At 45.9% G+C, this 72,089-nt stretch overlaps 1 protein-coding gene, 1 long non-coding RNA gene and 1 pseudogene across 2 annotated transcripts; 2 read left to right on the forward strand and 1 right to left on the reverse strand.

The window, feature by feature from the left end:
• The first annotated feature begins 18,781 nt into the window (after positions 1–18,781).
• LOC109755859 (alpha carbonic anhydrase 7-like) lies at positions 18,782–21,354 on the forward strand. The gene is made up of 4 exons (XM_020314741.4): positions 18,782–19,470; positions 19,810–19,977; positions 20,406–20,459; positions 20,788–21,354. The coding sequence occupies exons 1-4, from the start codon at positions 18,811–18,813 to the stop codon at positions 20,872–20,874; spliced, it is 969 nt and encodes a 322-aa protein (XP_020170330.2). The 5' UTR covers positions 18,782–18,810; the 3' UTR covers positions 20,875–21,354.
• Positions 21,355–23,082: 1,728 nt separating this feature from the next.
• LOC120969445 (uncharacterized) lies at positions 23,083–23,717 on the reverse strand. Its single transcript, XR_005763677.3, has 2 exons — positions 23,613–23,717; positions 23,083–23,377 (listed from the first exon to the last, which is right to left on the reverse strand). It is a non-coding gene; the product is annotated as an uncharacterized lncRNA (long non-coding RNA).
• Positions 23,718–35,607: 11,890 nt separating this feature from the next.
• LOC109755867 (peroxidase 1-like) lies at positions 35,608–40,800 on the forward strand (annotated as a pseudogene).
• Positions 40,801–72,089: the final 31,289 nt, after the last annotated feature.

Genomic DNA, 72,089 nt, shown 5'->3' on the forward strand with positions numbered 1-72,089 from the left:
GGCGTTCTGCTTCCTGCTTCCTCTGCTCCTCCTCCAGCTTCCTCTTCTTCTCCTCCTCCATCTTCCTTCTTGCACGGCTTCTGTAGTCGGCGTTCCAGTCCGAAACGCCCTCATACCACGGAACAACGCCCTTGCCTCATGTTCTTCCCGGGTGTTCAGGATTTCCTAGGGCGCGCGTAAGCTCGTCGTTCTCTCTGTTGGGCGTGAACACCCCCTATTGAGCATCTTCTATTGCTTGAAGTAACTTATCTTCGACTCCTTTTAGACTTGCCTTCTTCGAAACCAGGCCTGTCTTCGGGTCCAACGCCCCCCATGCGCATAGAACCAAGTTCTGCACCTGGGGGGCCAGCTCCTAGTAACTGGAGTGACCTCTGCATCCAGCATCTCTTGCTCAGACTTATCCCACTTAGGCATTGCCACCGCGTAGCCACCTCGCCCCAGCCTATGGAACTGCTCCTTTTTTGCGGCATTGGCCTTGTTTTTTCTCGACCGTTCCTTAGATAATTCTGATTCCTTGAATTTCACGAAAGCAGGCCAGTGTTCTCTTTGCTTCTCTAGTGTTCCCTTGAATTCTGGAGTCTTCTTTCCTCCTTCGACGTACTTGGCCCATATAGTTTTCTTGTGGGTGTTGAATGCAATTGCCATCTTCCTAAGAGCAGCGTCCTTGACTTTCTCCACATCTGCATGAGTGAAATGATCTGGTAGGGTGAAATGTTCCATGAGAGATTCCCAAAGTGTTTTTTGCTCTATCGTCGACCCAAGTAAGATCTGGACGTTTCTTTGTTGGCTCTTTCCATTATTGAATGGAGATCGGGAGTTGGTCCCTCACAAGAACTCCGCACTGACGAATGAACTTGTTCGCAATGTTCTTAGGCGTGCTTGGTTCGCCATTAGTTTTGATGGCATCGATGTTGTACTTTACGCCCTCCTTCAACTTTTTGCCCGGGCCTCGCACTGTCCTGATGCCTGTAGAAGTAGATTTGCTCGATCGGGAGGGCTGAAAGAAGAAAGATCGATTCGTTAATATATCTTCAAATAAAAAAACATGTGATGACCAGATGCCTGCTTATATAAATATACCTCGCCGGTCTCTGTTATTTCAAGATCAACATTGTCGGCGTCATAATCATAATCATAGTTCATGACTTCATCAATTCGGTCGTCGCGATCGAATATCATATCATCACCCTCCCCGGTATTGTTCAGATATTGGGAGCCGTCATCTTCTTCATTCTGATCATCTGGCCCGCGAGGGCTGCGTATGATCTCGAACAGGGTCTCTTCTCCCTCTCTGCCGGTATTGTCCGCCATAGCTTTTATTTAACTAATCCAGAAGAAATATGAAACAATTTAGTATTCAAATTACAATGCATGGATGCAATCAATAAGGAAAAAACGGAATCATAGTACATAATATGCATCGTCTCGAATAATATATAATCTCGAATACATCGTCTCGAATAATATATATAATCTCGAATACATCGTCTCGAATATTGTATATCGAATACATCAATAGCTAGCTAGCTAGTAAAGATCGAATACTACAGAAGAATCTAGGCCACTCGCGGTTCCTGAGGCGCGGCCGGTGGACACCCAAAGAGAAGGAGCCATCACAGGATCACAGCTCTGGTCATCTCCCCAAAGAACCTACCAGGTATTGGAGAACCTAACGTCCATAGCAGCCATGTAGCGACGGACGTGCTCGTCCTCCTCCCTGGCAGGGCGACGCACCACCTCCGGCGGGGCCGACTCCCTCTGCACTGAACGTGGCCCACGCGAACGCCACAAAAGGAGATCAGGGTCGACGACGGGACCCGGGGCCGGGTTCCTCACCAAGCGGCGCACCCCTGAAGGTAGCACCTCCCAGTGCCAGCCCGGCGGAGCCCAGTCGCGGACATGGGTACTCTGAAGCAGGACGTCGTCGCGAACGGGTCGACGGCGAGGATGCGGGCCGGGCATCGTCGAAAACAAATACTATATGCACATGTAACATTTTTTAAATTATTGGATTGTGATTTCTTATATACAAATTCTAAATTTAAGAAACTAAAATTATAAGAAACTAATTCTATAACATTTGTATAAAAAGCAGAAAAAACCTTTGACATTATATATATTATAAATAACATTTCTATATACTATTTGACATTAATATAATCTAATTAATTAATTCTTGTAAAACTTTGTATGAAAAACAGAAAAACAGAAAAAAAAACTAAAAACAGAAAAATTGTGTGTGTGTGTGCGCGCGCGCGTATGTGCACTAGCTACGGCCGGCGCCGGCGGCGCGGTGGCTTAGATTGGAGGGAGGAGAGGGGCTGGGGGAGGGGCTCACAGCGCGCGCGGGCGAGGTTCAGGCGACGGCGACGGCGAAGCGAGGGGACGGCGACGGACCGGTGCGGCGACGGGGACGGGCCGGCGACGGGGGCGGCGCGAAGTCGACGGGGACGACGCGACGTGGTTGGGGGCGGCGCGGAGTCGACGGGGACGGCGCGGGACGGGGCTGCGGCAGAGAGAAGTGGGAGATGAGAAACTGAATTTTTTTGAAGTGTTTCTTATATAGGAGGCACCTTTAGTACCGGTTGGAGCCACCAACCGGTACTAAAGGCCTGTTTTGGCCAGGCCAAGCGGCAGGAAGGGCAGGCCTTTAGTACCGGGTGGTGGCTCCAACCGGTATTAAAGACCCCCCCTTTAGTACCGGTTGGAGCCACGACCCGGTACTAAAGGGGGTGCGCTGCCAGGCGAGGGGCGCCGAAGTTTAGTCCCACCTCGCTAGCCGAGGGGCGCTTGCACCTGCAGATAAGCCCCGCAGCCGCTGCTGTCTCAAGCTCCTCTCTAAAGCAGGCCTTCTAGGCCTACTCTGTTCGATGCCCTGTTGGGCCTACTGGTCTAGCGGGCCTGCATCCTGGCCCAAGTAGAATTTTGGTTTCTAGTCGTACGTAGGCCGCTGTGGCCCAGTAGGTGGGCTTTTTTTCATTTTGTTTTATTTATTTTTAGTTGTTTTTTGCTGTATTTAGAGTTTCTTTGTGAATATTTTTTCTTTAGGTACAAAAAATTACAAACTTTCTTTTAGTGCCGGTAGTTTTCAAATTTGAATCGTTTAAATTTTGAATTATTTGAAATTTATGTGAATCACTAGTTTGTGAATAACTAACTTTAAAAATAGATTTTTCAGTGATTCTTTTTCCGTATGTTTAATATTAATGTGTTTTATCATTATATTCGATTTGGTAATACTTACGTTATTTAAAAACTGAAATGGCTTTGTAACAGATGAGTTTTCGTTCGAAACCCTGATACTTCGAAAGAGATTGTCCATTTTGTACATGAAGTGCATCCAGTTTTTGCTGTAACCCTCTCTACTTTTTTGCACATGCTATGTGGGTGACATTATGATACCATGCCAACTTTCAACCTTTTCGGAGTTCATTTGAAGTGTTTTTCAATTTCAGGGTCATTTAGCTGAGAAAATCAGTAAATGCATGAAAGAATTTGTTTACACATAAAATTTCTTCGCATTTCAAATGCCAACACACATAACTACCCTAACTATTACAGAGATTCCCTCTTGGGTGTGAAACACAGAAGAAAGTGATGATAGTGAAGCCGATCACATCCCAGATCTTTGGGTGTGAAACTTTTTTTTCGCGTGTGTCCCTTTGCGCCGTAACCATGGAAAATCTTCATCATTTAACTGGATGCTCGGGTCAATATTCACTGTGAATGGAGCAATTTTATCAAACTTTTCATAATCTTCTGACATGTCTGTCTTGTCATCCACTCCCACAATGTTTCTCTTCCCAGAAAGAACTATGTGGCGCTTTGGCTCATCGTATGATGCATTCGCTTCCTTATCTTTTCTTTTTCTCGGCTTGGTAGACATGTCCTTCACAAGAAAACATGTGCCACATCATTGGCTATGATGAATGGTTCGTCTGCATACGCAAGATTGTTGCGATCCACTGTTGTCATTCCGTACTGCGGGTCTTCCATTACCCCGCCTCATGTCATATTGACCCATTTGCACCGAAACAAAGGGACCTTCAAACCACGTCCATAGTCAAGTTCCCATATGTCCTCTATGTAACCATAATATGTTTCCTTTCCCGTCTTGGTTGCTACAACGAAGCGGACACCACTGTTTTGGTTGGTGCTCTTCTTATCTTGGGCGACTTTTTAAAATGTATTCGCAATTATCTCGTACCCTTTGAAAGTCATTATATTCGAAGATGGTAACTGGGACAGCAAGTACAGGTCATCTTCAATAGCTGCGTCATGCATGGCACATGTCTGCGACCAGCCAGCGAAAGTCCCCATTTGTTCACGTGTAATCCAGTCATTAGACCGCTCCGGGTGTTTGGAGCGTAGAAAATTCTTGTGTTCGTCCATATATGGAGCCACCAAGGCGGAATTCTGTAGAACTGTGTAGTGTGCTTGAGTTATAGAATGTCCGTCCATACATATTATTTGATCCCCTCCTAGCGTGCCTTTTCCATCGAGTCTGCCCTTATGCCGCGATTCAGGAACACCAATCGGCTTAAGGTCAGGAATAAAGTCAATACAAAACTCAATGACCTCCTCATTTTCATGGCCCTTGGAGAAGCTTCCTTCTGGCCTAGCACAGTTATGAACATATTTCTGTAAGACTCCCATGAACCTCTCAAAGGGGAACATATTGTGTAGAAATACAGAACCCAAAACGTTAATCTCTTCGCATAGGTGAACTAGGACGTGCGTCATGATGTCGAAGAAGGATGGTGGGAACACCAACTCGAAACTAACAAGACATTGCACCAAATCATTCTGTATCCTTGGTATGATTTCTGGATCGATTACCTTCTGAGAGATTGCATTGAGGAATGCACATAGCTTCACAATGGCTAATCGAACGTTTTCCGGTAGAAGCCCCCTCAATGCAACCGGAAGTTGTTGCGTCATAATCACGTGGCAGTCATGAGACTTTAGGTTCTGGAACTTTTTCTCTGCCATATTTATTATTCCCTTTATATTCGACGAGAAGCCATACGGTACCTTAATACTGAGCAGGCATTCAAAGAAGATTTCCTTCTCTTCTTTGGTAAGAGCGTAGCTGGCATGACCCTGATGTATGCCGTCTTTTTCGTGCATACGTTGCTCGTCGTCCCGTGCCTCCGGTATATCTTTTGTCTTCCCATACATGCCCAAAAAGCCAAGCAGGGTCACATAGAGATTCTTCATCACGTGCATCATGTCGATTGCGGAGCGGACCTCTAGGTCTTTCCAATAGGGCAGGTCCCAAAATATAGATTTCCACATGGGTGCGCGTCCGTCAGCGTCATTCGGAACAGGTTGTCCACCAGGACCCTTTCCAAAGACTACCTTCAAATCCTTGACCATATCATGTACATCAGCACCAGTACAGTGGCGAGGCTTCGTCCGGTGATCCGCCTCACCTTTGAAGTGCTTGCCTTTCTTTCTTACGGGATGCCAACTCGGAAGAAATCGACGATGTTCCAGGTACACATTCTTCCTACAATTATCCAAATATATGTTGTCGGTATCATCCAAATAGTGCGTGCATGCGCGGTATCCCTTGTTTGTCTGTCCCGAAAGGTTACTGAGAGCAGGCCAATCATTGATGCTCACGAACAGCAACGCCTTTAGGTCAAATTATTCCTGTCCGTGCTCATCCCACGCACGTACACCTGTTACATTCCACAGCTGTAAGAGTTCTTCAACTAATGGCCTTAGGTACACATCAATGTCGTTGCCGGGTTGCTTAGGTCCTTGGATGAGCACTGGCATTATAATGAACTTCCGCTTCTTGCACAACCAAGGAGAAAGGTTATACATACATAGAGTCACAGTCCATGTGCTATGGTTGCTGCTCTGCTCCCCAAAAAGGATTAATGCCATCTGCGCTTAGACCAAACCATACGTTCCTTGCGTCACCTGCAAACTCCTCCCTGTACTTTCTCTCGATTTTCTCCACTGTGACCCGTCAGCGGGTACTCTTAACTTTCCGTCTTTCTTACGGTCTTCTCTGTGCCATCGCATCGCCTTGGCATGCTCTTTGTTTTGGAAGAAACGTTTCAACCGTGGTATTATAGGAGCATACCACATCACCTTGGCAGGAATCTTTTTCCTGGGACGCTCGCCCTCAACATCACCAGGGTCATCGCGGCTGATCTTATAGCGCAATGCACCGCATACCGGGCACGCGTTCAAATCCTCGTACTCACCGCGGTAGAGGATGCAGTCATTAGGGCATGCATGTATCTTCTGCACCTCTAACCCTAGAGGGCAGACAGCCTTGTTTGCTTCGTACGTACTCTCGGGCAATTCATTGTCCTTTGGAAGCATATTCTTTATCATTACCAGCAACTTTCCAAATCCCTTGTAAAATACACCATTCTCTGCCTTCCATTGCAGCAATTCCAGTGTGGTGCCCAACTTTTTTTTGTCAGCTTCGCAATTCGGGTACAACAATTTCTTGTGATCCTCTAACATGCGCTGCAACTTCTTCTTCTCCAAATCACTTGCGCAGTTTCTCTTTGCATCGGCAATGGCTGGACCTAGATCATCAGCGGGCTCATCTGATGCCTCTTCTTCAGCTTCTACCCGCATTGCCAGCTCGGCTTCTTCCCCATTGTTGTATCATCGTATTCAGGGAACCCATGGCCAGGATAGTTGTCGTCGTCCTCTTCTTCTTCATTGTCTTCCATCATAAGCCCTCTTTCTCCGTGCTTGGTCCAAACATTATAGTGGGGCATGAAACTGGACTCAAACAGGTGGATGTGAATGGTTCTTGAGTTAGAGTAATTGTGATCATTCTTACAGCCAGCACATGGACAAGGCATAAAACCATCCGCCCGCTTGTTTGCCTGAACCGCAAGCAGAGAAGTATGCACGCCATTAATGAACTCGGGAGAGCATCGGTCATCGTACATCCATTGTCGGCTCATCTTCATTACACAACACCGAAAGACCAAATTAATACGAGTTCATACATAAAGTTCATACAACACTTAAATGCAAGAAACAAATAACTCTCTAGATAAAGCATTTAAATGCAACAACAAATGCGATCAAGATCGCAACTAAGGTAACAATTGATCCAACAGCATAATGATACCAAGCCTCACTATCAATGCCATATTTTCTAATCTTTCTAATATTCAAGCGCATTTTCTCCATCTTGATCTTGTGATCATCGATGACATCGGCAACATGCAACTCCAATTTCATCTTCTCCCCCTCAACTCTTTTCAAATTTTCTTTCAAATACTCGTTTTCTCTTTCAAGTAAATTTAACCTCTCGACAATAGGGTCGGTCGGAATTTCCGGTTCACATACCTCCTAGATAAAAATATCCATGTCAACTTGATGGCAATAATTTTTCATAAACACAAAATGCAACAAATAGTTTTAAAAGAGAATATACCACATCTGAATCGTAACACGGACGAGGGCCGACGGGGACGGATATCAAAACCATGGCACTATGTATTACAAACAACATACAGGTAAGATAATTATACGAGTAACTATATATCCAAATCACACAAGCATGATTTTTTTATATATAAAAAAGATAAGAACAAGAGGCTCACCACAAGGTGGTGCCGGCGACGGGACGGTGTGGGCGATCGACGGTGGTTACGACGGATATTTAGAAGGCACTAAGTAAACCACACCTACAAAAGCAAACTAAGTGTTATTTTGACCTCAAATTGCATATAAATCAAATACTACCACATATAATTCCTCCCAAATTACTAAAACCAACAAACTAATCACTATATAAACCATTGCAAGAGCTAATCTAGCAATGAGAGATGAAAGGACAAAGTTGCTAACCTTTGTGATCATTTGAATGGATGGGGGCCTTCAAACCTTGACAAATTTTGGGCAAAATGTGTGATGAGCTTGAGAGGAAGAAGGGAAGAACAAAGAGGAGAGGGGAAAGGGGGGGAGAACAGAGCCGCGGGTGGACGAAGGGTTTATATAGGAGGACCTTTAGTACCGGTTCGAGGCACGTGCCAGTACTAAAGGTGCTGGAGGGGCCCCAGACTGACAACATCCTGCCACCACTCTCTTTAGTACCGGCTCGTGGCACGAACCGGTGCTAAAAGTTTGGCACGAACCGGTACTAATGATAGTGGCTCGCCTAGCCGTTGGAACCGACACTAATGGTCCGGCTCAAATACAAACCGGTACTAATGGTCTGAACATTTGACCATTTTTCTACTAGTACAAAGAACCATCAGACTTCATCTTGTGACGGTAGATCCACTTACCAGTAACGATGTTAGCATTGCGAGGGGGATCAACGAGGTCCCAAGTGTTGTTGGAGAGAAGAGCACCATACTCCTCAACCATAGCGGAATGCCAGTTTGGATCCTTGAGAGCACCACGATAAGTCTTCGATATTGGAGATAAACCCTCAACATGAAGATCAAAAATCTTTTTCGGCTGCGCAATACCCTGTTTGGCACGAGTGGCCATGGCGTGAGATGGTGGCAATGAGGGGCCCCGCGGCCAGCGGGTCCGGGGTGGATCCAGAGCAGCAGGAGCTGGCGACGGCGTGGTCGGCGGTGATGCTGCTGCAGTAGGAGAGGGACTCCCAGCAGAGGCGCCATCAAGGCCCCCCGCAGGGCGCTCGGCAGAAGCCCGTGGCCCAGGCGATCGAGGCGAGGTCGGTGGCAGCGACCGAGGCGAGGTCGGTGGCGGCGACCATGGCGACGGCGACCGTGGGGTCGCGTCTGGGGTTTACGGGACCGACACGATGAACGGCATCAACGACAGCGGGTGCTCAGTTCCCTGCAAGAAATCATAAGTGTGCAAAGAAGGATTATGAGTTGACGAAGATGGAGTGGAGGCAAATGGAAAGCTTGACTCATCGAACACGACATGGCGAGAGATGATGATCTTTTGGGTGGAACGATCAAGGCAACGATAGCCATGATGCCATGATGGGTACCCTAGAAACACGCATGGCACGGAGCGAGGCGCAAGTTTGTGCGGAGCAACGACGGTGGTTTTGGGGTAACATAGGCATCCGAAAACCCGAAGACCAGCATAAGCAGGATGCACGCCAAGTAAGGCACGAAAGGGTATGCGATCCGAGATTGCCTTGGAAGACAGCCGATTATGCAACATAACAGTGGTGTGAAGAGCTTCGACCCAGAAACGAGGTGGCATGCTAGCTTGGATGAGGAGTGTACGAGTAATGTCATTAAGACTACGAATAATGTGTTCATCTTTACCATTCTGTTGCGAAGTGTATGGACATGAAAAGCGAAGTGCAATTCCATGGTGCTGGGCAAACGAGTGGTGGAGTGAATTATCGAACTCATGACCATCATCACACTGAATAGCCTGCAAACGTGCACTAAACTGGGTGAGAGCTAAAGCATGAAGGGACGACAAGTGCGAGAAAGCTTCTGACTTAGCCCGTAGAGGATAAACCAATGCATACTGAGTAAAATCATCGAGAAAAATGAGATAATACTTAAAGCCAGAAATACTCTCAACAGGACATGTCCACAAATCATAGTGAATTATCCGAAACGGAGTAGTGGTTACACGATTGGTGGAAGAAAAAGGAAGACGAATATGATGACCTAACTGACAAGCATGACACAAACTACTTTTATTCTTTTTTCTAGGGATGATTGAAGAACGAGGTAATGACTCCATAACGGGCCGCCCAGGATGCCCAAGCCGACGGTGCCAGAGTGCTGCATCGACGACGAGGAAGGCGTGTGGCTGGCTGGTAGAGGAAGGACGGATGGAGTAGAGAGCTCCAAATCTATTGCATCTGAGAATCTCTGTCCTGGATAGAAGATCCTTCACAGAAAAACCAAGAGGGTCAAATTCGACGGATACATGATTATCAATGGTGAACTGACGAACAGACAAAAGGTTTTTAACTATGTTAGGAACTACTAAGACATTATGAAGGTAAAGAGGACGAGAGTTGTTGGAAATAGGAAGACGTGCATGCCCGGTACCGGTGATGGGAAGGGTGGAACTGTTACCGACAACGACAGCACGATGAGAGGAAGAGGGTGGAGACACGGAGGTGAGCATACCGGGATCGGATGCGAAGTGGGAGGAGGCGCCGGTGTCGATGCTTGCAGCCCCATGGTCTGAACCTGATGCATGAGCGTGGCCTGGTACCACGAAGCAGTCGTTGATGCCGGTGATGATGGAGCCGGACCGGTGAGTCCGTAGGAAGGCTGCCAGGGGCGTAGCCGTAACCGTAGGGGGCGATGCCGTACGGGCTCTGGGCGTAGAACGCATGCGGTGACGGGGTGTGCCGGGGCGCGTAGCATAGAGCCGGGGCGTAGGCAGGCGGCGCACGGCCGAGCAGGCCCCCTGGCCATAGGGCCACATCTGGATGGCACCGTTCCAGGGATGCTGCGGTGAGGGCCAAGAAGGAGTGGCAGCCGGCGGGGTCGCGGGCACCGGGATGATCTCCTTGGTGACACCAGCGACGGCATTCTTCTTCTTCTTTCCATTTCCAGAGGCCTTGCCAGGGTTGCCGGTGTTGCCAGAGTTGCCGGCGGTGTTGGTGAAGAGGGCCGTGTCCGATTTGTGGGCGCGGCGATTTTTGCGCTTCATGTCCTGGAGCGCGAGCAACGAGCGGCACTGCGCGAAGGTCATGCCCGGTGTGAGGGAGATCAGATCAGCAATGGCCTCGTATTGCTCGGAGAGGCCGTTGAGGCAGTGGACCACCATCTCGGCATCATTAACGGGGGCGCCAAGATCCGCAAGCCCGTCGGAGAGGGATTTGACCTTCTGAAGATAGTCGGCCATGCTCAGCTCTCCCATCTTGACATCGCCGAGCTCGGCCGTGAGGTGGAGCTGACGATTGATCTTGTGGTCGTTGAAGAGACCATTGATGCTATTCCAGAGATCGACGGCGAGGGGGTTGTCACCAGGCGTCATGACGGTGTCGAGGATGCTGAGCGAGACAGACCCATAGAGCCAAGAGACGACGGTGGCGTCGAGGAGAGAACACTTCGAGTTCGGCGCGTCGGAGGCCTCGAAGTCAAGGTGATCCAGGAGGGCGTACTTGCGGCAGGCGGCGTGGAAGAAGGTGTGCCACTGACGGTGAACGCCGGTGTCAAGCGCGAGTTCGACGGGAACGTGTCCCTTGATGGAGTGCAAGACGACGGCCTGGGCATGCAGCGAGGTCAAGGAGAAAGACCCCGCGCTCCTCCCGGATCCATCGGCGGTGGTCGCGAGAGGCAGCTTGGCCTTGGCGGCCTCGGCGTCCTGGCGCTCCTTGGCCGCGGCTAGCGCCTTGTTCGTTGCGTCCGCGTCGGGCTGCGACATGGAGGCGGCGATCGGGGCGCGGTGGCGAGAGGGGTGGTGGCTTCGGTGGCAGTGGAAGGAGGAGGAGGGCGGCACAGGCTAGAGTTAGGGTTTTAGGCTCTGATACCATGTAAGATTAGGGAAACCACACATTGTGGTGCCTTATATTGATCAATATATAGAGGTTACAAGGTAGAGTTCATATCGTACAATATATGGACACCTATATAAGGACTACACATATACAACTGTATATCTATACAAACAATACGGTTATATAGTCTAACAGTTTGAGATCGCCGCCCGGATTGGGGTTTTTTATGGGGTCGGTGGTGGGTCGGGCCTGTCAGACGAATGCACCTGGCGTGCCTGGACCGCCTTATATCTGCCGTATATTTAGGCTAGATATGAAGGGTGCCGGTCAGCCCAGACATTTGTCCGCGATTTAAGAAGTCCGGTTGGTCGATTTTTTTTACCGGACGGCCTGCCCAAACGTTTAAGACGGGTATGAGAGGTCTGGCTGTAGATACTCTTGCTACGGAGGAAAACCTGCTAACACTGCATCTAACATACTACTCGATCGCGCCCTCTAACTATTGTCGTTCGAGCATGTACCTAGTGGTTCTTGTTAACTATGCCGTCCTAGTATTATATCTTGAGTGTGGTTGCCGACCTGATAGGACCAATGGTGTAAAGGGGGATGACTGCATTTCCGTCAAAAAAAAAGGAGGATGACCGCATTTAGAAAGAGTCACGCAGGCACTGCGAACCATGCATGCATGCATGCGACCCACGTGGTGCATGTTGGCATTCACAACATTTCCATATGCGTACATCAGCACACTCGCTGACCCAAACACGACATATCAAATCCTTTTTTGCCCCCCAGAAATCTTCTCTGCAGGCCGCAGCTACAGTGAGCAACTTGTTGCTCGTCGAAAATGAAATCTTCTATTTTCTGTGAAACTATTGGATCGGTTGGACGCATGGTAACAGGAAGGGGTTTGAGACGTTTCCACGAATTTTATTTGTGCTACCAAACAGAGCAGCGTTCCAATTTGGCAAATTGTCCGTCCAGTTTTGTATACAGACGAACGGAGAAAATGACCGGCCATGCCTTTTTTTTTACCTAGAAATTGGGACTTTATTGCTTAATAGAGATTCGGTTACAATCTGCCACAAGGCTACTCATGAGGAAACCTGGACTTTCCTCTATCCAACACTCCGAACTACTAAGACTAGTAGCAAATTTAGCACAAATATCTGCTGGAATATTAGCATCCCTCATAACATGTCGAACCGAAAAGGAGGCGAAAAATGTAGATCTTTCCCTAATTTCATCGAAGATAGGTGCCACAATTAACCTTGAATTGTGACCCGAGGTCCAGAGGTTGACTACCCCCAAACAGTCTGTTTCCATCACCACATGTGAAAAGCCTTTGAGTTGAGCAAAAATGGTACCCTCTCGCAACGCAAGAGCCTCGGCGATGAAAGGATGAGAAACACCCGGAAAGGGTTTACTCCATGCCCCCATGAAGGAAAGATGAGATCTAGCGACACCTCCTCCACCCCCATTCTGGGCATCCATGTCAATGGCCCCATCGGTGTTTATTTTCACCCAACCCGGTTCAGGGGGCGCTAGTTTTGACCTACTAGTAAACGCCGACGGTCCTGTGGCATAGCCAATACTAACAGATCTTCTCCCGCCCGTTTGATGGACCGTCGAGGGTCAAAACCCTCCTGGTCATGAGTCCACCGGTTACGAGCAGTCCATATCACATGCATTACCATGATGATCTTGCACCTGTCAGCATCAGCAATTATCTTGTCCAAGACAATGTCTTTGGCCCAAGTGCTAGGATACAGCCGAGGCAGTTTGAGATCCAGTTCCTCGTGTGCCGCTGCCCAAAAGCTCCTTGCATGGGAACAATGCACTAGAGCGTGCATCAGATCTTCTTCCGAAGATTTACACAGATCGCACATAGCGATTGTCCTGATATGGCGATGCTGCAGTGTGGCGTAATCGGGAAGAATTCCCCGCACCACTCTCGACCAAAAAACCTGCACTTTTGGTAGTATTTTGAGCTTCCATAGAGTCGACCAAAGTTGTTTCTCTCACGATGATGTCTCCGATACCATCCCTTCCTCATGAGCGTTATGCTCGTTGCGCGTCACAAGAGAGCGATATGCTGTTTTAACAGAGTATTCGCCTGATCTTTCCAATGCCACACAAGTTGATCTTCTCCGCCACCAGCTCGCAAAGGAATGTTAAGAATGGCTGTAGCATCTGAGCGAGAAAATTTCGCCTAACAAGCTGTACATCCCATTGTCCCGAGGTGTGATCAATAAGATCAAATACAGATGCCAATGGATCATTGCCGAGACGTCCCATAGGCATGTGCGTAAGTGTTGAAGGGATCCATTGATCATTCCAGATGGAGATCGTAGCGCCACTTCCAACCTGTTTTATGAAGCCTGTGTCCAAAGCTTTTCGTCCAGCAATGATGGCTTTCCAAGTGGCTGAAGACGACTTTGGAGCTCCTGCTTACATAAATTCAGAATCTGGGAAATATTTCCCCTTCAGAACTCGAGAGCAAAGCGATTCCGGGTGTGTTATAAATCGCCATCCGTGCTTACACAGCAGGGCCAGATTGAAGTTGCCGAAATCCAGAAAACCCATGCCTCCTTTCTCTTTTGGTGTTGCAAGCTTATCTCAGGATATCCAATGTAAAGACCGCTTATCTATGGAACTGCTCCACCAATACTTTGCCATGCAGGACGTCAACTGTCCGCATACTTTCTTTGTTAGCAAAAAACAACTCATGCTGAAGGTTGGGATGGCTGGGACGACCGATTTTAGTAGTACTTCCCTACCTGCACACGCCATATTCTGTTCTGACCAACCTTGCATCTTCCCCCGACTCCTCTCAGCGAGGTCATGAAAAGTGCCACCTGTGATCTGTCCCACTACCGTCGGAAGCCCGAAATATTTTTCTGAGAAAGCTTCAACCTGAATGTTCAGGGTTTTCTTTATGGCCTCGCGAACGGGCTGCGAAGAGTTTGGACTGAAATATATTGAACTCTTCTCTCTATTCACAGCTTGTCCCGAACACTCTGCATATATCTGAAGCTCACACGTATGCCACGATCAACAAAATTGCCACCAAAATAATTCATCAAGGAGGTGAAGCCTTCGGCACAAGTTAGAAAAAGGAACCAAAGTACTGTGTTTCTGTTGCCGGCCCGCAACCAAAGTACTCTGGACCTTTGTTTTATCCAGATCCTCCTGTCGTAGGGCTTCCTGCAGTTGTGCTGCTACTGCTTTCTCTTCCTCATTCGCCCCCAACCTACTGAAGCTTTTCATAGTCGTTCTAGATTTTTCTGTAGTTTGCAAACTTTCTTAGCTAGATTTCCAAACTCGCGCTCCCCCACCCCCCCCCCCCCCCCCCCCCCAAGAGCCAAGATTTTCTTGGACGGACTGTAATGCTTGCATTACTCCGTTAAGACCATTCAGTCCAGATTCACTTTGCCACATGTTCTTCACTATTTCATCATAGTCAGCGTGGGTCTGCCAAACATTTTCATAACGAAACGAATGCTAACCCCGAGGCCAAGCGTTAGCTGATTCAGATTTCAATTCTGTAAGAACATAACGATGATTCGATTCAGTTGAACTAATATGTCTAACAGAAGAGTACTCAAACACGGAAAGAAAAGTTTGGTTTGCTAGAGCCCTATCCAACCTAGCTTTCATATTTGCATTCCCTTGCTACATATTATCCCAAGTAAAAGGCACTTCTCTCCATCCCAAATCTGAACAAAAATCCACCACTTCCCGAAAGGCCTGCATCTGCCAAGCTGGTCTAGCGTGTACACTGAAGTGCTCTTCGGCATACATTGTCTCATTGAAATCGCCCATGCATAGCCATCCATCATGTTGTACTGAAAAAGGAGTACGGAGAAAATCCCAGCTGTGATATCTATTCTCAACTCTAGGTTCTCCATAGAAGCCCGTGAACCGCCAAGGGGTTTGATCATGATCTTTCCTCCTGACTGCCACATCAATGTGCACTCGGCTGTAGTTCTTTAGCTCAACAATAACCTCATGATTCCAGAACAAGCCAATGCCACCACTCAATCCTTCACTGTCAACAGCGAAACATCCACTAAAACCCAAAAGTTTCTGAAGATTTTCCACACGTTTGCCCCTAATCTTTGTTTCCATAACAAAAACAAGGGTGGGACCTTCTTGCTTCCCTATTTTGCGAAGCTCTCAAACTGTCGCTGGTTCCCAAGCCCGCGACAGTTCCAACTCATACAATTCATTGAGATGGGCAGGGCTGCTCCGCAGCCGCTGCCGAAGATCCCGAATTTTCAGGAGTAGCGCGTTTTTTCTTGCCACCACGATCATCCAATAAACCCTCATTTCCATCACTATCAGCACTTGCGGCGGACCCCTCTGGTATTGCCATTCCTTTCTCGGTATCCACTACCTGTTCAGAGTCGGTCAACAGAAGTTGTTGCTGCTCTTTCCTATACACCTGCTTCAGTGTCTCAGTCCCTCCTTTGCATTTATTTCTATTCTGGTTCCTCTTTACTGGGGAGTTCACCTCTTCATCAGCTTTCCCTGCATTGCTCGAGTTTCTTGTTTCTTGCTTATTGCCTGTTGAAGAGTTCTACTCTTTGTTCGAGTTCCCACTCGATGCTGCTCGCCTATATTCATCCGCTGCACGGAGCCCTTTCCCAAAAGGCAGATCGCCATTGGCGTCTTTGGTCCCCGGGGTCGGGCAGAACAAATCTGAGTGACCCAACCTGCCAACGAGAAGCAAAAGTGAGGGATATTTTCATATTCTATGTCATACACATCTGTGCTTTCATGTTTGGCTGAATCAACCAGAATCCAATGCCTTAAGGGTTTAGTCACATTGAGGGTGACCCTAACCTTGAGGAATCCATTGGCATGATCAAATTGCACTGAAGTGGCCCCCTTGTCAATCTGATGTGCTATGGCTTTGACCCTAACTCCATGCCGCTTCCCAAACCCCGACATTTGAAACGGAATGGGACCATACATGATCTGGCCGGACCATACGTGATCCCTTTTCTTGCTACGAAATGGGATGAAGTTTACTTTCCTTGTGCTCTATGCGTCAGTACCAGACCTTGACAGAGGAGAAAGGTGGGCCTGGACCCTGGTCGGTGTTCGCAGTTACTTCTTAATAACACGCTTAACGAGTTTAGTTTATTTGATCTGAGACTGCCATTGGCATATACACACTAACTGCCATGCAGGATAATGGTTTATGGGTTCTCGACGTCGTATAATTTCTCCCAAAAGCTATACAGACGTCACAGTTGAGCGGCACACGCCCGGGTGAGCGGCATGCCTGGCGGACTATACAGAGCTAGGCTTGGTCCCGGCAGACCACGCAACGTTCAGGAGCGCTTAGGGCGATTGGTCCATGACCCCTTCGCGCTTAAATTTAGACCGGCGTGTTGACCTCTCTGGAGAGCCCATGTAGGACTACGACATGTCGATTATCTGAGGCCGGGCATTACCCAAAAAAGTGTGTTCGGATAGAGGTAATCGAGCATATCAGGTAATGTGGTGCACCCCTGCAGGGAAGTAATTTATTCGAATAGATGTGTCCACGGTAATATGACGACTTGGAGTTGTATCCCGACCTCTTACAGATGCCCCCGGTGATTGTTTTCTCTCAAGGAGACGGGGAGAGAATCTCTGGCTGGATTATTGCTATACGATGATTCCATTTAAGCTCCTCTCTTCCACTGCTGCGAGATGATGGCTACAAGAAGATGTAGTCTTTGATAGGATGAGTTTCTCTCTCTTATTCTGGCATTTCTACAGTTTAGTCCATAAATAATACCCATTCCTTTGATACCGATGCATATCTAGTGTAGATCTGACGTAATTCTTCCAAATACTTTGAATGAGTATTCACGGTTGCTTTGCTCCCTTTTTCATTCGACCCGGTTGCTGCGACAACTGGTAGCACCGCGGATGCAGGTTACCGCGATGTTGGTTACTACGTGGAGATAGATAACCGGAAGTAGTCCGGAGGTCGTCCCAGGCAGGAGGCCTCACCTTTCGATCTAGTGTCGTTGTTTTCCTCAGCCTTCTTAAGGTAAAACTTGTCTAACTATGTTTGTACTCAGATATTATTTGCTTTGATGACTGATGTATTATGGGTCCTGGTTGCCCTGATTTGTAATATAAAGGTTTATGTTTAAATTTATGTCATAAAGTCGTATTGTGATATTGACATAAGTCACCGATCATGATCGTACATGATGCATATATGATTAGTGCACAATTATAAACGAAGGCGTCACATACTGCATTTAAAAAGGGCCAGACAACCATTGGGAAACATGCATGCATGCGCCCCAATTGATGCATTCAGAGCATTTCCATATGCGTACATCAGCGACTTGCTCACCAACCACCGACAATCCCTTTTGGAGGCCGAGGTCCAATGAGGCCAGGTTTTGAAATTTTGAAAAATCATCAGAATTTATATTTTTAAATTTTAAAAAATTCTTAAAAATATAGATATATGTGGAGGCATAATGCACAAGCGTGTAAATTTTCAGGACGAAATACGTTGAACCGAGGGCTGTGCAGAATAAACAAATCTAAGACTTTTTAACATATGATACTATTCATCCTCTCAGACCATGAATTTGTCTTTTTTATATAGATCACATTTAATGTTTTCATCCTGAAATTTTACACACATGCGCATAACATTCTTATTTACTTGTACACATTTTTTCAGATTTATTGAAAAATGAAATGTGTGAATTTTGAATTTTTTTTAAAAATGGCCTCCATTGAGGGAGAGCCAAAATGCCTCACTCACCAACCAGGCCATATTAAAGCCAGTTTACCCCTAGAAATCTTCTGCAGGCGACAGCTACAGTGGAGAAACTAATTGCTCCGAAAATGAAAGCTTGTGTTTCCATGAAATTATATTTGACGCGTGGGCACGTCTGAACGAGAAACCTCGTGGATAACGGGGGATTTGAAACGTTTCCCGAATTTTGCCTGTGCTTCCAGAATCTATTAACATGTATGGGTCTGAACAAAAAACACTCACTGTACGTAGGAGGATCGGTTCTCAAAGATGTTACGCGATCGATGATGACAAATGGCATGGATCCAACAAAATAGCGTTCCAATTTGGCAAATCGTCCATCCAGTTTTGTTTTGTTTACATTGAAACAAAGGGAGAAAATGACCGGCGGCCGTGCCGCTTCCCACCAAACCCCAACTTTTTGAGAGCGAGCGTCCCTATCTTTCCCACACGGTCCGGCCTGATCATACATGATCCCTTCTCGTGTAACGGAATGGGACGACGCCGGCGAAGTTTACTTCCGTTGTGTTGTCTGCGTCAGTACTGTATAAGCCGTCGCAAGTTGACACGAAGGCTTGAAATGTTCCAACCTAACTCACGCGGTCGTGTCAGACGGCCATGACCCATGACATTCTCTCTTCTTCTCCACTATATATATACCCCACCAGCTCTGTCCCCGGTTCAACACACACAAGAGGAACTGGCCGACACCCGACCCACCACCAACGCACGCCGGGCACACCGAGACCAGGAGAGAGACAACATGCGTCCATCACGGGGTCTTCGCCTCGCCGTGCTTCTCCTCCTCTTCTCGGCCTCCGTCCTCCTCCCGGCAGCCAGAGCCCAGGAGGAGACCGAGGAGGAGGAGGAGTTCAGCTACTTGCTGGACGCAGAGAACGGGCCGGTGCACTGGGGCGACATCAAGGAGGAGTGGTCCGCATGCGGCAAGGGCAACATGCAGTCGCCCATCGACCTCGCCAGCCCACGCGTCTCCCTCGTGCGCGGCCTCGGCTACCTCAACCACTCCTACGTCCCAGCAAACGCCACCATCGTCAACCGCGGCCATGACATCATGGTCAAGTTCGAGGGCGACGCCGGGAGCGTCTCCATCGCCGGCACGCCCTACTTCCTCCGGCAGCTGCACTGGCACTCCCCCACCGAGCACAGCATAAATGGCCGCAGATACGACATGGAGCTTCACATGTTCCACGAGAGCGCCCAGGGCAAGGCCGCCGTCATCGGCGTTTTCTATGAGGTCGGCGCCCACGACGCCTTCCTGCACAAGGTGCCTCTCTTTTCTTTCTTGCATCCTGTCTTTAGTTAACCAACCAACGAAGCAGGCTTAGTTAAGCTTGATGATTAACTAAAGCCAACATGGCAACATGGTATGCAGAGGACGGGTGTAATACTTAAACCTTGTAAGTAATAAAACGTGTAATACTTAAACCTTGTAAGGAATAAAACGCTCCATTTCGGAAAAAACACGGCAACATGGGACTTATGCATTAATTAACGGCAACATGCAAAGCTGCATGATACAACTAACGGCATCATCAACCTGCATGATGCAAGTAATAATTTGCACGCCATGCATGGGGCTAACTCTCATCTTGTACGAACGCAGCTGGAGCCTTATCTGGAGATGATAGCGGATCGCAAGGACAGGGAGGAGAAGATGGGCATGATGGATCCCAGGGACGCTAGAGGCAAGGCCAGCGTGTACTACCGCTATCTGGGCTCCCTCACCACCCCACCCTGCACAGAAGGGGTCATCTGGACCATCATCAAGAGGGTACGTTCCGTTTAATCCATTCACCGTCATGCATCACCTTGCATCAAACACACTACTCCCTCTGTTCCATAATATAAGACGTTTTTAACGTAACGGAGGGACTACCAAGTAACAACTATCAGTAAAATATTGCATTTCTAGACCATCACATGACGCACAACTTGCAACTTTCAAATAAAAGAATTTTGTGAAACTTAGCAGTTGGCAGGGAGCTGCCAGTTCGATCTATGTACAGATCCTTTAATTTGTTAGCACAAGGAATCTTCCCATCGTCTTTCCTTCACTTTTGATTGATGGGAATTTAGATGTGTGCACAAGTCGTATTATACGCCATGCATTGAATGGTTGGTGAATAATGATGGAATTGTTATATATATATTTTATGTTACTGAAATTTTTTCTTTTTCTCTATCTGGTTGAATTTGCAGGTCCGCACTGTGTCGAGGCACCAGCTGGAGCTTCTCCGGGAGGCTGTTCACGACGTAGGTTTTCTTTTTCCACTCCCATTTCTCTAATCGTTTTCAAGAAAGTTAAGTCTTCTATTCTCTTGGTGCATTCAACTCTTGTCCTACGCATAGCTTTGGTCTTATATGACTTTGCTATTTGACGGCGTGTTTTTAGTGTGCGTGTGTTAGTGTTGGTTGTGTGCATTCTATCTATGCAGAGGCCAGGTGTGCTCGTTATGTTTCTATTCTTTTGATGCTTCATTTTGGCTCAAATAAAATCACCCTTTGTTGAAAAATTCACCTCTTGTCCTTCAGCACTTTCCAGAATTTTTTTGGACTGATTTCCCTTCAACCCTACATGCAGGACATGGAGAAGAATGCGAGGCCGCGTCAGGAGGTGAACAGCAGATATATCAGCATGTTCCGTCCTTTTGAGCAGAATAGACATTGATTACTAATGTTGATCCTCTGCCTAATTTGATTGGTGCTTCAGCTATTTTTTGTGTACATGGTTATATGGTTTTTGTACGTAGGTCTTTCCATCCACTTTGATGCCTTGTATATGGTTACGGAATAATAAAGGAACACGACCAGTTCATGTCCATGCATATCTTGATGTTGCAATCCTGGGATCTACCAGATCATCGACATGATTATTGCCACTGCCATTTGAAATGAAAAAATTAGCAAGGCCTTGATTATGGTTGAGTAGTACCTGCGAATGAAATAAGGTCATCCATGGCTAATTCTTGTGTCACCCATATTCGTCGTAGCCAAAATAGCCGTGAGTCACTTTATGGCTAATTTTGGCAGCACACAACTTAGTGTTGTTTAGCTTTGGCTTCAGTCCAAAGAACGTCTAGACTTTTTTTTTGACAAACCTCTCCCACTTTATACTCATGATTGTAATCCCTAAATTTTGAGTAACACGGATTATTTCGCAAAAAAAGGCCATCCATCTGGTGGTGTCCCATTGAAGAATCATGCAAGGAATAGTCGACGCCTGAGAGGATTATCCTGTTGCAACCGTTGCTACAGCTCAAGAAACGCTAAGTTTGAATATTACCAACATGATATTGATTCCTGTATCTTTGGCTATTTGTTTTTGTAATGATCAGGTACTCAAGTTGACTATGGATCTTAATATAAACGGAGTACTCAACAGGTGAAGGGTGTCCACCTCACCTGTTGCTATCCCTGGTACGATGATGACCAGAGATAAGACTTGTGTGCCATGTGCCATTGACGCCGGCATGAATTAATTCAACTTTCTCAACAGTTCAATCTCGTAGAAAAGAAAACATAAGAGGTGAGCATCCAATGCAATTACTGACTGCCCTTTTCAAATCAGCAGTTGCTAATTTTGGGTTTTAAATGAACACTAGACAAACACATGGTCCAGAACTTTCTCATTCCGGGGGTTGGTGACTGACAGATTGAAAGACCTGCCTAGCTAGGGTAATCAGTTATGCAGAATGACTTTTAGTGAGACAATTGTGCGTATTATTCGTCTATGGGCGTTTATATATGGTTGAAAAGTACAAAAATGTTACTCCCTCCGTCACAATTTACACGGTGTGCTTCAACAATCTCTGGGCCAAGGTGATTAGCGATTGGACAGAGAAATAGTATCGGTGATTATATCATGGCGCCTCATTACTGCAGAAATTAATGTGTACACACATGCATGGAGTGCTTCCACCTCGCATACACACATGCATGCAGTTATTCCATCCCGCGTACACACCTTCATGAAGTGAAAATTGTGGGCTTGATTGCGGTTACCACGCACAAATTAAATGAGCATTAAACAAAATGCGCCTAAAATCCTTTCGGTGGTGGAAATGCATGAGAATTCAAGCGCGCCGTGTAAACTGTGACGGAGGGAATAGGTCAAACCAAATGCATTCCCGGAAAAGTGTGTTAAAATGAGTGTGAACGTGTGAACCGCAGGACCGAAAAACTGCCTCCCACGCGGCTCTAGCAGCCACACCGGAGTGTCCAGATCTTGCCACTGGGCAACCTCCCCTGTCTCGTCACCTCCCCTTGCGACGGCTGGAAGGCGTCGCTGGGCAAAACCCAGTCTGCGACAATGGCGGCGTGGCTGTTTTCCGTGGCGTGGTGGCATTGTATATGGAGGGGTTGCGAGCTATGACACAGGGGCTTCCGCCTTGGCATGGTGAGGCTGGCTCTCTCTGAGGCAGACATGCTGGCATCGTTGGCTGCTGCTGGCGGAGGTATGGAGGCGCAGAGGTGTGTGTGGCTTCGGCCCATGTGATGGGCAGGGGGCACTCTTGGCGGCTGATTTATGTGGCCATTGCCGCCAGATCCAATGCACAGCTGCCCCCCATGCACTAACTACACCACCGCCGGAGGTAGCCGATGGGCTGGTTTCGTCTCGGCTAGGTCTGCCGTAGTGCGCGAGTGATGTCCAAGATTTTGGTTACCAAATGGGGCATTTTTACCGAGGGTGACGGATAAATGCGGTTACCACGGTTACCACGAAATACCGAGTAAATTTCGAACGAAATTTTTTGAATTCAAAAATTTAATCACCAAAACTAAAAAATTTGAAATTTTGACAGTATCACCGCTATATTTATGGCATGTAAACAGTTTATAGCAATAGTAACTGGCCTTAAGTGACCCACAACACATATAACAATACAATGACCAATATAGATGTACAATACTCATAAACCATCAGAATAGCAGTCCAAGTGTCCAACAATATAGTTTCAGACTTTAGAGACTAAACTTAAGATTAGACACAGGAAGACACACATAGCAGTCCAACAACAAAAGAAGTGCAGCCAGTCCATATTACAGTCCCATAACAAAAGATCGTCGATTCGTTAATTACATACTACAAAGCATTGAGCAACAAACCAAATTGTCATTCAATTCCTTCTAGACTTGCAAGTCTCCTTCCTCGAATCTCAAAACGAATCAAGCTGCAAGTGAGCAAATTAAATGTCATGTTGTTAGCAAACAAATTTGTTTATATTATCATGTCTTCGAATTTGTTGACAATATATAATAAATAGATGGATGGCATGAGATAGCAGCAAGCAAATAAAATTTTGGGTGTTAGCAAGCAAATATGGATGTATGTCATGATATGGAAGCAAATAGATAATTTTTCGGGTGGCAGCAAGCAAACAGACAAGGTTAGCACTTCATTATTACCTTCCTCTTCCTCCTTTTCCTTGTAGACTTCCGCAAAGGTTCATTGCTTTCACGAGGCAGCACGTCATTGTTACCTACAAAAATTACAAGTTAGCACTTGAACAACATAAATTCATACAATGTTAATATAAACTAAAGGGCTTTGACCTTCATCATCCTCTCCATCATCTACATCCTCTTCCTCCTCTTCCTCCTCTTCCTCCTCACTTGGAGGCATCCCACTTCCTCTAGATATCTTTTGTCCCACCACCTCCAAGACAACCGGACAATCACCATCACCATCACTATCACCATCATATTTATCCTCATCTTGAATGGAATCGCTTGTTGAGTTGCCCAACCAATCCATGATTTCGTTATTACAATCATAGAGAGTGGTATTCATCAACAACGCACAAGTATCAACCTCTTTCTCTTTTGGCTCACCAAGAATTAGTCGGATTCGCAGCCCAAGGTTGTAGTGGCAAAAAACCATCTTGTGCAACTTTTCAAAACCAAGACGGTTCCTCACTAGTGTATGCACTAAAGCGTATGTGCTCCAATTCCGCTCACAGCCACTTGAAGAGGTGCATTGAGAGACAATACGAATAGCATACTTTTGAAGCACCGGTGTGGTTCCTCCAAATGTTATCCACCACTCAGTTGGGGACACCTTTTCAGCTGCATTACGAGGGTACATGCCTTCGAAAGCCCCTCTTGTATTGACATAAGAGTGAACTTCAGGAATCATAGCAATGAACTCTGAAGGACTAGCCAACTTCTTAAGTGCTGCATTGAGTGCATTCACGTGTGATAGACTTTTTCAAAAGTTATACTTGTAGTGACTTGCCGGGTCTAGAACACCGGCTATAGAATGGAATGATAGCATGGCAGCAAGAATTAGTTTGCAACGACCATTAAAGGATAGCAACAATAAGAATAATTAGCATTTTACCAACAATAACAATTCTATGGCAGCAAGAATTATTACCTGCAACCATCAATGTGTTTTTGTATAAATGGTCAACCCTTTTGTCGACCACCTTTAGGTACTTGTTTTGGTCTAGAGAATCATGACAAAACAAAGAACTCAACTGATGCCTAGAATGCATCATCTTTGTCATAAAGCCAGAAAGTGACCCAAGCTTCTGTGAATCAGCATATCTAAGTATGCTATATATTGGGCCAATTAAATCTAGCACCCACTTCACGCTATTCCACCAGGTCCTACTTATCAAACAATCATATGTGTAGTCATAATCAACCTCGGAACTCCATGAGCTATTTTTCCACTCTGGAGATGTCATCCACACTTGGAATTTCTCTTGCTTATCCCAAAAGCTTTCTAGGAACATAAAGTTAGTTCCAAACCTTGTGGCATTCGGGCGCACCAACTCTCCACCTATGTGCTTCTGCATTTCAGCATGCAAAGTTGAATGATTGTACATGAATCTACAAATTCTCTTACAACTACTAACCACTTCATTAATCTCAGGAAAGCATCCCATCTCCTTCAACATGAGGTTAATGGTGTGAGCCGCACATGGCTGCCATGTGATGTGTGGGAAATCTGCAACAAGGTCAAGACATGCTTTCTTGAAGTTAGAGTCATTGTCGGTCACAAGTTGGACAACATGTTGCTGCCCTATCTCTTCGATCACTTCTTTGATGTGCTCAAACACAAACTGTGAATTTTGCATGTGTCCGGTGGCATTAACAGATTTGTGGAAATACATACGCCCATTGGAGAACACCATAAAGTTTATGATGCTCATCCGTGAAGGGCCAGTCCACGAATCTGACATGATAGTAACACCATATGTGGGCCAATCATCTTTGAACTTGGCCACATACTGCTGCAACTCTTCATAATTGCTATTTAAATAAACTCCATCAATATCTATCCCTTTAGGGGCAGGCACCCCTTTGCCAAGGTCTTGAGTCAATTTTATTGCTCCTACGAAGTACGGACAATTGGCTTTGTGCCCAGGGATGTCATTAGCGTGAAACCATTTTGCCCAAGCCTTCCCAATCCTGGATTCATATTCCACCTTGCTAATACACGCCTCCATTGTCTGCTGTGGCCTAGTCTTGCTATATGCCAAGTCAACGTCAAAAAAGTCTTTGACACCACTTGAGCTGCTCCCTACACTTCCTTTAACAGCACTGGTTCTCCCATGATCTTCACGTAACAAATTTCGTAGGGTCTGCTGGAGTACCTCATCATCTTCATCTTCACAATCGATATGTATTGCTGCACCTTGATTGTTCATATGATTGACCTCAGCTACCACTCTTTTCTTTCCTTCTTTGGAAGTCCTTCTCCGGGCCTCTCCCTCTGGAATGGCTTTCCGAAAAATGGCAACTACCTGATGAGGTGCATTCATGCAAGAGAAGACATGAGGGCCCAGTCCAGCTATATGCTGCTTGAATCGGGTTGAACCCCCACCATGTCTAACTAAACCACAATATCCACACTCCCATGCTTGTCCTTCCAATGATTTCCCATGACACCATATGTTTGTTATATCATTTGCATTACCTGAAATAAAAATACAGAAGCATATGTAATTATGTTGCATTTAATTTGGATAACATTTGACTACGACGACTTCTATAAAAAAAGTATACCTACGATGGCGACTTCTACGGCTGCGTGCGATCAATGTGTAAATTTGCATTGCCTTGCTGGAATGGCCACACTAATTGCTGATTAAGCTTCTGAAATTACACAGCTTAGTTGCATCTCTTGGATCTGTTTAAGCTTTCAGTTAACTAGGCCAAGTGAAGTGTGTAACCTGCTGCACATTACTGTTGGAAATATGCCCTAGAGGCAATAATAAATGGTTATTATTATATTTCTTTGTTCGTGATAATTGTCTATTGTTCATGCTATAATTGTGTTATCCGGAAATCGTAATACATGTGTGAATGCATAGACCACAAAGTGTCCCTAGTAAGCCTCTAGTTGACTAGCTCGTTGATCAACAGATAGTCATGGTTTCCTGACTATGGACATTGGATGTCATTGATAACGGCATCACATCATTAGGAGAATGATGTGATGGACAAGACCCAATCCTAAGCATAGCATGAAAGATCGTGTAGTTTCGTTTGCTAGAGCTTTTCCAATGTCAAGTATCTTTTCCTTAGACCATGAGATCGTGCAACTCCCGGATACCGTAGGAGTGCTTTGGGTGTGCCAAACGTCACAACGTAACTGGGTGACTATAAAGGTGCACTGCGGGTATCTCCGAATGTGTCTGTTGGGTTGGCACGGATCGAGACTGGGATTTGTCACTCCGTGTGACGGAGAGGTATCTCTGGGCCCACTCGGTAATGCATCATCATAATGAGCTCAATGTGACTAAGGCGTTAGTCACGGGATCATGCATTGCGGTACGAGTAAAGAGACTTGCCGGTAACGAGATTGAACAAGGTATTGGGATACCGACGATCGAATCTCGGGCAAGTAACATACCGATTGACAAAGGGAATTGCATACGGATTGATTGAATCCTCGACACCGTGGTTCATCCGATGAGATCATCGTGGAACATGTGGGAGCCAACATGGGTATCCAGATCCCGCTATTGGTTATTGACCAGATAGGCGTCTCGGTCATGTCTGCATGTCTCCCGAACCCGTAGGGTCTACACACTTAAGGTTCGGTGACGCTAGGGTTGTAGAGATATATGTATGCGGAAACCCGAAAGTTGTTCGGACTCCCGGATGAGATCCCGGACATCACGAGAGGTTCTGGAATGGTCCGGAGGTGAAGAATTATATATAGGAAGTCCAGTTTCGGCCACCGGGAAAGTTTCGGGGGTTACCGGTATTGTACCGGGACCACCGGAAGGGTCCCGGGGGTCCACCGGGTGGGGCCACCTATCCCGGAGGGCCCCGTGGGCTGAAAGTGGAAGGGAACCAGCCCTTAGTGGGCTGGGGCGCCCCCCTTGGGCCTCCCCCCATGCGCCTAGGGTTGGGAACCCTAGGGGGGAGTTCCCCCTTGCCTTGGGGGGCAAGGCAACCCCTTCCCCCCTTGTGGCCGCCGCCCCCCCTTGAGATCTCATCTCTTGGGGCCGGCGCCCCCCCAGGGGGCCTATATAAAGGGGGGGGAGGGAGGGAAGCACACAACAGCCTTGGGCGCCTCCCTCCTCCCCTGCAACACCTCTCTCTCTCGCGCAGAATCTCGGCGAAGCCCTGCCTGAGAACCGCTACATCCACCACCACACCGTCGTGCTGTTGGATCTCCATCAACCTCTCCTTCCCCTTGCTGGATCAAGAAGGAGGAGATGTCGCTGCACCGTACGTGTGTTGAACGCGGAGGTGCCGTCCGTTCGGCACTCGGTCATCGGTGATTTGGATCACGGCGAGTACGACTCCGTCATCCACGTTCATTGGAACGCTTCCGCTCGCGATCTACAAGGGTATGTAGATGCACTCCCTTCCTCTCGTTGCTAGTATACTCCATAGATGCATCTTGGTGAACGTAGGAAAATTTTAAAATTATGCTACGATTCCCAACAGTGGCATGATGAGCCAGGTTTATGCGTAGTTACTATGCATGAGTAGAACACAAAGAAGTTGTGGGCATTGAGTTTGCCAATTCTTCTTGCCGCTACTAGTCGTTTCTTGTTTCGGCGGCATTGTAGGATGAAGCGGCCCGGACCGACCTTACACGTACGCTTACGTGAGACAGGTTCCACCGACTGACATGCACTAGTTGCATAAGGTGGCTAGCGGGTGTCTGTCTCTCCTACTTTAGTCGGAACGGATTCGATGAAAAGGGTCCTTATGAAGGGTAAATAGAAATTGCCAAATCACGTTGTGGTCATACGTAGGTAAGAAAACGTTCTTGCTAGAAACCTACAAACCACGTAAAAACTTGCAACAACAATTAGAGGACGTCTAACTTGTTTTTGCAGCAAGTGCTATGTGATATGATATGGCCAGAAGATGTGATGAATGATATATGTGATGTATGAGATTGATCATATTCTTGTAATAGGAATCACGACTTGCATGTCGATGAGTCTGACAACCGGCAGGAGCCATAGGAGTTGTCTTTATTATTTTGCATGACCTGCGTGTCATTGAATAACGCCATGTAATTTACTTTACTTTGTTGCTAAACGCGTTAGCCATAAAAGTAGAAGTAATCGTTGGCGTGACGACTTCATGAAGACACAATGATGGAGATCATGATGATGGAGATCATGGTGTCATGCCGGTGACAAAGATGATCATGGTGCCCCGAAGATGGAGATCAAAGGAGCATGATGATATTGGCCATATCATGTCACTATTTGATTGCATGTGATGTTTATCATGTTTTTGCATCTTATTTGCTTAGAACGACGGTAGCAAGTAGGATGATCCCTTATAATAATTTCAAGAAAGTGTTCACCCTAACTGTGCACCGTTGCGAAGGTTCGTTGTTTCGAAGCACCACGTGATGATCGGGTGTGATAGATTCTAACGTTTGAATACAACGGGTGTTTACGAGCCTAGCATGTACAGACATGGCCTCGGAACACACACAATACACTTAGGTTGACTTGACGAGCCTAGCATGTACAGACATGGCCTCGGAACACGGAGGACCGAAAGGTCGAGCATGAGTCGTATAGAAGATACGATCAACATGGAGATGTTCACCGATCTTGACTAGTCCGTCTCACGTGATGATCGGACACGGCCTAGTTGACTCGGATCATGTTTCACTTAGATGACTAGAGGGATGTCTATCTGAGTGGGAGTTCATTAAATAATTTGATTATATGAACTTAATTATCATGAACTTAGTCTAAAATCTTTACACTATGTCTTATAGATCAAATGGCCAACGTTGTCCTCAATTTCAACGCGTTCCTAGAGAAAACCAAGCTGAAAGATGATGGCAGCAACTATACGGACTGGGTCCGGAACCTGAGGATCATCCTCATAGCAGCCAAGAAAGATTATGTCCTAGAAGCACCGCTAGGTGAAGCACCAATCCCAGAGAACCAAGACGTTATGAACGCTTGGCAGCAGCGTGCTGATGATTACTCCCTCGTTCAGTGCGGCATGCTTTACAGCTTAGAACCGGGTCTCCAAAAGCGTTTTGAGAAACATGGAGCATATGAGATGTTCGAGGAGCTGAAAATGGTTTTCCAAGCTCATGCCCGGGTCGAGAGATATGAAGTCTCCGACAAGTTCTTCAGCTGTAAAATGGAGGAGAATAGTTCTGTTAGTGAGCACATACTCAGAATGTCTGGGTTGCACAACCGCTTGTCTCAGCTGGGAGTTAATCTCCCGGATGATGCGGTCATTGACAGAATCCTCCAGTCGCTTCCACCAAGCTTCAAGAGCTTTGTGATGAACTTCAATATGCAGGGGATGGAAAAGACCATTCCCGAGGTATATTCAATGCTGAAATCAGCGGAGGTGGAGATCAGAAAAGAACATCAAGTGTTGATGGTGAATAAAACCACTAAGTTCAAGAAGGGCAAGGGTAAGAAGAACTTCAAGAAGGACGGCAAGGGAGTTGCCGCGCCCGGTAAACCTGTTACTGGGAAGAAGTCAAAGAATGGACCCAAGCCCGAGACTGAGTGCTTTTATTGCAAGGGAAGTGGTCACTGGAAGCGGAACTGCCCCAAATATTTAGCGGACAAGAAGAAGGCCGGCAACACCCAAGGTATATGTGATATACAAGTAATTGATGTGTACCTTACCAGTACTCGTAGTAGCTCCTGGGTATTTGATACCGGTGCGGTTGCTCATATTTGTAACTCAAAACAGGAACTACGGAATTGACGGAGACTGGCAAAGGACGAGGTGACGATGCGCGTCGGGAATGGTTCCAAGGTCGATGTGATCGCCGTCGGCACGCTACCTCTGCATCTACCCACGGGATTAGTTTTAAACCTCAATAATTGTTATTTAGTGCCAGCTTTGAGCATGAACATTGTATCTGGATCTCGTTTAATTCGAGATGGCTACTCATTTAAATCCGAGAATAATGGTTGTTCTATTTATTTGAGAGATATGTTTTATGGTCATGCCCCGCTGGTCAATGGTTTATTTTTGATGAATCTCGAACGTGATGTTACACATGTTCATAGTGTGAATACCAAAAGATGTAAAGTTGATAACGATAGTCCCACATACTTGTGGCACTGCCGCCTTGGTCACATTGGTGTCAAGCGCATGAAGAAGCTCCATGCAGATGGACTTTTGGAGTGTCTTGATTACGAATCATTTGACACGTGCGAACCATGCCTTATGGGTAAGATGACCAAGATTGCGTTCTCCGGAACAATGGAGCGAGCAACCAACTTATTGGAAATCATACATACCGATGTGTGCGGTCCAATGAGTGTTGAGGCTCGCGGAGGATATCGTTATGTTCTCACTCTCACTGATGATTTAAGTAGATATGGGTATGTCTACCTAATGAAACACAAGTCTGAAACCTTTGAAAAGTTCAAGGAATTTCAGAGTGAAGTCGAGAATCAACGTGACAGGAAAATAAAATTCTTACGATCAGATCGTGGTGGAGAATATTGAAGTCACGAATTTGGTACACTCTTAAGGAAATGTGGAATAGTTTCACAACTCACGCCGCCTGGAACACCTCAGAGAAATGGTGTGTCCGAACGTCGTAATCGCACTCTATTGGATATGGTGCGATCTATGATGTCTCTTACCGATTTACCGCTCTCATTTTGGGGTTATGCTTTAGAGACTGCCGCATTCACTTTAAATAGGGCACCGTCTAAATCCGTTGAGACGACACCGTATGAATTATGGTTTGGGAAGAAACCTAAGCTGTCGTTTCTAAAAGTTTGGGGATGCGATGCTTATGTCAAGAAACTTCAACCTGAAAAGCTCGAACCCAAATCGGAAAAATGCGTCTTCATAGGATACCCTAAGGAAACTATTGGGTATACTTTCTACCTCAGATCCGAAGGCAAGATCTTCGTTTCCAAGAACGGGTCCTTTCTAGAGAAGGAGTTTCTCTCGAAAGAATTGAGTGGGAGGAAAGTGGAACTTGATGAGGTGATAGTCACCCCTTCCGAACCGAAAAGTAGCGCAGCGTGGGAAAATGTTCCTGTGGTGCCTACACCGACTGGGGAGGAAGTTAATGATGATGATCATGAAACTTCAGATCAAGTTACTGAACTTCGTAGGTCCACAAGGACACGTTCCGCACCAGAGTGGTACGGCAACCCTGTCCTGGAAATCATGTTGTTAGACAACGGTGAACCTTCAAACTATGAAGAAGCGATGGCGGGCCCGGATTCCGACAAATGGCTAGAAGCCATGAAATCCGAGATAGAATCCATGTATGAAAACAAAGTATGGACTTTGACAGACTTGCCCGATGAGCGGCGAGCCATAGAAAACAAATGGATCTTTAAGAAGAAGACGGACGCAGATGGTAATGTGACCATCTACAAAGCTCGACTTGTCGCTAAGGGTTATCGACAAGTTCAAGGGGTTGACTACGATGAGACTTTCTCACCCGTAGCGAAGCTGAAGTCCGTTCGAATCATGTTAGCAATTGCCGCATACTATGATTATGAGATATGGCAGATGGACGTCAAAACGGCATTCCTTAACGGCTTCCTTAAGGAAGAGTTGTATATGATGCAGCCGGAAGGTTTTGTCGATCCTAAGAATGCTAACAAAGTATGCAAGCTCCAACGCTCAATCTATGGGCTGGTGCAAGCATCTCGGAGTTGGAACATTCGCTTTGATGAGATGATCAAAGCGTTTGGGTTTACACAGACTTATGGAGAAGCCTGTGTTTACAAGAAAGTGAGTGGGAGCTCTGTAGCATTTCTCATATTATATGTGGATGACATACTATTGATGGGAAATGATATAGAATTCTTGGAAAGTATAAAGGCCTATTTGAATAAGTGTTTTTCAATGAAGGACCTTGGAGAAGCTGCTTATATATTAGGCATCAAGATCTATAGAGATAGATCAAGACGCCTCATTGGTCTTTCACAAGGTACATACCTTGACAAGATATTGAAGAAGTTCAATATGGATCAGTCCAAGAAGGGGTTCTTGCCTGTATTGCAAGGTGTGCAATTGAGCACGACTCAATGCCCGACCACGGCAGAAGATATAGAAGAGATGAGTGTCATCCCCTATGCCTCGGCCATAGAGTCTATTATGTATGCCATGCTGTGTACCAGACCTGATGTAAACCTTGCCGTAAGTTTGGTAGGAAGGTACCAAAGTAATCCCGGCAAGGAACACTGGACAGCGGTCAAGAATATCCTGAAGTACCTGAAGAGGACTAAGGATATGTTTCTCGTTTATGGAGGTGACGAAGAGCTTGTCGTAAAGGGTTACGTCGACGCTAGCTTCGACACAGATCTGGATGACTCGAAGTCACAGACCGGATACGTGTATATTTTGAATGGAGGAGCAGTAAGCTGGTGCAGTTGCAAGCAAAGCGTCGTGGCGGGATCTACATGTGAAGCGGAGTACATGGCAGCCTCGGAGGCAGCACAGGAAGCAGTCTGGATGAAGGAGTTCATTACCGACCTAGGGGTGATTCCCAATGCGTCGGGCCCGATGACTCTCTTCTGTGACAACACTGGAGCTATTGCCCTTGCCAACGAGCCCAGGTTTCACAGGAAGACCAGGCATATCAAGCGTCGCTTCAACTCCATTCGTGAAAGTGTTCAAAATGGAGACATAGATATTTGTAAAGTACACACGGACCTGAATGTAGCAGATCCGTTGACTAAACCTCTCCCTAGGGCAAAACATGATCAACACCAGGACGCAATGGGTGTTCGATTCATCACAATGTAACTAGATTATTGACTCTAGTGCAAGTGGGAGACTGTTGGAAATATGCCCTAGAGGCAATAATAAATGGTTATTATTATATTTCTTTGTTCATGGTAATTGTCTATTATTCATGCTATAATTGTATTGTTCGGAAATCGTAATACATGTGTGAATACATAGACCACAAAGTGTCCCTAGTAAGCCTCTAGTTGACTAGCTCGTTGATCAACAGATAGTCATGGTTTCCTGACTATGGACATTGGATGTCATTGATAACGGGATCACATCATTAGGAGAATGATGTGATGGACAAGACCCAATCCTAAGTATAGCATAAAAGATCGTGTAGTTTCGTTTGCTAGAGCTTTTCCAATGTCAAGTATCTTTTCCTTAGACCATGAGATCGTGCAACTCCCGGATACCGTAGGAGTGCTTTGGGTGTGCCAAACGTCACAACGTAACTGGGTGACTATAAAGGTGCACTGCGGGTATCTCCGAATGTGTCTGTTGGGTTGGCACGGATCGAGACTGGGATTTGTCACTCCGTGTGACGGAGAGGTATCTCTGGGCCCACTCGGTAATGCATCATCATAATGAGCTCAATGTGACTAAGGCGTTAGTCACGGGATCATGCATTGCGGTACGAGTAAAGAGACTTGCCGGTAACGAGATTGAACAAGGTATTGGGATACCGACGATCGAATCTCGGGCAAGTAACATACCGATTGACAAAGGGAATTGCATACGGATTGATTGAATCCTCGACACCGTGGTTCATCCGATGAGATCATCGTGGAACATGTGGGAGCCAACATGGGTATCCAGATCCCGCTGTTGGTTATTGACCAGAGAGGCGTCTCGGTCATGTCTGCATGTCTCCCGAACCCGTAGGGTCTACACACTTAAGGTTCGGTGACGCTAGGGTTGTAAAGATATATGTATGCGGAAACCCGAAAGTTGTTCGGAGTCCCGGATGAGATCCCGGACGTCACGAGAGGTTCCGGAATGGTCCGGAGGTGAAGAATTATATATAGGAAGTCCAGTTTCGGCCACCGGGAAAGTTTCGGGGGTTACCGGTATTGTACCGGGACCACCGGAAGGGTCCCGGGGGTCCACCGGGTGGGGCCACCTATCCCGGAGGGCCCCGTGGGCTGAAAGTGGAAGGGAACCAGACCTTAGTGGGCTGGGGCGCCCCCCTTGGGCCTCCCCCCATGCGCCTAGGGTTGGGAACCCTAGGGGGAGTTCCCCCTTGCCCTGGGGGGCAAGGCAACCCCTTCCCCCCTTGTGGCCGCCGCCCCCCCTTGAGATCTCATCTCTTGGGGCCGGCGCCCCCCCCCCAGGGGGCCTATATAAAGGGGGGGGGGAGGGAGGGCAGCACACAACAGCCTTGGGCGCCTCCCTCCTCCCCTGCAACACCTCTCTCTCTCGCGCGCGCAGAAGCTCGGGGAAGCCCTGCCTGAGAACCGCTACATCCACCACCACACCGTCATGCTGTTGGATCTCCATCAACCTCTCCTTCCCCTTGCTGGATCAAGAAGGAGGAGACGTCGCTGCACCGTACGTGTGTTGAACGCGGAGGTGCAGTCCGTTCGGCACTCGGTCATCGGTGATTTGGATCACGGCGAGTACGACTCCGTCATCCACGTTCATTGGAACGCTTCCGCTCGCGATCTACAAGGGTATGTAGATGCACTCCCTTCCTCTCGTTGCTAGTATACTCCATAGATGCATCTTGGTGAACGTAGGAAAATTTTAAAATTATGCTACGATTCCCAACAATTACTACAAAAGAAGTTGATCCACCTAGTAAATACTGGTATCTGGGACTACTTCTATTGCTGTAAACTAGTTTGAAGACAAAATGAAAGCATACTAGACAGAAAATTAGTAACAAAAATGAACGTAGATCTACAAGGACACAACCTTACCTATAGTTGGTTCTTTAACCGGCAGTGGAACCTCCGGGCCTCTGCTTATGCCACCCTGACGAGCCACCCCGGTGGCAAATCCGCTTCGGTTGATGTCATCCAGAAATCCCGTTGCTTGTCCTCCCGATGAATGGTCGACGGGGATCGTTGCACTGCCGCTGCCGTGACCTCTGCCCTGACAAGTGGGAATAGTCTCTTGAGATGGGCCATGGACGCCGGCGACGACCCCCACTGTTCGCAGCTCGCCATCGCCACAGCCCCGCCCCATCCCCCTTCCAACACCGGCCATGCCGATGGGCGCCCCAGCTGGACGACGTGAAGAGGCGATATCAGGGTGGCGCTGCCGTGAGAAAGAGATCTAAGGGCGGATTGGGTGCCGCCGCCGCCGTCTCACTCGTGCCCAGGAGCCAATTTCTTGCGGGAGCTCCATTTGGGGAGAAAGACGGCTAGGTTAAGTCCGTGGTTGTGTGCCTGTGGGAAGTACGCTTCCTGTCTTCCTCTGCGAGGCTCTGCCTCAGCTGGGCCGTGCAAAAAATTCAAACGGGCCGGTATAATTTGCTCGAAAGGCCCATTTATCGGGGGGCATGGATAAACGCGGTTACCGCTCGGTAAATGGAAATTTTAATCGGTAACCAAAACCTTGGTGATGTCTGGGGAACATCGCAGCCTCGCTACTCATGGATCCTTTGTAACACTCATGCGCTGCGCCCCGGTGGGCTGCTCGCTTTAGCGACTGGCGAGGCAGTGCAGCGTCTGCTCTTGGTGGTGGTTGTATAAATGATTTTGTTTGTAAATCTGAATATATTTACTACTGACGTTGGGGGACATATGCAAAGCCAGTAGTACTGAGGACACAGGTGTCGTCGCAGTGTATATCAATGCCACTAGTATTTTAAATACCACGGACGTGGGGATCCTTGGCAAGCGGTTACCAGGCGTCGGCATGAAATGGTAACAGTGCCATTGACGTTATACTATTGGCTTCCCGAAAGTGCGATGGTAAACATTTTTTTCAAGCGCCACTACTAGGTTTTTTCCTATTAGTGGAAGCAAATAGTGGGTGATGGGTCCGGGATTGCACTTAGCCATTTTATTTGCACACAGTTCAAGTTTTATATCGTCTGTGATGTCTTCATCGCACACAGTTTGATGCTAAGTTGTGCGATAGAAATGGGGAAGGGCTTAATACATCTGATCTACACATTTCTTTTAGAAAACAGGCACAAGGCGCACCCTGCTTTAAATTAATAAAGCCAATATCGAAAAGTTTAGCAGCTATAAGTTCTTACAAAACGGGCAACATAAAAGTAGGGGTACAAATCCGAATAAGGCGATGTCTAACTGCTTGCGCGTGCAACGCGTATCCCCTTCGTCCGTTCTCGCTCGGATCCATGCAGCTGGTCCACCCGGGGCCCATGCAGGCGCTGCGTGCATGCAGAGCACACTGTCATATCCGGCATGCAGAGGTAGGTTCGCTTTTCCCATGGTGTGACCCGTTTCTTCTATAAAATATATATCTACTTTTTGTTTCTTGCTGCTCCCCTTTCTTTCCTCATTTTTTATTTCCTTTGTGTTTTAAGCAAAATCGCTTTAGAATTTTATCAACTCCCTACTTGAACTTTAACTTCAAATTATAAAGAACTTTTTATAACCATTTCATAAATTACTGGACTTTGCTGGAAACAGTGAAGAACTTTTCATTTTAATTATAAAGTGCTAAATAAATAGAATCAGGAGTTGAAGAACTTTATAAATAGAGGATTTCCACTTTTTTATAAACATTGAAGAACTTCGCTAGAAAAAGTATCAGGGAACAAAGAACTTTATAAACGGATTGTCTGAACTTTGATGAAAAAATTATGAAACTGTTTGAGCCATGCCAAATTTAATTTTATCTTGTACTCCAAATTTAATTTGGAATATATCGACATTGGACTTGTTTCGTAGAGTTGGCTGTGAGAAACTCAAAAACATAAATGGATTTAAATTTGCAAAATTTATTTCAAAGTTATGCTGATAAGTTTGTTTCATGTCTAATTTTGTTTAGAAGGGGGTAGCATGTGCTAGCCGCAGCATGCACACATGGGCCCCAAAGGAATCTAGTACATGTGACCCAACGTTTTAGATGGTGGCCCGTATCCCTATGCATGCATGGTGAATGGCTGTGATTCTAGTTGCGCGCGCATAGGGTTAGACAAAATCCAGGTCGCAACTCAATAGGAGCACAGAATAAACTGGGGTCTAGCAAGACCAACTTAAGGGTTCCTATGGGCAGCATGAAGATGCTTGATCTTGGTATGGATATTCGCCGATGTCTCACAGTGTTTCCTCTTCTCTAGAGGACGCCATCAATGAAAAACAGCCATTAAGGAGTACTTGGCAGGACGAGATGGAATGGCTCCCTTGATGACAATGATGAGCTTGTTGCAAGTAGTCCAAAGAGCCCAAGCTAAAGCAGTGAACACTCTCCTTTCTTCAGCACTTGAGACAAACCACCTTCGGCAGTACATGTGGTGCATGCATTGCTGTTTTTATTAAGCTGCACCCTGTTGGCTAGGATAGCACGGTGCTATCTAGCCCACCCGGGTTTGAGTCACGGAGTGACTCGTGGTGCTTAGAGTTTCTTCTATAAAAATATGCCTCCAAGCGCTAGTCCTAAATGGTCTCATTTTTTAGGACGGGACGTCGACCCGTTGGCTTGGCAGCTGGGTTAGCTGCCAACCGCCCAGGTTCGAGCCTCTGCTCTAACAGGCGACGCTCGCAGAGTTTCTACAATAAATAAAAGCCAATAAGGATTAGCCTTTAGGTTGGTCTCATTTTTTTTATTAAGCATTCGCGTATGCATTTTTTCGCGTGGGGAGGTCCGGCGCTGGGGGTTGTCCTCATGACTGCCGCATAGGACCACGTACCATGTGATCGTGTAGTGTTGCACCCCACTAACCAAAATATAGACCTAGTACAAGAATATATATTTTCATCTGGCCATACATAAGAATCGCCTAGAACTAGCCGAAAGCAAGAAGGAAGAAGCGACCGCCAGCATCGTTGGTAGGTCTGGGGCACTCGAGCATTTCCCGGAGAACAAGTGGTCCTTTATCTTTGGTAATTTATATCTATGTGGGTCCACTTCGTGGGTACATCCGTTTGGGTGGGGGAAATTTTAGATGGAGACCTGAAAAGAACGTTGGGGTGGTTTGGTTGGTTTGCTCCACATGCATGCATGGCTAAAATGCACTCCCTCCGTTTCTAAATATTCTTTTAAGAGATTTCAAAATATACTACATACGAATGTATATAGACATACTTTAAAGTGTAGATTCATCCATTTTGCTTCGTATGTAATTCATATTAAAATATCTAAAAAGACTTACATTTAGAAACCGAGGGACTACTATATGTTTGACAGTGGTTGGAGCAGTCATTAATTTTTGCCTAACAATGCAAGTTTTCATATAATGAAAATGATGTATACACGATGTTCTGTGCACGACGGCCAGCCGATAATTGCTCTGCACCGTTAGATGGTTTAGGAACAAAAGTACAAATGAGACCACCGCTTGGTGCTCCTTCCCTTATTAGCCATACTCTTAGCTGCTAACTAAAATACTAGCATCATCAGCTGGGTCAACATGCCAATCCAACCCATGCCATAGCTAATTACGTACAACCCGTCTCATTCCAACCTGCACACGTTCCATATGTAACCTGTGCTGCTATTGTGCCACTCAGGTAGATAACCAAAAGAGTTGCTGGTAATGGCTAAGCACGCCCCAGGCCAGGCCGGATGGCATGAGGAGACGAACCAAACTAGCGCTAATCCCTGATGCCTCTCAAGCCTACCGAACTCATTTGCTCATATGTGATCACTAGTTCTTGAATATATGGTCACTAGAGGTGTATCACTAAGAGACTTGGAATGAGCTATATTCATCCTTTAGGAATTGCTTATGTGGAGGTGCTTCGGCAGCGCACCGTGATGTATATTTTTTTTCCGAAACGGAACCGTGATGTATATATCACAATGTGCAGCTGCAGATATCTCCCATTTTACCACATGCGCCACTTCTAGCCAGTGTGATTCACTATCTTGCATTTTATGGTAGATTTATATCTTTACTGCTTCATATGCTCACATGATACGATGGTACATATATGGACCATTGATAATGTTATAATCGTGTGCACCCACCTCTGGGTTCGGTCCTAGTTACAACGTAGACGTATTTAATTTGCATGAGGTTTTAGAAGATAGCTCAGATGGCTTAGCACCTGTGCAAAACGTACAAATGATCATCCCTCAATTTACATGTGTATTTCTTGCCTTGTAGAAAAAAAATAGAATGAATGTAATTATACTGCAATACATGTTGTTCAACCATCTGACGTTAACTTATGTATGGTGAGTCCACTGAGGTGATTTGCTCTGGCCTATCTAAAAATATTTGATTTTGATAAATAATTCTTGTATTACTAAAATATCAAGGGTTACAGTGATGTCTGATAATGTCTAAGACTCCATCTGGTCCAGATCCAAACCAAATATCAGTTTGGCCTTGTGATTTCCCAAAGTTTGCAATGAAATGATTAACATTATTTTGGCATCGACGAATATGTGTAATAAAAGAACTATGTTTCCTCCATACTTCCTTCAATTTCTTTGATCAGAAAATTCATTTTATAATCAAAATATAAAATATATAATTAAGCCCTCGAACCGAGATGCTCCCGCACCGACATCCTGGCCTACGCGGTGCGCAACAGCATCACCCTCACCGGCAACGTCGTCTACTCTGTCCGGGCCGGCCGCCGCGACGGGTGGGTCTCCATCGAGAAGGACGCCCTCGACAACCTGCCCCGCCCACGTTCACCACGCAGCAGCTCATCGACCGGTTCAAGAACAAGACCCACACCGCCGAGGTGATGGCCCTCCTCTCCGGCGACAACACCGTCGGCCGGTCCTTCTGCTCCTCCTTCGTCGACCGCATCTGGAACGGCAACACGCCCATAGTACGTCCCTCTAGTGAGACACCATATTAGTTTACGTTGGCATGAAACGTACGTACGTGTGTTGAACTATCATCTATCAGGTGGATGCAGGGCTGAGCCCGTCGTACGCGGCGCAGCTGCGGGTTCTGTGCCCGTCGAACACGTCGCAGGCGACGGCGCCGATCGACCCGGGCTCGCCCAACGTGCTGGACAACAACTACTACAAGCTGCTGCCGCGCGGCATGGGGCTCTTCTTCTCCGACAACCAGCTGCGGGTCGATGGGAACCTGAACGTGCTGGTGAACCGCTTCGCGGGGAACGAGACCCTGTGGAAGGAGTGCTTCGCGGCCGCCATGGTGAAGATGGGCCGCATCCAGGTGCAGACCGGGAGCTGCGGCCCGGTGCAGCTCAACTGCAACGTCGTCAACCCGACATCGTCGTCGGCCAGTCTGACGGGCTACATCGAAGAGGAGGGCCTCGTCTCCACGAGCTAGCCGAGACTGACGCACACACTTGGTGCACCGATCGAGTCAGCATGATGTCAGCATGATGTGTGCGGTTTTGTTTTGTTTTGTTACGTACTACTTGCCGCATGTGCCAAGTTTGTTTTCTCGCCCTGAATTCAAGCACGAATTGGTAGCCGGCGATGTTGCTCAGCTGTTTGGTTAATGGAATAAATATGGTTCCATCTAGAAAAACAAGTTTGTTTTGTCGCCAATCGAAATGAAACTCTAGTCCTCAATTGTGCCCATTTGAATTGAACAACTCTCATATACTCTACACGGTCAACAATACACAATTTTGATTGAGTGTTATTTTGTCACATGCATGGTAATTTCCAATTATAATTAACCAGACTCTGCCCCTAAGGGCGCACACAACCAAACTATCAATAATAAACACGTGCCAATGCTCCTTATCGTCTACAGACCTACTCATCACTGAAGCCCTAACTATGCAAGATGGAATTCATTCGGTGAATGGTCACGAATAACGACATCATACACTATGAACTCTTCGCCGCGCTTTGGCAGGACCGCCATAGCAAAAGGCCGGTTGACTCTTTTTTAAATGTTGAGAAGCTGAGTGTTGGGTTTTCTAGTGTCCTATTGCTCAACAGTCCATTGGGTGTTGTAGAAATGCTAGCCAGGTAACGGCAACATCTACTATTGGTTAAATGATGGATGTGGTGACTTTGTGATGTGACACATAAACAAAGTTGGGGCGGCACCCTCTGCTCATCGAGCACCATGTTCTTTGCCGTTGCGCCACAACCACTTGTTGGGATGACGCGAACGACAAGGCGACGACTAATCTCACAAGGACTAGCCCTAGAACCCTTGGGCATGAAAAAGATGAAAAAGTGATTGGGCCGAGGAGAGAATTCAAGGAAAGGATTGTTGAAATTGAAGAGAGGCAGAGAGAGCCCCTTGGACGTCGCTTTGGATCCCATTGTTTAGTATGTCCATGAAAAATTACAACATGTACTTGGAGACCTCCAAATGTCCTCTCTACACTCTTGCTGGAACCTTCTTGCTTTTGGGAAAAGTGGTATTTTTTGTTACCTTCTAGCTAGGAGATGGTCTTGCCAAAGTTCATCCATAAAGGATAGATACCATTAACAAGATAGTAACGCATGATAGCGTCATGCCCATTAATGGTAGAGTTGTAATCTGGAGCTCTGCCCTCGTAAAGTCTTACAAAAAATGGACACCGCTGGAGCACGTTGATGTCATTTTGAGACCTTGGCATGCAAAAAAAGTTGTCAAATACACATCTCCACTGCCACTACATGCAATTGAGGGACACAAACATACCGGGAAACTCCCGATTCTCCAAGTGCCAAAGTCGAGCTTTGGCCCCAATATTTGTTTCTCCCAAGTACACTTTTTTCTAAAGACATTCACCATCACAGTGGAAACTCTGACCATTGCTGCAAGGCATATGGTCTCAGATATATGGATGTACTCATCAAGTAGATGTATGACTGAACCATTTACATACATCCTCATAATATAAAAGTGAATTTCTTGAGAGAAGCGAAACCAAGTACCCAACACAATCTCTCTTCGGCATGAAGTAATCATCATATGCATTCACACCCTCCGCAATGCGCAAGACAATGGATGCACGACCGGAAGTGACACCGAAAGATGCCCTCATGATATAACAACTTAGCTGCAAAATAGTTTTTCATAGATCAACATGGCCCATTGCCCTATGCCGATAAAAATCGGGTGTCTCGGTGTTGAACCTTGAAGTGAATATCATGCTCCTCTTCCTTCTCCGTTTCATTGGGAATACTCTTAGCATTGCCAATTTTTATCGTCTGAATCATTGTCCGATAAGGGTGATTTGATGAACTCATTGTAAAAGTACTCATCACCCTAATCCATCGTGTTTCCTACACAATTGAACAACAAGGTTTGCCAACAAAATTCCATATATACGATGTTCATTCACATTCACCTTAGTATTAGCAGAATTTGATCAAGCCTTTCAGGAGGTAATCATGGATAACTTCATGGAACTATTACATATATTGCATTGTGGTGATCATAGAGATTGTAACAACGTCAGCATAATCCTTCCATGAAAAGATAAAACGTCAACCAAATCCTCTTGTCGTTCAGGACGCAGGAGGATGTTGTTGGCACTATTAGGATTCCACGCTTTGGTACAATAATATTAGTCTCGATGGTATATAGATAAACATCCCGTATGATTGTTGCAAATGAGTGAGAGGCTAGGAGACTGCAAACACTTCCTCCTCAAATGTGGTAGAATAATCCCAAATGCCTCTCAAGCCTACACAACTCGTTCATATAAGATATAAAGGCTATTTATCTTAAATATATGGACCATATTTTAGCATCATCACTAGATAAACTAGACAAAAGAGATTTGGAATGTAATTATATCTATCCCGTTGGAGTCATTGTGAGGGAGCTTCAATAGCTCACCCATTTGCATTTATAGGTTTGTGCGGCTCCATGCATCTCCAGATTAGAACCTGCACCCCTTTTTTCTAGTCGGGTTGGTTTGATATCGTCGCATTTGATGTTGGCACGACCATTTAACATGTCTTTGATATGATTGGACACATATCGACCATAAAAACACATGATTACTATCCCGATAGTGTACATGCATCATGTTGTTTTTAGTTGCTAGGAGGTGCCCATATTATACGACGCACACTTAACTTTGGATTCAGATGCTTTCAACTTGGATTGCTTTCTTTGCAGACGCATATTACATACTAAATTTCTCATAGGTACTGTTGTCGCTGATAGAAAGAAACGTCAATAGGATACTTGCAATGAAGTAGAAAAATGAAGTCAAATATCTCAAAAGTTTTAGAACTTCAACATGATATACGTAAGATCATCGAGATGGAGATTGACAATAATGACAATCTCGTCGCCGGGTTCCTCCACAGATGAGATGTGTTCATCGTGTTACAAGAGATCATGCTCTATATCACGATCAACAGTAAGAACCCCATCATTACTTTTGGTCATGCTCTTCTCCGATACCGCACTGGCGAAGACGATCCTCGCGGATATATAGGCACACGGTCCACAAGATCCTAGCAAAAATCTAGAGTTGGCCAGGGTCGATCTTGATGACGGAGTCACCACAATGGTGTTTCTGTCCTTGTATGAGCTCTTGTGGGGATGTCTTCCATCGCTCGAATTGGTTTGGGCTCTCCTATAGAAATTTCGACCTTAGAACAAGGCCTGAAGGTATGCCAATGATACGCTAAAAGTTTCATGGAGGTAGAATGGTCTTGTTAAAGTCACGCTGGTCCACCCACGAGGATAATATGCCAAAGCACATTACAAAAAATGAAGATCTGTAGTGTGGGTAAAGTGTACAACGTTTGCAAATTGTACAACCTATGCATGTTGCCTTCACTTCAATCCAATCCATGTTCATTTTACCCACTGATATATAATAACTCTTCATGCCCACATCATGCATCATCATAATAATAAGTCATACTAATCATCATCATACAACTTCTACTCATTATTAATAACAAGTCATACGATCATCATCCTCATAGTCATCGAACCAACCCTACTTAATTGTTCTAGGCACATGATCCTCAGTATTATGTAGGACCTAAATACCCTCTTTAAGGTAAAATAGCATAAAACAATATAGACCCTGACTCTCCATTATGGAGAATGGAGATCATCATGTCTTCAATTCTTGCGCTTCGCTTCCTTTTGCTTCCAAGAACCTCCTTACGACTGTCGATACATTTTTTCCATTCCTTGATTTTCATGTCTCCACTTCTTTTAGAAATCCGGTATGGACAGTTCAGATTCTTAGGATGACCTGGATGTATGTTCAAAACATCAAGGCGACCACTCTGATACATCAGATGAGGCACACAATCATTCGGGATTTCCTGTTGAAAAACATATAGTAATAACTTCGTAGTTAGCAATGTAGTTAAGTTTTAAAAGAATTTATGCAAAAGATGCACGAATGTCGTAATACTAAAAAAATCATACCATGGCATCTCCATGGATGTTACCGTAGTTCAACACGTGCACTAGTGGCACGTATTGACCATAATGCGACCAGATGATTGTAATTCTCAAGATCAGTACAAAACGCGACCAGATGATTTTTGTCCTTATAAGTTAACTCAGAACCATTGGTGTAGTAGGTTCTGTCTAACATGTTCCGCACATTGTTTGAACAATCAAAATAAGCTGTCAATGGAAATAAGCTGTCAACTATTTTGAAATGAACAATATAAATTAGTTAATAACTATGTTTGAGAAACTCACATAGTGGTAGAATTGGAGGCGTATTAACAAGGACCCAAATGTCCATATTGTCTTCGTCGATGTCAGGATCACCAAGATCCATGGTGACAAGCACACTGATATGTCTCCAACGTATCTATAATTTTTGATTGCTCCATGCTATATTATCTTCTGTTTTGGACATTATTGGGCTTTATTATACACTTTTATATTATTTTTGGGACTAACCTATTAATCGGAGGCCCAGCCCAGAATTGCTGTTTTTTGCCTATTTCAGAGTTTCGCAGAAAAAGAATATCAAACAGAGTCCAAACAGAATGAAACCTTCGGGAACGTGATTTTCGGAACAAACGTGATCCAGAGGACTTGGACACTACGTCAAGAAAGCTACCAGGAAGCCACGAGGTAGGGGGGCGCGCCTACCCCCTGGGCGCGCCCTCCACCCTCGTGGGCCCCATGTTGCTCCTATATATACCTACGTACCCCCAAACTACCAGATACAGAGCCAAAAACCTAATTCCACTGCCGAAACCTTCTGTACCCGTGAGATCCCATCTTGGGGCCTGTTCTGGAGCTCCGCCGGAGGGGGCATCGATCACGGAGGGCTTCTACATCAACACCCATAGCCTCTCCGATGATGTGTGAGTAGTTTACCTCAGACCTTCGGGTCCATAGTTATTAGCTAGATGGCTTCCTCTCTCTTTTTGGATCTCAATACAATGTTCTCCCCCTCTCTCGTGGAGATCTATTCGATGTAATCTTCTTTTGCGGTGTGTTTGTTGAGACTGATGAATTATGGGTTTATGATCAAGTTTATCTATGAACAATATTTGAATCTTCTGAATTCTTTTATGTATGATTGGTTATCTTTGCAAGTCTCTTCGAATTATCAGTTTGGTTTGGCCTACTAGATTGATCTTTCTTGCAATGGGAAAAGTGCTTAGCTTTGGGTTCAATCTTGCGGTGTCCTTTCCCAGTAACAGTAGGCTGCAGCAAGGCACGTATAGTATTGTTGCCATCGAGGATAACAAGATGGGGTTTTTATCATATTGGATGAGTTTATCCCTCTACATCATGTCATCTTGCTTAAGGCGTTACTCTGTTCTTATGAACTTAATACTCTAGATGCATGCTGGATAGCGGTCGATGTGTGGAGTAATAGTAGTAGATGCAGTCAGGAGTCGGTCTACTTGTCTCGGACGTGATGCCTATATACATGATCATACCTAGATATTCTCATAACTATGCTCAATTCTGTCAATTGCTCAACAGTAATTTGTTCACCCACCGTAAATACTTACGCTCTCGAGAGAAGCCACTAGTGAAACCTATGGCCCCCGAGTCTATTTTCCATCATATTAATCTTCCAACACTTAGCTATTTCTTTTGCCGTTTTTATTTTACTTTCTTTACTTTGCATCTTTATCATAAAAGTACCAAAAATATTATCTTATCATATCTATCAGATCTCACTCTCGTAAGTGACTGTGTAGGGATTGACAACCCCTTATCGCGTTGGTTGCGAGGATTTATTTGTTTGTGTAGGTGCGAGGGACTCGTGTGTGGCCTCCTACTGGATTGACACCTTGGTTCTCAAAAACGGAGGGAAATACTTACGCTACTTTGCTGCATCACCCTTTCCTCTTCAAGGGAAAACCAACGCAGTGCTCAAGAGGTAGCAAGAAGGATTTCTGGCGCCGTTGCCGGGGAGGTCTACGCAAAAGTCAACATACCAAGTACCCATCACAAACCCTTATCTCCCGGATTACATTATTTGCCATTTGCCTCTTGTTTTCCTCTCCCCCACTTCACCCTTGCCGTTTTATTCGCCCTCTCTTTTCCGTTCGCCATCCTCTCTCCTTTTGCCCTTGCTCCTTCTGCCGTTATGTCTGAAATTGGGGAAATTATTGTCGATATGGACAATAATAATGTTATGGAAAATTCTGATGCTCCTGCTGAAGAACCCCCTATCTTACATACGAGAAAATTCTGAATTGGTAGTGGCAACATTATTGGAAAAGGAGTTATCCAAGATTTTTTTTACTTGTGCCGGTGCTTTGCCCTCTATGGGTGGTTCTATTTTGCATAGAACTAGTAGTCTTGTGGACGCTATCGCCATGCTTGTAGTTGAACTTGAAAGACAATTTATGCACATGCATCCCTGCATACAGAGGATTTTCCTAGAATTTTCTAGCATTGAGCATTCTTCTGTTAAGCGTGCCGCTACTATCTTTTTGGCTCATGAATTCAGATTTATTATAAAAGAGGCCAAAGAAATATTTGCGCATTATAGGGTGGACGCTGGACGTCCTCCCATAGAAACTATCCTATTCGGTCAAGAGGAAATAATGTGTTTTCAATCTCTAGATTATGTTGCTTTTAATGAAAACCTTAGAAAAAAGGTTCCTACCAATATTCTGGTTGATAGAATTTCTGAACTTAATGATGATTTTGCTATTCAAAATAATGAGCTAGGATATTCTCTCGAATATAGGCTCACAAAGTTCTGTCAAAAGAATGCTTATAATGATGAATTGGTTGTGCAATACGAAGGGCCGAAGGAGGAACCTATACCTCCTAAAATTGATCTTGGGGACTTTTGTCCCATTAAATTTAGCCCTTTTGATTACTTTTGCTTGCCTCAAAGGAAACTTGCTGCTGAACGTAGAGAATATGAAATGAGTTTTAATGATCTATCCTATTACTATGGCACTACCTAGATCTATCCTTGCTTTTATGCCTAGCTAGGGGCGTTAAACGATAGCGCTTGTTGGGAGGCAACCCAATTTTATTTTTCTTTTTTTTCTTTTTGCTACTGTTTAGGAATAAATATTTGTTCTAGCCTCTGGTTAATGTGTTTTAATTAGTGTTTGTGCGAAGTTAAACCTATAGGATCTTCTTGGATGATAGTTATTTGATCTTGCTGAAAATTCCAGAAACTTTCTGTTCACGAAAATAATTGTTAAAAATCACCAGAACGTGATAAAATATTGATTCCAGTTTCTGCTGATCAATAAACAAATTGTCTAGGTCGTGCTATTTTGGCTGAATTTTTGAAGTTCCAAAAGTTTGCGTTAGTTACAGATTACTACAGACTGTTCTGTTTTTGACAGATTCTGTTTTTCGTGTGTTGTTTGCTTATTTTGATGAATCTATGGCTAGTAAAATAGTTTATAAACCATAGAGAAGTTGGAATACAGTAGGTTTAACACCAATATAAATAAATAATGAGTTCATTACAGTAACTTGAAGTGGTCTTTTGTTTTCTTTCGCTAATGGAGGTCACGAGATTTTCTGCTGAGTTTTGTGTTGTGAAGTTTTCAAGTTTTGGGTGAAAGATTTGATGGATTATGGAACAAGGAGTGGAAAGAGCCTAAGGTTGGGGATTCCCATGGAACCCCCAAGATAATATAAGGGCACCTAAAAGCCAAAGCTTGGGGATGCCCCGGAAGGCATCCCCTCTTTCCTCTACTTCCATCGGTAACTTTACTTGGAGCTATATTTTTATTCACCACATGATATGTGTTTTGCTTGGAGCCTCTTGTATTATTTGAGTCTTTATTTTTTTAGTTTACCACATTCATCTTTGCTGTACACACCTTATGAGAGAGACACACATGATTCGGAAATTATTAGAATACTCTATGTGCTTCACCTATATCTTTTGAGTTATATAGTTTTTGCTCTAGTACTTCACTTATATCTTTTAGAGCACGGTGGTGGATTTGTTTTATAGAAACTATTCATCTCTCATGCTTCACTTAGATTATTTTGAGAGTCTTAAATAGCATGGTAATTTGCTTAAATAATCCTAATATGCTAGGTATTCAAGATTAGTAAAAACTTTCTTATGAGTGTGTTGAATACTAAGAGAAGTTCGATGCTTGATGATTGTTTTGAGACATGGAGGTAGTGATATTAAAGTTGTGCTAGTTGAGTAGTTGTGAATTTGAGAAATACTTGTGTTGAAGTTTGCAAGTCCCGTAGCATGCACGTATGGTAAATGCTATGTAACAAATTTGAAACATGAGGTGTTCTTTGATTGTCCTCCTTATGAGTGGCGGTCGGGGACGAGCGATGGTCTTTTCCTACCAATCTATCCCCCTAGGAGCATGTGCGTAGTGCTTGGTTTTTGATGACTTGTAGATTTTTGCAATAAGTATGTGAGTTCTTTATGAGTAATGTTGAGTCCATGGATTATACGCACTCTCACCTTTCCACCATTGCTATCCTCTTCGGTACCGTGCATTGCCCTTTCTCACATTGAGAGTTGGTGCAAACTTCGCTGTTGCATCCAAACCCCGTGATATGATGCGCTCTTTCACACATAAACCTCCTTATATCTTCCTCAAAACAGCCACCATACCTACCTATTATGGCATTTCCATAGCCATTCCGAGATATATTGCCATGCAACTTTCCACCATTCCGTTTATCATGACACGTTCATCATTGTCATATTTCTTTGCATGATCATGTAGTTGACATAGTATTTGTGGCAAAGCCACCGTTCATAATTCTTTCATACATGTCACTCTTGGTTCATTGCATATCCCGGTATACCGCCGGAGGCATTCATATAGAGTCATACTTTGTTCTAGTATCGAGTTGTAATCATTGAGTTGTAAATAAATAGAAGTGTGATGATCATCATTTTCTAGAGCATTGTCCCAAGTGAGGAATATAAAAAAAGGAGAAAGGCCATAAAAAAAGAAGGCCCCAAAAAAAGAGAGAAAAAGAGAGAAGGGACAATGTTACTATACTTTTACCACACTTGTGCTTCAAAGTAGCACCATAATCTTCATGATAGAGAGTCTCTTGTTTTGTCACTTCCATATACTAGTGGGAATTTTTTCATTATAGAACTTGACTTGTATATTCCAACAATGGGCCTCCTCAAGTGCCCTAGGTCTTTGTGAGCAAGCAAGTTGGATTCACACCCACTTAGTTTCTTTTGTTGAGCTTTCATATATTTATAGCTCTAGTGCATCCGTTGCATGGCAATCCCTACTCCTTGCATTAACATCAATCGATGGGCATCTCCATAGCTCATTGATTAGCCTCGTTGATGTGAGACTTTCTCCTTTTTGTCTTCTCCACATAACCCCCATCATCATATTCTATTCCACCCATAGTGCTATATCCATGGCTCACGCTCATGTATTTCGTGAAGGTTGAAAAAGTTTGAGATTACTAAAGTATGAAACAATTGCTTGGCTTGTCATCGGGTTTTGTGCATGATGAGAGCATTCTTGTGTGACGAAAATGGAGCATGACTAAACTATATGATTTTGTAGGGATGAACTTTCTTTGGCCATGTTATTTTGAGAGGACATAATTCCTTAGTTAGTATCCTTGAAGTATTATTATTTTTATGTCAATATTGACTTTTATCTTGAATCTTTCGGATCTGAATATTCATACCACAATGAAGAAGAATTACATTGAAATTATGCCAAGTAGCATTCCACATCAAAAATTCTGTTTTTATCATTTACCTAGTCGAGGACGAGCAGGAATTAAGCTTGGGGATGCTTGATACGTGTGCAACGTATCTATAATTTTTGATTGCTCCATGCTATATTATCTTCTGTTTTGGACATTATTGGGCTTTATTATACACTTTTATATTATTTTTGGGACTAACCTATTAACCGGAGGCCCAGCCCAGAATTGCTGTGTTTTGCCTATTTCAGAGTTTCGCAGAAAAACAATATCAAACGGAATCCAAACGGAATGAAACCTTCGGGAACGTGATTTTCGGAACGAACGTGATCCAGAGGACTTGGACCCTGCGTCAAGAAAGCTACCAGGAAGCCACGAGGTAGGGGGCGCGCCTACCCCCCTGGGCGCGCCCTCCACCCTCGTGGGCCCCACGTTGCTCCACCGACGTACTCTTCCTCCTATATATACCTACGTACCCCCAAACTACCAGATACGGAGCCAAAAACCTAATTCAACCGCCGCAACCTTCTGTACCCGTGAGATCCCATCTTGGGGCCTGTTCCGGAGCTCCGCCGGAGGGGCATCGATCACGGAGGGCTTCTACACCAACACCATAGCCTCTGCGATGATGTGTGAGTAGTTTACCTCAGACCTTCGGGTCCATAGTTATTAGCTAGATGGCTTCCTCTCTCTTTTTGGATCTCAATACAATGTTCTCCCCCTCTCTCGTGGAGATCTATTCGATGTAATCTTCTTTTGCGGTGTGTTTGTTGAGACCGATGAATTGTGGGTTTATGATCAAGTTTATCTATGAACAATATTTGAATCTTCTGAATTCTTTTATGTATGATTGGTATCTTTGCATGTCTCTTCGAATTATTAGTTTGGTTTGGCCTACTAGATTGATCTTTCTTGCAATGGGAGAAGTGCTTAGCTTGGGGTTCAATCTTGCGGTGTCCTTTCCCAGTGACAGTAGGGGCAGCAAGGCACGTATAGTATTGTTGCCATCGAGGATAACAAGATGGGGTTTTTATCATATTGCATGAGTTTATCCCTCTACATCATGTCATCTTGCTTAAGGCGTTACTCTGTTCTTATGAACTTAATACTCTAGATGCATGCTGGATAGCGGTCGATGTGTGGAGTAATAGTAGTAGATGCAGGCAGGAGTCGGTATACTTGTCTCGGACGTGATGCCTATATACATGATCATACCTAGATATTCTCATAACTATGCTCAATTTTGTCTATTGCTCAACAGTAATTTGTTCACCCGCCGTAAATACTTATGCTCTCGAGAGAAGCTACTAGTGAAACCTATGGCCCCCGGGTCTATTTTCAATCATATTAATCTTCCAACACTTAGGTATTTCTTTTGCCGTTTTTATTTTACTTTCTTTCCTCTGCATCTTTATCATAAAAATACCAAAAATATTATCTTATCATATCTATCAGATTTCACTCTCGTAAGTGACCGTGTAGGGATTGACAACCCCATATCGCGTTGGTTGCGATGATTTATTTGTTTGTGTAGGTGCGAGGGACTCGTGCATGGCCTCCTACTGGATTGATACCTTGGTTCTCAAAAACTGAGGGAAATACTTACGCTACTTTGCTACATCACCCTTTCCTCTTCAAGGGAAAAACCAATGCAGTGCTCAAGAGGTAGCACATACCCTCATCAAAATCATACATCTTGCAAAATGCTTCCCAATTTTTGCAACTAAAATGGGTTACGCTCTCAGAATTATATAGATTTACTTCAAAATCCATATCATGATGGGTCATTAGGTGAATTTTCGTTGTTTCCATACTTTCATGGTCTTCAAAACCCATCCTCTCCAAGACATAGCGTCTTGCATGGCATGGGATAACCTAGTCGAATTGTAAAAGATGAAAATTACACGTTGAAATAGTTGAAGTCGTGCTTAATTACGAAATAATAACACTTGTCGTCGTTGCGTACCATTTCAACATATAAGGTCTCCTCCAGCTTAATGCTGAAGCGCCGACCTTCTTCTAGGTGAGGCCTGTCGCACAGACCTCGGTCATCGTGGCACACCAGTCGCACTCCCCCGGGAGACTTTCATCGTCCGAGTACGACATTTCCTATGTTCATAATTCAAATATTAAACTTGTACAATTAAATATATGTACTAAAAAACCTAAATTAGATCATTATTATTCAACACGGGTTGACTATCGATCTGTCGAGTCTTTTCTTGAAAACACTCAGCTCATGCGGTGTACATATTCGATCGTCGGTGATGGTAGCTCCTCCTTTCATCCCCGAGTGCATTACACCAAGTTGTCTAGCACACGGGAATGAAGGAGAAGCTACCCCCACGACAACAGTCGGGATTCTTCGTCCTCTCATATATATATGGTGGAGACTCTCCCTCACTGATTCCTCTCTGACATTGCGACCGTCGGTGATGGTAGCTCCTCCTGTCATTCCAGAGTGCATTACACCAAATTTTCTAGCACACGGGAAAGAAGGAGAAGCTAACCCCCACGACAACAGTCGGGATTCTTCGTCCTCTCATATATGGTGGAGACTCGACAGACTTGAAGTCAACCCAAAATATCGTTTAACTATCTTTCTAAAAAAGGACATATCGTCCTCTCATATATAGGACTCATATTGACATGGAGATTTGGCTGGTATCACCTCGAGGTCGGAGGGGGGTCGGTGATGGGGACGACGGCGGGGATGATGGAGGGGCTCCTAGATTTCTGCAAAAACATAAACCCTATAAGCTATCAACTAATCAAATGCATACGCCTTGCATAGTGCTCTGAAATTTTAGCATTCAAAGTAGGAGTACTTTTCCAATTTGAGCATTCAATATGCAAAACCAAATGTAAAATAAAGTAGTATTCAAATTAGCATGCATTCAATTATAAGCAAAACTACATCTCTTGCATCCGTACATCATCGAATACTATCACTAATACACCTCGAATACTATCAAACATATAGCATCGCTAATACAGCCAGAAGCGTAGCGCCTGACGGGTATCGCCGCGGGCGGTGGACACCCAAAGAGAAGGAACCATCACAGGATCATAGCTCCAGTGAGATCCCTGAAGAACCTGCCAGGTATTGTCGGACCTGCGCTCCAACGCAACCATGTAGCAACGGACGTGCTCGTCCTCCTCGCTGACACGGTGACGTACCACCTCTGCGGTGTCCGGAAGCCTCGGCACCGTCACTGGACCACGCGACCGCCACCAAACAAGGATCGGGTCAACGACGGGCTGGCTCCTCACCAACCTACGCCCCCCGGAAGGTAGCATCTGCCAATACCAGCCCGGCAGAGCCCAGTCCCAGACATGGCCCCTCTGATCAAGCCGGCCTCCTCCGCCGAGTCGACGACGAGGATGCGGGATAGGCATCATCGATGTCGATGCGGGAATAATTGGTTGAACTAAAAAAATAAACTAGTTCTATTAATTTTCTTGCTAAAAATAAACTACTTCTATATATAGTAAAATAAAGTAGTTTTCTTAAATCAACTAGTTCAACTACTACTAAGCACTTAATTACTATAAAGAAAATAAAGTAGTACTTACTAAAAATAAACTACTTCTATATATAGTAAAATAAAGTAGTTTTATTGAATCAACTAGTTCAACTAGTAAGCACTTACTATAAATAAAATAAAGTAGTACTATCTAAAAATAAACTACTTCTATATATAGTAAAATGAAGTAGTTTTATTAAATCCACTAGTTCAACTACTAATTAAGCACTTACTATAAATAAAGTAGTTTTATTAAATCAACTAGTTCAACCTCTAATTAAGCACTTACTGTAAATAAACTAGTTTAACTAGTTCTATTATTTATCGACCCGCCCCCTCATGTCGAAGTTATCGGGGAGGGGGTATATCGAGAACGACATACCCGATAAAAAATAAGAAGAGGAAGAAGAAGAAAAAAAAGAGGAGAAGAAGAAAGGAATAGAGGAGAAGATCGAAGAAAAAAAAAGAAGAAAAAAAGAGGAGAAGAAGAAAGGAATAGAGGAGAAGAAGAAATAATAGAATATTTTCTATTTTTTCTTCTTCTCCTCTATTCCTTTCTTGTTCTCCTCTTTTTTCTTCTTCTTTTTTCCTATTCTTATTTATTTCTCCACTTTTTTCCTCTTCTTCCTCTCCTCTTCTTCTCCTTCTTCTTCTTCTCCTTCTTCCTCTCCTTCTTTTTCTTCTTCTTCTTCCTTCTTTCCTTCTTCCTCTTTTCCTCCTTTTCCTTATTTTACTTTTTCCTCTACACTAACCTAAAATGCACTAACCTAAAATCGATATCTACTAACAACCTAAATAAAAAATTAATACATATATGAAAAAGAACATATATAAATAAAAAAATGCTATGAACATTATATTCATACATACATAGCCACATCCATTCATCATATAGCTACCACATACATATATACATTATATATATGAAAAAAATGCAATGAACAAAAAAATACACATTATATAAAAAAACACTGAACAGAGCCGTGGCGGTGGCGGATCACATCGGGGGCGGCCGGCGAGGGCGACGGCGGGGGCGGCGGAGGGCGACGGCGACGGCGGCGGGGGGCGGAGGGCGACGGCGACGGGCGACGGCTCGGGGGCGGCGGCAGCGGGGGGCGGAGGGCGACGGCTCGGGGGTGGTGGAGGGCGACGGCGACTGCGGCGGGGGACGACGTGGGCGGCGGACGGCGTCGGCGTGGGCTCAGGGGGGCACGGGCGACGGCGACGGCGGCGGGGCAGCCTGGCGGCGTCGATGAGCTCGGCGTCGTCGGGTGGGGGGCAACTGGCAATGAATTTGTGAAAATTTCCCAAGTGCTACTTATATAGCGAGAGCATTGGTCCCGGTTCGTAGCACCAACCGGGAACAACATCACCTTTAGTCCCGGTTGGTGCCACCAACCACGACCAAAGTCTCTTTTCAGCAGCCCAAAGGGCGGGAAGCAGAGGCCTTCCCGGTTGGTGGCACCAACCAGTACTAAAGGGGGGAATTGGTTCCGGTTTGTGCCCCGAGCTGGGACCAAAGGTGTGCATTGGTCCCGGTTCGTGGCACCAACCGGGATCAATGTCCTGCGCCTGCCAAAAGCCTCGAGGCGGTGGGATGTTTAGTCCCACCTCGCTAGGCGAGGAGCGGCAGGACCGGTTTATAAGCCCTGCCCCGCCATCTCCATTGAATTCCTCTGAACTGCAGGCCTCTGGGCCTAATCTCGCACTGCTATGCCTGTGGGCCTGCTGGGCCTTCTACGGGCCTGAATCCTATCCCATGGATGGGTTTCTAGTCGTATTCAGGCCGTGGTGGCCAAGTAGGTGGCATTTTTTATTTTTTCCCAGTTTTTTCTTTTCTTTTTTGCTTTATTTATTTTATTTTGTTTCTACTTACAACAAAATACTTACTGTTGCTATTTTATTTATTTCATGAAAATTCTTTTTGCTTATAATGTTTGAATAGAAAATACTTTGGTAATTTTAGGTCCATAAATTTTAATTATGTTATTAATTTTTTTTATTTTTTTATTTTTTTCTACTTATATATTTTATTAAAGTTTATTTTATTTTATTTGGTTTCTACTAACATCATCAATTTTGAACCCTTTCTGACTTCATTTGTTATTTTTCATGCATTTACTGATTATTTTGAGCTATAAGACCCTGAAATTGAAAAGCATTTCAAATGAACTCTGAAAAGATTGAAAGTTGGCATGGTATCATTATTTCATCCACATAGCATGTGCAAGAAAGTTGAGAGGGTTACGACAAAAACTGGATGCACTTCGTGTACAAAACGGACAATCTCTTTCGAAGTATCAGGATTTCATACGGAAACTCGTCTGTTACAGAGGGATTTCATTTTTTAAAACTTATTTGAACTCCTAACTTTTTTTGTGTTCAAAATGCACCATTCAAAGCCACATCATCAATTTTCAACCCTTTCTGACTTCATTTGTTATTTTCATGCACTGATTATTTTGAGCTATAAGACCCTGAAATTGAAAAGCATTTCAAATGAACTCTGAAAAGGTTGAAAGTTGGCATGGTATCATCATTTCATCCACATAGCATGTGCAAGAAAGCTGAGAGGGTTACGGCAAAAACTGGATACACTTTGTGTACAAAACGGACAATCTCTTTCGAAGTATCAGGATTTCATACGGAAAGTCGTCTGTTAAAAAGGGATTTCATTTTTTAAAACTTATTTGAACACCTGACTTTTTGTGTGTTCAAAATGCACCATTCAAAGCCACATCATCAATTTTCAACCCTTTCTGACTTCATTTGTTATTTTTCATACATTTACTGATTATTTTGAGCTATAAGACCCTGAAATTGAAAAGCATTTCAATTGAACTCTGAAAAGGTTGAAAGTTGGCATGGTATCATTATTTCATCCACATAGCATGTGCAAGAAAGTTGAGAGGGTTACGACAAAAACTGGATGCACTTCGTGTACAAAACGGACAATCTCTTTCGAAGTATCAGGATTTCATACGGAAACTCGTATGTTACAAAGGGATTTCATTTCTTAAAACTTAATTAAACTCCTGATTTTTTGTGTGTTCAAAATGCACCATTCAAAGCCACATCATCAATTTTCCACCCTTTCTGACTTCATTTGTTATTTTTCATGCATTTACTGATTATTTTGAGCTATAAGACCCTGAAATTGAAAAGCATTTCAAATGAACTCTGAAAAGGTTGAAAGTTGGCAAGGTATCATCATTTCATCCACATAGCATGTGCAAGAAAGCTGAGAGGGTTATGGCAAAAACTGGATGCACTTTGTTTACAAAACGGACAATCTCTTTCAAAGTATCAGGATTTCATACGGAAACTCGTCTGTTACAAAGGGATTTAATTTTTTAAAACTTATTTGAACACCTGACTTTTTGTGTGTTCAAAATGCACCATTCAAAGCCACATCATCAGTTTTCAACCCTTTCTGACTTCATTTGTTATTTTTCATGCATTTACTGATTATTTGGAGCTATAAGACCCTAAAATGGAAAAGCATTTCAATTGAACTCTGAAAAGGTTGAAAGTTGGCATGGTATCATTATTTCATCCACATAGCATGTGCAAGAAAGTTGAGAGGGTTACGGCAAAAACTGTATGCACTTCGTGTACAAAACGGACAATCTCTTTCGAAGTATCAGGATTTCATACGGAAACTCGTCTGTTACAAAGGGATTTCATTTTTTAAACTTATTTGAACTCCTGACTTTTTGTGTGTTCAAAATGCACCATTCAAAGCCACATCATCAATTTTCAACCCTTTCTGACTTCATTTGTTATTTTTCATGCATTTACCGAGTATTTTGAGGTATAAGACCCTGAAATTGAAAAGCATTTCAAATGAACTTTGAAAAGGTTGAAAGTTGGCATGGTATCGTCATTTCATCAACATAGCATGTGCAAGAAAGTTGAGAGGGTTACGGCAAAAACTGGATGCACTTCGTGTACAAAATGGACAATCTCTTTCGAAGTATCAGGATTTCATACGGAAACTCGTCTGTTACAACAGGCATTTCAAATGAACTACGAAAAGGTTGAAAGTTGGCATGGTATCATCATAATAGTTGTGGAGAGAAAGTCTTCACATTTTCTTCGCTTGTGTCCTTTGCTTATTGCGCCGTAACCATGGGTAATCTTCATCGTTTATCAGGATGCTTGGGTCAGCCTTGACTTTGAAGGGAGGAATTTCATGAAACTTTTCATAATCTTCAGACATGTCTGTCTTGCCCTCCACTCCCAGGATGTCCCTTTTTCCTGAAAGAAAAATGTGGCGCTTTGGCTCATCGTATGATGTATTCGCTTCCTTATCGTTTCTTTTTCTCGGTTTGGTAGACATGTCCTTCACATAGATAACCTGTGCCACATCAGTGGCTAGGACGAACGGTTCGTCAGTGTACCCAAGATTGTTCAGATCCACTGTTGTCATTCCGTACTGTGGGTCTACGTGTACCCCGCCTCCTGACAGATTGACCCATTTGCACTTAAGCAAAGGGACCTTAAAATCATGTCCGTAGTCAAGTTCCCATATGTCCCCTATGTAACCATAATATGTGTCCTTTCCCCTCTTCGTTGCTGCATCAAAGCGGACACCGCTGTTTTGGTTGGTGCTCTTTTGATCTTGGGCGATCATGTAAAATGTATTCCCATTTATCTCGTATCCTTTGTAAGTCAATACAGTAGAAGATGGTCCCCTGGACAACGAGTACAGCTCATCACAAACAGTGTTGTCACCTCTGAGACGTGTTTCCAACCAACTGCTGAAAGTCCTGATGTGTTCACATGTAATCCAGTCGTCGCACTGCTCCGGGTGTTTGGAGTGCAGACTGTTCTTGTGTTCATCGACATACGGGGTCACCAAGGTAGACTTCTGTAGAACTGTGTAGTGTGCTTGAGACCAAGAATGCCCGTCCCTGCATATTATTGAGTCCCCTCCAAGCGTGCCTTTTCCAGTTAGTCTCCCCTCATACCGCGATTTAGGGAGACCTATCTTCCTAAGGCTAGGATTGAAGTCAACACAAAACCCAATGACATCCTCTATTTGATGGCCCATGGAGATGCTTCCTTCTGGCCTAGCGCGGTTACGGACATATTTCTTTAGGACTCCCATGAACCTCTCAAAGGGGTACATATTGTGTAGAAATACGGGGCCCAGAATGACAATCTCGTCAACTATATGAACTAGGACGTGCGTCATGATATTGAAGAAGGATGATGGGAACACCAGCTCGAAACTCACAAGACATTGCGCCACATCACTCCTTAGCCTTGGTATGATTTCTGGATCGATCACCTTCTGGAAGATTGCATTGAGGAATGCACATAGCTTCACAATGGCTAATCGGGCGTTTTCCGGTAGAAGCCCCCTCAATGCAATCGGAAGCAGTTGCGTCATAATCACGTGGTAGTCATGAGACTTTAGGTTCTGGAACTTTTTCTCTAGCATATTTATTATTCCCTTTATATTCGACGAGAAGCCAGTCGGGACCTTCATACTAAGCAGGCATTTAAAGAAGATTTCGTTCTCTTCTTTGGTAAGAGCGTAGCTGGCAGGACCTTCATACTATTTTGGAGGCATGCCGTCTTTTTTGTGCAAACGTTGTAGGTCCTCTCGTGCCTCAGCTGTATCTTTTGTCTTCCCATACACGCCCAAGAAGCCTAGCAGGTTCACGCAAAGGTTCTTCGTCACGTGCATCACGTTGATCGAAGAGCAGACCTCTAGGTCTTTCCAGTAGGGTAGGTCCCAAAATATAGATTTCTTCTTCCACATGGGTGCGCGTCCCTCAGCGTCATTCGGAACAGCTAGTCCGCCGGGACCCTTTCCAAAGATTACGTGTAAATCATTGACCATAGCAAGTACGTGATCACCGGTACGCATGGCGGGCTTCTTCCGGTGATCTGCCTCGCCTTTGAAATGCTTGCCTTTCTTTCGACATTGATGGTTGGTCGAAAGAAATCGATGATGGCCCAGGTACACATTCTTCCTGTATTTGTCCAGGTATATACTTTCGGTGTCAGCTAAATAGTGCGTGCTTGCGTGGTATCTCTTGTTTGTCTGTCCTGAAAGGTTACTGAGAGCGGGCCAATCGCTGATGGTTACAAACAGCAACGCGTGCAGGTTAGATTCCTCTTGTTTGTGTTCATCCCACGTACGTACACCGTTTCCATTCCACAACTGTAAAAGTTCTTCAACTAATGGTCTTAGGTACACATCAATGTCGTTGCCGGATTGCTTAGGGCCTTGGATGAGAACTGGCATCATAATGAACTTCCGCTTCATGCACATCCAAGGAGGAAGGTTATACATACATAGAGTCACGGGCCAGGTGCTGTGATTGCTGCTCTGCTCCCCGAAAGAATTAATGCCATCCGCGCTTAAACCAAACCATACGTTCCTTGGGTCACCTGCAAACTCAGCCCAGTACTGTCTCTCGATTTTTCTCCACTGTGACCCGTCACCGGGTGCTCTCAACTTCCCGTCTTTCTTACGGTCCTCACTGTGCTATCGCATCAACATGGCATGCTCTTTGTTTCTGAATAGTCGTTTCAACCGTGGTATTATAGGAGCATACCACATCACCTTCGCAGGAACCCTCTTCCTGCAGGGCTCGCCGTCAACATCACCAGGGTCATCTCGTCTGATCTTATACCGCAATGCACCACATACCGGGCATGCGTTCAAATCCTTGTACGCACCGCGGTAGAGGATGCAGTCATTAGGGCATGCATGTATCTTCTGCACCTCCAATCCTAGAGGGCATACGACCTTCTTTGCTGCGTACGTACTGTTGGGCAATTCGTTATCCTTTGGAAGATTCTTCTTCAATATTTTTAGTAGCTTCTCAAATCCTTTGTCAGGCACAACATACTCTACCTTCCACTGCAGCAATTCCCGTACGGTACCGAGCATTATGTTGCCATCTTCGCAATTGGGGTACAAACCTTTTTTGTGATCCTCTAACATGCGATCGAACTTCAGCTTCTCCTTTTGACTTTCGCGTTGCGTCCTTGCATCGACAATGACCCGGCGGAGATCATCATCATCGGGCACATCGTCTGGTTCCTCTTGATCTTCAGCAGCTTCCCCCGTTGCAGCATCATCGGGCACATCGTCTGGTTCCTCTTGATCTTCAGCAGCTTCCCCCATTGCAGCATCACCGTATTCAGGGGGCACATAGTTGTCATTGTCTTCTTCTTCTTCGCCGTCTTCCATCATAACCCCTATTTCTCCGTGCCTCGTCCAAACATTATAGTGTGGCATGATACCCTTGTAAAGCAGGTGGGTGTGAAGGATTTTCCGGTCAGAGTAAGACTTCGTATTCCCACATTTAGGGCATGGACAACACATAAAACCATTCTGCTTGTTTGTCTCAGCCACTTCGAGAAAATCATGCACGCCCTTAATGTACTCAGAGCTGTGTCTGTCACCGTAAATCCATTGCCGGTTCATCTGCGTGCATTATATATAATATGTGTGTCAAAAGTAAGAAAATTAGACAAGTATCTATGTAAAGTAAGATTTTTTTTCCAGAAAGAAGATAAGAACAAGAGCCTCACCATGGTGGTGCTGGCGACGAGATCGGCGTGGGCGATCAACGGCGGTGAAGACGAGGACGGGGCGTGACGAACCGCTAATATAAACCTACACAAATCTCGGGAAAAATGGAGCTCGGAGATCGAGCTTCGAGAGAAGAAAGCTTAACTAGTGTGGCTCGGGCATTTCATCGAACACCTCATGTGCATAGGAGGTGAGCAAGAGCACCCAATGCCCTCCCCCTCGCCGGCAGCAAAAAACAGAGCAGTGTGGAGTGCTTTGCCGTGGCGATGAGGTATATATAGGCAACTCATTTGTCCCGGTTCGTGGCTCGAACCGGGACTAAAGCTCCACCTTCTGTCCCGGTTCGAGCCACGAACCGGGACCAATGTTGTGGGCCAGGAGCGAGGCCCATTGGTCCCGGTTCGTGCCTAGAACCGGGAGAAATTGGTCCACACGAACCGGGAGCAATGCCCACGAGGCCCCGGCCGGCCCCTGGGCTCACGAACCGGGTCGAATGCCCCCATGGGTCCCGGTTCATGCAGAACTTGGACTAATGGGCTGGCCAGGCCCGAACCAAAGCCCTGTTTTCTACGAGTGTTGGGAGCTTGTTTAAGGCCATATAGAGACTTTAATAACTTGCACACCTTTCCTTCCTCACCAGGTACTACAAAACCATCTGGTTGATCCATGTAAATTTCCTCCTTCAACTCTCAATTGAGGAAAGCCATCTTAACGTCCATTTGATGAACGAGAAGACCATGTGAGGCAGCCAGTGACAGTAGCACCCAAATTGTGGTCAGTCTAGCCACGGGTGAGTAAGTGTCGGTGTCAAAACCGGCGGATCTCGGGTAGGGGGTCCCGAACTATGCGTCTAGGATCGATGGTAACAGGAGACGGGGGACACGATGTTTACCCAGGTTCGGGCCCTCTCTATCGAGGTAATACCCTACTTCCTGTGTGATTGATCTTGATGAATATGACTGTTACAAGAGTTGATCTACCATGAGATCGTAAGGGCTAAACCCTAGGAGCCTAGCCTACGTGTATATGGTAATGAATGTCTGCTTTCCGGACTAACCCCTCCGGTTTATATAGACACCAGGGGGATCTAGGGTTTACATGGAGTCGGTTACATAAGAAGGAATCTTCATAGTTGGTCGCCAAGCTTGCCCTCCACACCAAGTAGAGTCCAACCCGGACATGGTTAAGTCCTCGGCCTTCATGTCTTCACAGCCCATCAGTCCGGCCCATGGATAACAGGCCGGACGCACGAGGACCCCTTAGTCTAGGACTCCCTCAGTAGCCCTCGAACCAGTCTTGAATAGCGAGGTGCTCGGCACACATATTGTCTTCGACATTGCAAGGCGGGTTCCCCCTTCAATAATCTCCAAGTAATGTGTTCGGCCATTGATCCAATGTCGCCTCCTTGGCTTCCGCACATTAAATAATCTTCGTCCTCCACGTGTCGAGCGAATGTGGAAAGTCAGGGTATTTTTGCGAATAACACCCCATCCACGCGAGGAATAGCGCCTATTTAAAGAGATTGGATCCCAGATCCATTCAGCGCTACGCAGAAGAAATCCCCAGAGACTACTTAGGAGAAACCATTCCAGCATGGCTAGTGTTCCCAGCTCCTCCGCTCGTCCCGGCCCAGAGAAAGGCGAGTGGGAGTGGTGTTCTGTGTCTCAAAGCAAATTGACGAAGTTGCAAACGCAGGGATTCCTTCCTCATGCAGATCTAGTCCCTGTTCGAACGGGGCTAGCTTCCTTCAATGAGGGGACTCAGGTAGAGGACTTCCCCAATTCGTCCGGGGAAGAGCGAGTGTGCTTTGTCCCCTACCTACTGAGAGGCGTTGGATTTCCAATCCATCCGTTCCTCCGAGGGCTTCTGGAGTACTACGGCCTCCAGCTGCACAACTTCACTACAGCCTCTATTCTGCATTTGCGGGTTACGTCGCTTTATGCGAACTATTCCTGGGCGTTGAGGCTCATTTCGAGTTGTGGAGGAAGCTGTCATGTCTCGTCCTGCGCAATCACGAAGGGTCAATATTTGAAGTGGGCGGAGCCGAAGTATGGCGCGTCGCCGATACCGGATATCCATCCTGCACACCAAGGAAGGCCCCTGATGAATGGCCCTCTGAATGGTTTTATATAGAGGACGTTGCGCTTCCTGACCCGGTTCGAAAGGGTCTTCCTGAATTGGCGCACGTCCCGCTGAAGAAACGCCACAGTTGGCGTCCCTGGTGCCTTGAAGAGGAACATGGCGCGGAGGTTCGTCAGCTGATGAGCAAGATAAAAGAGCTCACTCAGTCCGGACTCACAGTGATCGAGGTTATGGAGATCTCCATAGCGCGAGGAGTTCAGCCGCTCCAATACAGAGGGCTTCCAATGTTGCACTACAATAGGGAGGACAACACCTCTCGCTGCGGCTGGAAAGGTCCGGATACCCCTGCCGCTTTGGCTAAGATATTAGCCGAACTGTTCAAAGGGGAGGAAATGGAATTTCTTCGCATCAAACTCAGAGACGGGTACTCTATGTATAACCCTCCCAGTTGGGTAAGGCCCGGCCCCTCTGTTTTTACTCCTTCCATCTCCAAATTGCCTTTGATAAATTTCTAGTTTGTTTGCTTATGACAACACTAGCGAAAGGTCACGAGGGATTTTATAGTCCCGCCCCACAGCCGGAGGACCACAACTGGGAGCTTGATCCCGGGTTTGAAGAGGATCCGGATATATTTGTGGTGCTCGCGGAGGGGGTGTTTTACCAGACGAGCTATGATGGCACAGAAGTGGCCATCATTGCCGACTACCCTGGTCTTCTTCCTGCTTCACATGTAAGTGATCAAGAAACACCTTCTCTGAGAGGGTGCTCTTACTCTGCCTCATCCACCGCATTGTCGCGCGTTCTACAGGGGAGGTGTTTGACGATACCGAGGAAATCGGTTCCTGCGCCGGGCAGGCCTCCGAAGAGGAGGGCCGGTGAAGGCACCACCGGGCCCTCGTCGAGGAGGTACGGATAAATATATTTTTTAGTGGCTGTGTCCAACTGTGACCTATGCGCCTGTTTGATTATAGGAAAAAGGTTCGCCGAACTGTGTCCGGGGATCTGGCTGGCCGCGCTCCCAATAACCAAGATTTAGATCCAGTCGGGGAGACGGGGGCCAATGTAGGAACAAAGCCGGACTGCCCTTCGGCCGAGGATTCGGAAAATATGTTTGTTACCAACTCGGAAGTAGAAAGCGCCATGAATCATCGGTGCTGCAGAGCTGTTTTCCGAGACCCGAAGTTCTGGGATGAGGTATTTAATGCCTTTAGCTGGGGCGACTCATACATCCGAGCTGCTCGAGACGGGCTTAGAAAAGCCACGAGGCAATATCTGACAGATGTGCAGGTAAGTTTTCTTTGTCAAAAAAGGATAGCCATATACCCGTAGCCCCCAAGACTGAAAGCAGTTGGCACAACGGATTTAAGGATTGTTGGACAACCAGGTCCTCGCAGAGAAGAATAGTCTGCTAGCTCAAGAGCTGGAGCAGTGTTGGGCGCAGCTAATAGCTGGTACCGTTGAACTGGGAGACTTGAAGAAGTCGTCCACTAGTAACGTTCCCTTCCATCGAGGAACAGTAAATGTATACCAACTGTGCTAATACTGCCACGGATCGCATAACAGGGTCGCCTGATCAACTTGAGAAGAAGTTGAAGATCGCCCAAGAGGGAGAAAAAGAGGCAAAGAGGCAACACGCCACAGGCGAGCGTGTGTTGACCCGCGTGAGGGACGAGAAAAACAAGCGACAGGATTCCAACACTAAGTTGGGTGAAGAGTTGAAAGATGTGCGGGCCCATCTAGCCGACTCCGTAAAGGAGAACAAGAAGCTGCGGGGCGGCATGTTCAGTATGTTTCCGAACTTGTTGTTTTTTAGTAGTTCGCAGATAAATGGAACTGATATAGCTATGCTTGCAGGTATATTGACGGGCCATCCTGAAGAGGAGGTGTCCGGATCAGCAAGTGATCTGTTGCAAAGATTGTCGCAAGTGCATGAGCATGCTCGGCTGGCCATGCAGAGTGTTGCCAAGGCCTTATGGCCATCCGCCTCCCCTCCGGGAAGTATGGAGGAGCTTGTAGAGCTTTTCAAGGGAGCGCGGCGGCGTATCCGATTATGGAAAATATCGGCCTGCTGAGAGGGTGCGCGAGAAGCCTGGGCGATGGTGAAAACGCGATATACCATGCTGGACCCGAATCATATGGCCAGGGTCGGACCACTAGGGTCAGATGGGGAAGAAATTCCCGTTAGTTTAGTATATGACCAAGTAGAGGTGGCCGCAAAATATTCCCAACAGGATTGTAAGCTGGACTGCCTGTTGGATGGTATAGAGGAGGAAGTGTTTGAGTCCAAGTGACTATGTACTTTCCTCACCATGTGAAATTCTAGCTGAATTGTATATCATTTGTCATGGCAGACCTTTTCGCTTCAACCTCGGGACCCGAAGGTGCGGAGTGTTTCCGAATACCGTTACGGCCGAACAGGACGGGGTATGCGTGGAAAACTAAGCGTAGGGGTCATAGTTGCTTGAACAGACAAGTTGTATCCGGCTAGTTATGTTATATTACATTGAGATTGTAAGAAACATCTTCCAGGGAGAAATGTTCCGTTAAGGGTTCCTTTCCCTGGGTGTGCATGCATTAGTAGACATGTCCGAATTGTGATGTAAAAATCACAGTGTGTATAGCTTCTGGGGGTTCACAATAGAGTGAGTACAAAGAATATTTTTCATCCACCGACCGAATATTCCCTTAAGAACGCTAGCTTTCGGCTTCACCCAGTCGGAGGTACACATCCGGATGACCCGGCAGTAACAATCGCAGAGGTGCTCCCTTTACCACCTAGCCGAACAATCGGGAATGTAGGGGTAAGCACAGGAGCCAGGCAACCCAGCTTGGCCAAAACTTAAGTCATATCGATGCATATAATGGTGAAGAAAAGACACACGGGAAAAACACGTATGTATGATGAGCTTGACGCTCGGCAAGTAATGTTAACAAGCTTCTGTTCAAGAAGCCCCCAGGTATAGTGGACGTACATATGTAAAGATGTCTACGTCAGCGGTGTTCGGTCAAGACGAATGAGAGTTTTAAAGCGAGAAAAAAAAGAATCGTGTAAAAGGGAGAAAAAGTAGTGGAAACTATAGGGGATAAGGAGACTAACAAAGAGTTCGGCGCTTAGGCATAGAACCTTCGGAGTCTGGCCACGTTCCAGGGGTTCGGCTCTAGGCGATTGTCTGATGCGTCACGAAGACGATACGCTCCTCCGGTAAGAACTTCGTCAATTATGAAGGGACCCTCCCATTTGGGCTTGAGTTTGTCCTTTTTCTTCTCCGGCAAGCGTAGAACGAGTTCGCCAACATTGTAAGTCTTGGCCCGTACTTCTCTGCTTTGATATCTTCGAGCCTGTTGCTGATAAAATGCTAAACGGGCTTTGGCGACGTCGCGCTCCTCCTCCAGGGCGTCTAGGCTGTCCCGCCGATACAACTCGGCCTCTTTCTCTTTGTACATACGCACTCGAGGTGAGTCATGTATAATATCGCAGGGCAATGCAGCCTTTGCACCGTACACCACGAAGAAAGGTGTGTATCCGGTAGTACGGTTGGGCATGGTCCGCAGCCCCCAGAGTACGGAGTCAAGCTCCTCGACCTAGTGTTTGTCTGATTCTTTCAAAGACCGCACTAGCCTGGGTTTGATGCCGCTCATAATAAGACCATTAGCTCGCTCGACTTGACCGTTTGTTTGCGGGTGGTAGACAGAGGCGTAATTGCGCTTAATGCCTAGATTAGCACACCAGGTTTTCACCTCATCGGCTGTGAAATTGGAACCGTTATCAGTGATGATGCTGTGCGGTACACCATAATGGTGCACCACATCGGATATGAATGCGATCACCGGTCCGGACTCGGCCGTTTTAACTGGTCTAGCATCTATCCACTTGGTGAATTTATCCACCATGACAAGCAGATATTTTTTCGTATTGCTTCCGCCTTTAAGGGGTCTAGTTTGCAGGGCGGTTGGGGGCATCTGGCTTTGGTTGGCAAAGAGTTGGCATCCAACGCAGCGCTGGACGAGGTCCTGTGTGTCTAACCAGGCCGTAGGCCAATAAAATCCTGTCCGGAAGGCCTTGCTGACAAGTTCTCGGGCTGCGGCGTGGTGCCCACCGAGACCGGCGTGAATTTCTGCCAAGAGATGCCGCCCCACCTCCTCGGAGATACACCTTTGAAGGACTCCGGTAGTGCTTTTCTTGTAGAGCTCTCCCTCGTGAACTTTATAGGCCTTCGAACGCCGGACGATGCGGCGAGCCTCGTTCTGATCTTTTGGGAGCTCCTTCCTATTAAAGTAGGCCAAGAATGGTTCGGTCCACGGGGCAATTACTGCCATGATAAGGTGGGCCGATGGTGTTATTTCGGTGGCTGAGCCTCTGATGATATCGGCGTGTTCGCTATTTGTGTTTGTGTTCGGAACGGGACTGTCGTTGCTGTCTTCCCCTTGCCACACCACGGATGGCTTAAAGAGCCTTTCGAGGAAGATGTTAGGTGGGACAGGGTCGCGCTTCGCGCCGATGTGAGCAAGGACGTCTGCTGCCTGATTGCTTTCGCGGGCGACGTGATGAAATTCGAGGCCCTCGAACCGAGCCAACATCTTCAAGACGACAATGCGATAAGCTGCCATCTTTGGATCTTTGGCATCAAAGTCTCAATTAATTTGAGATATTGCGAGGTTTGAGTCCCCGCGCACCTCCAGGCTGCGTTGTTGGAGTCTGTGTATAATATTTGGAGTACGTACTAGACGATAACTCCTGTGGGGGACGTTAATACGACGCCCGCCCCTAGCCCTGCCAATATTTTGGAGCCGTCAAAATGCATAACCCAGTTGTAATATGCGCCATACTCTTTATGGAGTTTGGCCTCTGTCCATTCGGCGACGAAGTCAGCCAGTACCTGGGATTTGATGGCTCGACGTGGTTTTTACGTGATGTCGAATGGCAGGAGCTCAATGGCCCATTTGGCAATCCGGCCCGTTGCATCCCGGTTGTTGATTATATAGTCTAGGGGCACTTCGGAAGCCACCGTGATCGAAAACTCCTGAAAGTAGTGTCGCAATTTTCGAGATGCCATGAAGACTGCATATGCTATCTTTTGATAGTGAGGGTACCGGGATTTGCATGGTGTGAGGACGGTGGATACGTAGTATACGGGCTTTTGGAGCGGAAATTTGTGTCTGTCCTGTTCTCGTTCGACGACGAGTACGGCGCTCACCACCTGGTGTGTTGCCGATATATATAGGAGCATTGGTTCGCCGACGTTTGGCGCGGCCAGGATTGGGTTGCTTGCCAAAAGGCCTTTTATTTCCTCCAGTCCGGCTGTCGCTGCGTCTATCCATTCGAAGTTATCGGTGTGCCGCAGAAGGCGATAAAGGGGCGGCGCCTTTTCCCCCAACCTGGAGATAAAGCGGCTTAAAGCTGCCACACACCCGGCGAGTTTTTGGACCTGTTTGAGTTCGGGTGGTGTGGCCAACTGCGACAGAGCTCGAATTTTGGCTAGATTTGCTTCAATTCCTCTGTTGGAAACGATGAAGCCCAGTAGTTTACCAGCGGGGATGCCGAAGACGCATTTTTCCGGGTTAAGCTTGATGTCGTATGCGCGGAGGTTGTCGAATGTTAGACGCAAGTCGTCTATTAGTGTTTCGACGTGTCTAGTTTTGATGATGACGCCGTCCACGTAGGCCTCCACTATCTTGCCGATCTGTTTCCTGAGGCATGTTTGGATCATGCGCTGGTAGGTGGCGCCGGCGTTCTTGAGCCCGAAAGGCATGGTATTGAAGCAAAACGGCCCGTATGGTGTAATGAATGCTGTTGCAGCTTGATCGGACTCCTTCATTTTGATTTAATGGTATCCGGAATATGCATCGAGGAAACATAGCGAGTCGTGTCCTGCGGTAGCATCAATGATTTGATCAATGCGAGGAAGGGGGAAGGGATCTTTAGGGCAAGCCTTGTTAAGGTCTTTAAAATTGACGCATAGGCGCCAGGATTTGTCCTTCTTTGGTACCATTACCAAGTTTGCCAGCCAGTACGGATGTTTAATATCTTTGATGAATCCGGCCTCGATGAGGCTGTGTTCAGCGAACTCACGTGTGATTCCTGGCATATCTGATGGGTGCCAGGCGAATATATCCCAGTTTTCGCGCAGGAAGTCTCGCAGTGCTGCGTCTACTGAGGGGCTGACTTGTGCTCCGATAGAGGCTGTCTTCTTCGGGTCTGTTGGATGGACCTGAAATTTGATCGTTTCTTCTGCTGGCTTGAAGGAGGTAGATTTTGGTCGTTTGTCCAGGATAACATCGTCTCTGTCCACAGTGGAGTGTAGTACGGTTAGTTCTTCAGCCGCAAGGGCCTAAGATAATGCCTCGAGGGCCAAGGATGTAGTTTTGTTCTCGGCGCAGAGTGCTATATCCGGATCATTGACGAGGGTGATTATTCAATTAGGCCCGGGCATTTTTAGCTTCATATACCCATAATGGGGTATGGATTGAAAGCGCATGAAGGCCTCTTGCCCAAACAGGGCGTGGTATCCGCTATTGAAAGGGGCCACCTGGAAAGTTATTTCGTCGGATCGCTAATTCTCCGGTGTGCAGAATACCACATCGAGTGTAATTTTTCCCGCACACCGCGCTTCCCGACTGGGAATGATACCTCGAAAGGTCGTGCTGCTTTTCTGGATGCGGCTCCTGTCTATTTCCATCATGTGGATTGTCTCCTCGTAGATGAGGTTTAGTCCGCTGCCGCCGTCCATGAGGACTTTCTTAAGTCGAAAACCGTCCATGATGGGACTGAGGACTAATGCAGCTGGCGCTCGGACTGTTCTCTATATGGGTTCGTCACTGACGTTAAAGGTTATGGCCGTGTCGTTCCAGGGGTCAGTTGCGGCGACATGGCAAACTTCGGCGAGATCGCGCAGTGCCCTTTTACGCTTATTGTTTGCAGCGAATGTCTCGAAGAATGTCAATACTCTAGTGTCATTGTTTCCTGGAGGGGGCTGTTCTGGGGTGTTCTTGATAAGGATGTCCTCGCCGCTCTTGGCTACCTGCCAAAGTATCAAACATGCTCTAAGGCTGTGGGCTGCCGCGGTATCCGGCGTCGTGTGTATTTTGCACGGGCCATTGAGCCATCCCTCTAGAACGGTGCCGTGCAGCGTGATGGGTTTATGTTTTTTGACTGTTCGGCTGGGCACACCGCGGGGGTGCGTCCTTTTCGCCCGTAGGATGAGTTGGGTTGGCGCCGAAGGTTCCCAACGAGCTGCCTGAATTTTCCAGGCGCTTTCCATCGCGCTGTACTTTTGTACGATAGTTGTTAAGTCAGCGAACTTTTGTATGCAGCGGCGATTGATGGCATTTAGGATACCTTCGTCCGTGCAGTTGTTGCAGAATGCTGCTATCGCGTCTTCGTCACGGCAATCTTTTACCTTATCTTTGACAAGGAGGAATCTGGCCCAGAAGTGGTGGACCATTTCCTGAGGCTGTTGTTTGATGCTCATGAGAGCGTCTATGTCCGGGTGGGTGGGTGGAACGAAATCCGAACCCTGACCCGATTTTGGATCCGGAGTTTGAAGATCTACAGGCCGTGGCAGTTCGGGCTCCGGGATATCGACTGATTTTTTAGGCTCATCGTCCAACTCCATGTTCAGGGGACGGAACATGCCTTTCTGCCGGAGAATATCCGGCCCTTCAAGATCGGAGATCCGAACATAGTTCGTCTTCAATATAGTAGAAGAGTTGATCGACGGAGTTTTAATTTCCCTCTGGTCGGGTTTAAGCCCAACCCGATCGTAGTCTGTAGCGACCCCCAAGGCGGCCATGCGATCCAGGAGTTCATTCAACGACGATAACTCCGTTGGATCCATCCGGGTGGAGTATTCGGGATCAACACGGAGGCGATTTTCGATGACTTGAGAGGTCATCGTCGGCTTAAGGGCCGACCCGGCGGTCTTGACGAAGCCGCCCAGCCGGAGGGTTTGGCCTAGGGCCAGGGTTCCTCCGGAGATGATATTATCCTTGAGAACAAGGCGAGCCATCAACCCTCTTGGCGACGACACAGTGGAACTCTCCATGAAAGCACCAATGTCGGTGTCAAAACCGGCGGATCTCGGGTAGGGGGTCCCGAACTGTGCGTCTAGGATCGATGGTAACAGAAGACGGGGGACAAGATGTTTACCCAGGTTCGGGCCCTCTCTATCGAGGTAATACCCTACTTCCTGCTTGATTGATCTTGATGAATATGAGTGTTACAAGAGTTGATCTACCACGAGATCATAATAGCTAAACCCTAGGAGCCTAGCCTACGTGTATATGGTAATGAATGTATGCTTTCCGAACTAACCCCTCCGGTTTATATAGACACTGGGGGGATCTAGGGTTTACATGGAGTCGGTTACATAAGAAGGAAT

This window comes from Aegilops tauschii, chromosome 7, assembly GCF_002575655.3.
Source record: "Aegilops tauschii subsp. strangulata cultivar AL8/78 chromosome 7, Aet v6.0, whole genome shotgun sequence".
NCBI lineage: Eukaryota > Viridiplantae > Streptophyta > Magnoliopsida > Poales > Poaceae > Aegilops > Aegilops tauschii.

What these genes read in the sequence shown, in the direction of transcription:
- LOC109755859 (XM_020314741.4), top strand. Translation starts at nt 18,811, where the DNA reads ATGACATTCTCTCTTCTTCTCCACTATATATATACCCCACCAGCTCTG. An exon ending in ACGACGCCTTCCTGCACAAG is followed by an intron (nt 19,471 to 19,809) that starts GTGCCTCTCTTT and finishes GTACGAACGCAG; the next exon opens with CTGGAGCCTTATCTGGAGAT. An exon ending in TCCGGGAGGCTGTTCACGAC is followed by an intron (nt 20,460 to 20,787) that starts GTAGGTTTTCTT and finishes CCCTACATGCAG; the next exon opens with GACATGGAGAAGAATGCGAG.